The sequence below is a fragment of the Ustilaginoidea virens genome, chromosome 5, assembly GCF_000687475.1.
Source record: "Ustilaginoidea virens chromosome 5, complete sequence".
Lineage (NCBI taxonomy): Eukaryota > Fungi > Ascomycota > Sordariomycetes > Hypocreales > Clavicipitaceae > Ustilaginoidea > Ustilaginoidea virens.
In genome coordinates this window covers 2,215,570-2,287,658 of record NC_057320.1, presented here as the reverse complement: position 1 = coordinate 2,287,658, position 72,089 = coordinate 2,215,570, and positions in this window count along the sequence as shown.

The following is a 72,089-nucleotide window of genomic DNA, read 5'->3' as shown; positions in this document are numbered from 1 at the left end:
AAGTACTGAATACTTAATATCTTTCTCAATCTGATGATGCGGCGATGCGTAGGAATTATCGGCGATAGATATCCAAAAATAATAAAATAAAATAACAATAAATAATTTCATTCTGACAGAGGGAGTACCAAAAAAGTCCATTTAACTACCTAGGTCTATTATTTTAAATATAGATAGGGGAGGATAATCTATTTTTATAAGAGTCCTAGACTTATCTATAAAAAAAGAGTCGTTATTTAATAATCTATCTAACTAAGTTTTAAATACATCGTAATTGCTATTATTATTATCTTCGTATTTTATAGCTAGATTTGTATTATTATTAGTAAAGGCAAGTATCTATTATTTAATTATCTTACTAATTTTGCTACTAGTATAGATAGTTATAGATTAGGGTTTATTAAACTCAATAGACTTTTCATCTAGCTTATTATAGTCTACTTTACTATTATTATCGTTATTATTATTATCATTTAGCATTAAAAAGCGATATTTCTTAATTATCTTTCCGGTTTATCGCCTTTTCTAATATAATATCTATATTTTTATATTATTTCTATTGTTATTACTAATCGCTATATATTTATATTTCTTAGCTAAAGTCTGCTATATCTAAAGTACTATTATTCTTATTATATCGTCTGTCTTTTTGTTATTATCCGACTACTTAGTATTATCATCTATCTTAATATTAGCATATATTCGGTAGACGCTTCATAATAAGCATATATCTTATAGGTCTTACTATTAGGTTTATTTTTTTTAGAGTATATTTTATCTTTTAGGGCGGCTCGACTTTAACCGCTATTATACTATCTGCTTAAATAGCAATACCTCCTATATAGTTAGGGTTATAAAGTTAAAGTGTCTTTTGATTTTTAATAATCTTAGGCCCTCTATTAAGCTCTAGCTTTAGTTTATATCTATTAGGCGTTATAAACTCAGTAATATATCGTCGCAGAAACATTACTTACTTAGGAAACTTTTCAGCCTATAATTTCCAAAACCTTAGTAGACTTTTCTTATCTACCTCCAAACTATATATTATTGCTCTAGCAAATTACGCGATAGTCAGGCTATTATTATATAGGTTATTCGACTTTTTGCAGGTAGTATTAAGTAAGCAATAGAATCTATTATATTATAATATATAGTTATCTTTTTTTATCGACTTATTGGCTATAATTCTAAGAAAAAAGAATAGTAAATATAGGCTCGCTTTAAACTTAAAATAATGCGCGACAAACCTAAAGTACGATAAACTTAAAACCAATAGAAAGAAGCAATTAAAAACTAGTTTATATTGTTGTGATGGTATCGCGTAATGCTAGAAACCCTAATATAGAAAGATAATAATATTTAAGCTAAGTTAAATAGAAAAAGTAAGGAAAAAGAAGAAAAAGAGATAATAAAGAAAAAGTAAAAATAAAATAAAAAGCGTAAGTACTACCTAAAAGCGTAGATATAATAGTGCTATAAGAGTCTTAGCTTATAGTAGAGTTATAGTAGTCGATCTATTACTATAGAGTCTCTTAAGAAATAGCGAATAACTAATAGGCTCTATCGTGAAATATATTGCCTAACTAAGCTCGTTCGCTATACATTAATACCAATTGTAAGCCCTCAAATAATATAACTATACGATAGTATCGCGATACCTATTAAAAGTCCTAAGGGTGCGCATATTTTAATATTGCAATACTTCTTAACTGATAGTCTATTACATTTCACTTTATTAAGCAAAGTGCATTATAATTACCTAGTGTATAGTAATATTATTATTGTTTGTTCGTTAGTAATTAATCCGTCGATTGTACTTAAGCTATATGAACTAATGTGTTAAAGTGTGAGTAATAATATAAAAAGCAAATAATAATAATCCTTTTACCTATAATTAAAGAATATACTAGGTAACCCTAGTATACCCTATTATAAAACTATTATAAATAATAATACGCCTAGCTAAATATTAAAAAAAGAAAAAATCTATTATTATCGCAGGATAGTAAATATAATATAAGCGGTAGATATTATTTAAGAGAATAAAAGGGCCTAACCTTATACTAAATAATATAGCTATACCACCCTAGGGCAGATATATACGTAATATAAAAATAACTCTAGTTAGGTAGGAATATACTATATATCTTATATCTCTTTATTAGAAAAAAGTTCTAGTAGAAGATAAAGGTCTAACTCGTTAACTATCGCAGCTAAATCTTTATCTATACGCCAACTCTTTCTTAATAATTTGCAGGGGATTAATTTTATATCTTTAAATTAAGGCCTATATAGCTTATACGCCTTTACTATGTCATATATAGACTAGCGTTCTCTAATAAAATTAGGCGTATATTTTACTGCATTTATCTTAGGGGGGTTTAATCTAGATACTATCCGAAGTACGATATTATATCTATTATTATATTTAAGTTTAAAATATATTCTAAAGTCGATCTATATCACTAAAGCATAAATATATTAGTACTATTGGAAATCATAATACTATATTTAGATTTACTTTTATACTAGCAATCGACTTTTGGGTTTAATGCCTTTAAGTCAATAAACCCTCTTATTTAATTAAAAACCGCTACAAAATTATTAAAAGTAAACTTCTCCCTTAGATTATATCGAATGACTTTAGCTTTAATAAGGTTTTTAAAGCCACTGCTTTCGTCATATGGGCGTTAGATATATCCCTAATAAATATTAGCTAGGCATTAATATTATTAAATATAATACCTATGCGAAAGTATATAATAGCCCGACTTTTCTAAGTATTTAATAGGCTAATAAACTTCTTATAGCTATATTTTAGATAGTATTCTTTTTATTCCTAAGATTTAATACCCCTAAAGTGAAATATTAGGGCTATAGTCTCTAATAATCGGTTTAAGCTTATTAAATATACTATACGATATATAAGCTTAAACTCTGCGCCACCGAACACCCCCGCACAGCCCCCGCACAATATTTACGGCAATCCCGCAATAGGAATAAGGTGCACCAGGAACAAGCAAATCTCTTAGGCCCCGCGGGCCGAAACTAGTCAATAGTTATCACATTAGCAACGGGGGCACTCTCCCCCCCCTCCCCCCCCTCGCCCTCCCCACCACTCTCCCCCCCTCGTCCCCGGTCTGCTCCCCCTCTGAAGCCCCCTCCCCCCCCTCCTCCTAGGCTAGGAAAACCCATAATAATATAGCGATATCCTCTTAGGCGCGGGCCTATTATTCCAAGGCGAGGACCTTCCTCTCTTTAAGGTCTAATATCTCCCGGGTTGCCTTAGGAGCGCTAAGGCCCCCTACCGCCGCCGCCGCCGCTACTACCGCCGCCCGACCATGCCCCCGAGAGGCAGATACCTATTTAGCCCTCTGCTAGAGGGCCTTATAGTCGTCTACCTAAAGCTAAAGATAGTCAGCCGGTAGCCCGTACCGTATATAAATCGAAAACGCACTTTTATCCCCCTAGTAATAGTCTTTTACGCGTCTAAGAGCTCTTGCACTAAGACCTAGTTCTTAGGGGTCCTCTCTAGGGGTATATACGTCTTACCTATAAGGGCGTAGGGATAGCAGGCCGCACTAGTCCCTATCTATATTAGTTTCGCCAGAAAGCAGGTATAACCCGGTCTATACCTTATTAACTATAGTATTAATACTTAGGATCCTCTAAGCGCGTTAGATATAGCCCGTAAGGCTATATATATAGTTCTCTAGGCTATATTATAAAGGTTAGCTGCGGTCCCACTGCGCATAAGACCTATATTTACCCCTTTATCTAGTATCGCCGACTGCTTAGGCATCTTCGCTATTATTATTTTTATTATTGCTAGTGTTATTATTGCTGCTATTATCGTTGCTGCTACTACCGTATTGCTAATAGGGTTAGCACCGGCCTTATACCGCGATAGAGGGGTCATTATATACCTTAAAATTAGCGCTATAAAGGAAAAGAAGAAAAGAAGAAAAGGCACTAAATCGGGGGGCATCACTAACCTATATACTAATGCAATACCTAAGGCCGCCCGCTTTAACCTTTAGAATTAGCTCACTTCCTCTTCCGACCTAAAAATTAATGCGTACCGAGAAGCGCCTAAGCCACTATAGATGTATGCCTGGCGAGAATATACCTGCCGCAAGCGCGCCGCCGGCCCTACCCCCCCGGCTTTACCCTCCTCTCACTTCTTACCCGATAAGATTACCGACCCGGACCTAATACTCTAGGATTTCTCGCTCGCACTCTTCCTATATAATACCGCCAGATATAGTCCTAAGCGGTTGCGCACCCTATTCTCTTACGCACTGGATACCCGCCGCCCCTAATACGGGGCGATAAAAAGCAGAAATTAAGAAAGCAGGAAGGGTTTTCCTCCCGGCTACTAGGTTTTTCCCTTTCCGAATTATCTATATAGAAGTACTAGATAGGTTATTTAGCTTTAAAATAGCCTCTAGCGTAATTTAATAATAATAATAATAAGCTTAAACTCTAATATAGCTCGTTAAATTTCAGTAGGCTATTTTTCTAAGGCCTATTAACGCTTTTTTATCTAAATTTATAGAACTTCGCTTATATCTACTATAGAAACATTAGTAGCCTATAGAAATAGTAGTTAGATATATCGCGATAAATTATATAATAAGCGACGACTAACCTTAAGCCTATCTATTTATTTTAATATAGACTTATTTTCTTTAGGGCTTACTTAGCTATTTTAGGTGCCTAATAACGATAGGGTGCTCTATAGTTATAGCAGCTCTAGCTCGTTAGTAAGTAATAACAGGTCTATCTAAAAGTCCTAAATATTAAAAAATGTATCTAGAATATATTTAGAGCCGTAAAAACTAAAGTTCATTATAAAGACGACATAAAACTAGTTTCTAATATAATAATCTACTTCTAGAGCGCGATAATAAGCTTCTAAGGCTAGATAGATAGGGGTCAATAGTACTTTTCCTAATATAATAAAAAAGGTATAAGAAAAGAGAAATAGGTTTTAAAAGAAAGAATAAGCCAAACAATAGAGATAAAAATATTATTTTCTAAAGGTATATAATATAAAGTAGGAAAGAATAACTCTATTTTCTATATATCTAAATAGTTATAAAAAGGAGTAAGCGATAAAATAATAGGGATTAGATAAGTTAAATTTAAGATATCTAATATAAGTAGGGCATAGACTAAATCAGGAAAAAATAAAAAAAAATAGCCCTATTATACCCCGCCGTCTAACTACTTTACCAATATTATGAGATAATAATATAAGCAGTAGAAAATTCTATAATAATTATTCTTTATTACCAGAAAAACTAATAATAATTTTAGGTCTACTAATATACTACGATTTAGTCTATTTAGACTAGAAATTAATAGACTATAGTATCTAACTATTCGACGAGCTAAAGACTTTAGTGAATAGATTATAAGTCAGATAAGCGATAGATAGTAAGTAGGTGCCAATTATAACTTTAGTGCTATAAAACCAGCAGATAGTAAATATAACGCTATACTATTACAAAATAATCTAGAAATATAAGATACTATGCAACTTAACGATAGGATTGAGGATTAGTTATATCGCATTAGTAGACCTAACGATTAGGATAATAGGGGAAGCTATAAGCAATAGCCCTAATTCCCTAATAATATATTAGACATTAATATACAGTATAAGTATAAGAACCGTAAAACTAGGATAGATGCAGAAGCCGCCCTTAACTTAATTAACACTATTTTAAGTCGCGCGGAAGCTCAAGATATAGCTCCCCATATTTAGAACTTAATAGAAAGCGTTTATAATAGATAAGGCAGTCGCCTCTAATTTAAAAAGCTAGATAATTCTCCCGATAATAATAGATTCGATAACGATAATAATAATACTTCATAAGCTATACTTAGAGTCGATACTCATAAGGGCACTAATAAGATAAATAATAGCTATAAGAATGAGGCAAGTTTGCAATATTTACCTCTACTACATAAAACTAGTAATACAAACACTAGAATTTCATATCTAGTATAATCGTGCAATAAATAAAATTTAGATAATATCAATATCTATATTAACTAGCTAGCTCGGAGACACATTAAGGACATAACAATAAAAGTCGAGTAAGAATTAGTTCCTCCTAAGCTATTATACTTTGCAATAGCTTTAATTATTTAGGAAGAGCATAATAATATATCACAATAAGGTCACTGGGAACTAATAGAGATTCTTTAACTTATAGATAATATTAATTAGCTAAAAGAATTACTAATTCGTAAAAACACCCTCTAAAAGCACTTATATCGCAATATACTAATTATAGTATTATAGAAGAAAACGCTATAGCTTGATAAAATACTACTGTCATTACAATCCAAACTATAAGAAGATCTATTAGTATTTAATATGCGAGATGTACTTTAGGTTTTTTTAAGCTCTAAAAGTAACCTCTAAAAGATTTATTATAGTATAGCTCATCTTATCGATAACGACATCTTAGAACTATAGTAAGCTCGTTAGTAGGGTGAGTCAATAAGAACTACATTAGAGTATTATGCCTATAATACTACTAGCCAGCCTATCTAGCCTTCAGATTTTATATACTAGAAGTACTTAGAGAGCTCTTGCAATATAGTTTATATTAGCAGGGTTATATATACTAGCTTAGACTTCCGCCGATTAACACTAGATAAAATACATAAAAATCCAATTATTAAGGTCTAAATAGTATATCCAGCTAACGCATTACCAGCAAATATAGCATAGCGATAGGGTCAGGCTATTTTTTCACAATAGTCACCAGGACATAAAGAACTAGTTATTATAATTAATAAGCGGAATTTTATTCTACTAAAGCAAGTTATTAACCGCATACTATAAGTTTATATAGACTATTAATTCGACCTAACCTAGAACTATCTGCATCCACTCTCTGCGTCTTATACTATCTATTATTTCTATAATAGTTATCGCTAGGCTTTTCGACCAGCTTAGCTTATAATACCTCTCTATAGCGAAAAAGAAATAAAAGAGTATAAAAGGGAATATTTACTCAATTATTTTACAAATAAGAAAGTTATTTCGCTACTAATATTCTTATTTGCTAATGCTTTTAGTCTATTTCGCAATATATATCGGTCATTAGAAGGCATTTACCTTATACTATAATACCTATATTATAATATTCGCAATAAGCGCAATGATATACTACTATTAACTCTAGGTCTATTTAGCTCTAATTTAGCAGATATTTTCGAATATCTATATTATCTGCATAAATTAAAAAAGACTTTCGCGATTTCGCCCGCACCTAGGTAGCGGTACGGAACCGCCTCTAAAATCAATTCTGATATTTCTAATCGCTTTTTCTCGTCCGTTTACCCCCCTTACCTATGGCGCATCGCATCTAGGGAGTAGGCGCGGCGGGCGCAGATAAAGTAATAGATATCGATAGAGGGAATAGGGGCGGCATAGCACACAGCTGCTATAACCCTAATACCACGATCGCGAATAGCATGCAGTGCAACCAGACTAAGACCGAACCTGCCTAAAGGCGGAAGCGACTAATAGCCGATATTATTATAAATTTTATAAAAGAGCTTTAGGACTATATTCCCCTAATAGTGCTAGGAAGAATGAGAGAGGCTATAAACTTTATGGTAGAGACTGCCTGGCAAGAGGCCGACCTAAGTAATATCTATACCCCTATCGGAACCCTTATATAGACGATCGAGACCGCAGTTAATAAGGCTATATAGAATCTCCTAAAACCTATAATAGCCTTTATTATATAGGTATCTATTGCCGTACGAGGGCTCGCAGCCGCTATACTACCTTAATGCAGCCTAGCTCCCCTTACGGTATCCCCCTATATCTACCGCAAAGTCCTTATTAAAGGAAATACTATAAGTAAAATCCTCTAAAATTATACCCCAATCGAAATCGTTAATATAGTTAATAGGGCTACCGCTAAAGGAGTAGTAGTCGCGGCCTATAGGCTCTATAGTAGCAATATGATTATTACCTTTAAAGAAGAAAAAGCGAAGTATACTATAGATACGACTTAGGTATGCCCCGCCTTCGGCTAAAAGGCAGAACCTAATTAATGCTTATTTAGTATTATTGTTAAAAGCTTCCCGACCTATTATACCGCGAATGCCGTAATAGAAGATATCTAGTCGAATCTTACTAAAGCTAATAGAGAGGGCTTTACTAGGGTCTCCCTTTGCCGCCCTAAGGGGACCGTAATATAAGCGCCCCTAATTATAAGGGTAGACTCTATTGACCTTACAAATAAGCTTTATAAAGCCGGCATTATATACTAAATAGAGATATTTGAAGCCGAACCGTATAATAATACTATATACCCCTACTAGTGCTATAATTACTTCAAATTCAGCTATATCGCTGCATATTGCATAGCGGTAGCTTGCTATAGCTGGTGCGGCTTTAAACGCCACCTAGATAGCGATTAAAGCTGCCTAGCCACTATATAGAACTAACGCAAATCCTGCCTTAATTATTACGGATTATACCTAATGTAATCCTGCCTCTATAAAGTAGCGAACGAATAATAGGAAAAAGCTAGAAATTCTTATAATAATAGACTGAGGCTTTTCGCCTTATATATAGCATTAGATACTAATACTATCCTAATCGCAGATTAGGGCCGCTGCCGTATAGCTAATAGATCTCCCCCGCGTGAGCCCTCCCCCTAGAAATAAGGCCGACCGGTCGGAAGCATCAATAAGACCCCCCGCATTAGGGCCGATAGTAGTATTACCGCTTTCCTCTAAGCTGCCTCTATATAAGACTATAGTACGACCGCGCCTGCTTTAAACGCCTAACCTATAGCCACCTTTATTATACCGCCGCTACTAACCCCCTCGCGATTATCTATATAATAATAGTCCTCTATTAGAATATATAGAAGAAAACCACCCTCGTAAGATTAGCACTTTATTACTAGCGCAAGCCTAACATTATAGTAATCTAAGAACCTATTATGCCTAGACGGACCCTATTAAGCCCTAGCCTTAGAAGATATATATTAGCAGTATATAGCGGGAGAATAGCGATATATATCTACAAGCGGTACGGGCCCGGCATATAGTCTAGCGATAAAAGAACCAACTAGTATAAGATTTCCCTACTATATACTAATATCTACTCTATCTACTCCCCGGGCTATAAGCTAAACTAAATAACCCCTTTTACCGTACTTATTAAGCTCCTACCCTACCCCTATAGTGCCTTTATTAGGGACTTTAATATATACCACCCTCTTTAGGATAGCCTAGATTAGACCTTACCTAATATCGACACTCTCTTTAAACTTATAATATAGTAGCAGCTTAGGCTAATCACTCTTTGCGGTAAGGTAATAAAAAGGGCCCTAAGAAAGAGAAATAGTACTATCGATTATATATAGGTTATACCGGATATTATAGTCGAATATCTTAGAAATACTAACCTTATTAGGTCCGACTATATCCCCTAGCTTATATATATTAAGATTAATAACTATTATGTAAAAGCCCCCCTTTTAAAGAACGGCTAGAAGTCCCTCGATCGATACCTTACTTAAGCTAAAGCAAAAAACCGATTTACTACTTATTACGCTAGGGCCCTACTCTACTCCCCTGCTAAGATAGATATATACGCCGAATAGCTTACCGGCTAACTCTAGAGTATCGCCGATATAGCGGCACTAAAAAGGGCACCTAAAGCTCTTAGTATAGAGCCCTAGTGGAACTCCTGCGCTAAGATAGCCTAAATAGCAGCAAAAAAGGCCTACTGAAAATAGGTAGTATGCTATACCCTGGAGAACTTTAGTGCCGCCTAAGAAGTAGGAGCGATCTAGTCTTATATTATTTAGGAGGAATAGCACTGGTTATAGCGAAAGGCCCTTAATAAAGCAATTATATAGAATGCCGACCTATAGTCTTTAGAGAAATAGGCCTGCCTATATAATAGCCTCCCGCCCGAATTAAAAGAGATCCCCCCGTTAGAATAAAGCAATTTAGGCCTAAAGGTAATAATGCACGAAGAGAAGGCATAAGTACTCGCCTAATAGTTCTTCCCTATCTTTTAGGCTATTTATAATAATATCCCCGACCCGATATTCCCTTAGCTTACTACTGCTATATTCCCCTCTATAGACTCCTTTATATACAAAAAGGTATACACTATATTATATAATATAGCAGGCTAGAAAGCATTAGGCCCCGATAAGCTCCCGGTAGGATTCTTTAAAGTATATAGCCCTCCACTTATTTAAACCCTAATACACCTCCTTAATAAAATATGCTATATTAGGTATTACCCGGCCTAATTTTAGGAGGCTAAAGTAATAGTACTATAGAAGCTTAGGAAAAGGCCTAAGGAATACTTAAAGGTAAGAAGATAGAGACTAATATTATTACTTAACCTAATAGGGAAGGTTATAGAAGCCGCGGTTATAAGGCGGCTTACCGCTGCCCTTAAGGAAGGCAACCTCCTTCTAGATCTTTAAATAGGTAATAAGGCAAACCGGTTAACCGATATAGTATTAAATATATTAGTAGAGATTATTCGCACGACTTAGCACTATAGTAGGATCGCCTTGCTCTTTTAACTAAATATATTAGTAGTATTCGATATAGTTAATTATACCCGCTTTATCTACCTACTCTTTAATAAAAGGCTCCCGCTATAGCTTGTAGTATAGGTATACGGCTTTACCGATTCGCAAATAATATAGATCTATTTCGAGGGATAGCTTATAGAGAAATTACTAATTACCGCCAGGGTACTATAAGGGTCCCCCCTCTCCTTTATCCTCTTCCTCGTCTATATTATACCGCTCTATAAAAGGCTATAAGAGGTAGCCTTAATTATTATACTAGGCTTTACTAACGATATAAATATTATAGCCTATAGGAGAGATATAGGGGAGATAAAAGTATTACTTAAAAAAGTATAGCTTATCTGCAATAGCTAGTCTAAATAAGCTAGATTTAACTTTAACCCTAGTAAAAGCAAGCTTATCTATTTCACCTATATATATAAGGCGGATAAGACCGTAATACGGCTTAGGACTATAATAATCCAGCTAAAGTAGTATACTAGATTCCTAGGAATCGAAATCTACTATAAGCTAAAATAGAGGGAATACTATATTAAGATCATAAAAAAACTTAAGCGGTAGCGACTTATACTTATAGTAATAGCGGCCTCAACCTGGGGCTATTAATACCGGGAAGTACACCTAGTCTATATATAGGTTATTTAGACCTTTATTGCCTTCGGCGCGGGGGTATAGTATACCCCTACCGCCCCTAGAGGGGTAGCGAAAGGCATTGCAAAATCCCTAGCTATAGAATAGTCAGCCTACCTCTATATAGTTACCGGGGCCTTTAAGGCTATACCGCTAGATACCCTTAAGATTGAAGCGGCTATACCCCTAATTAACCTCTATTTTAATTATATCTATTAGTAATTCCTTAAAAGAATAGATAAAATAGGCATAACCAATAGGATTAATTGCATATTAATAGCGGTAGTAGTAATACTCTAATGCCGATAAAGGAAGGGTTACTAAGGACCTTTAGCCTATATACTATTCTCTAATCCCGACTTTAGCTAGCTTCTAGCCGAAGAGCAATTAGTAAAAGATTAGTACAACTAATAATAGAATAATTAGGCAATAGTAAAGGCGAAATGCCTTTAGTATAGGACCCTAGCGGCCGAGAGGGCATTAGACTTTTAATCTATAGTGAAAATAACCTAACTATATAAAGGTCTATAGAAGCATAAATCGGCGATACTTACCTAACTCTATATGGAAAAAATCGGCTTTAACTCTTTCTTCTACCTCTAATAAGTTCCCTTAGTACTATTACCTCTCTACTGCTATAGGGAAGGCCCAGAAGACCTTTACTATATTATCCTCTCCTATCTAAAGTATTATAAATAAAGGCATATACTCTTTAGGTCTAGTCCCAGCTTTAGCTTACTTCGCGATTAATATAATATATCTATTGCACTTAATAAACTATATTTTATATAAACGATTGCTTATTAGATACTTAATATCGACTGAATCGATTAATTCTAGCTTGCCTAATCCCTTTAATATAGTATAGCTAAAAGCGCCACCGAATACCCTTATATAGCCCCTGTATAATATTTATAGTAATCCTAAAGTGCGAATAAGGAGCCCTAGGAATAAGTAAGTCTCTTAGGCCTTATAGGCTAAAACTAGTCGATAATTATTATTTTAGTATTAGGGGTATCCTCTTTCCCCCCCCCCCCCTTACTCCCCCTGCTGCCCTCCCCCCCTTTATCCCTATCGTCCCTATCCTACCCCCCCTCTAAAGCCCCCTCCTCCCCCTCTTAAGCCAGGAAAACCTATAACGATATAGTAATATCCTTTTAGGTATAGGCTTATCGTTCTAAAGTAAGGACCTTCTTCTCTTTAAGGTCTAGTATCTCCTAGATTGCCTTAGGAGCGCTAAGGCCCCCTATTACTGCCGCCACTACTATTACCGCCGCCCGACCACGCCCCCAAGAGGCGGATGCCTATTTGGCCCTCTACTAAAGGGCCTTATAGTCGTCCACTTAAAAGGTAAAGATAATTAGCCAGTAACTTACGCTATATACGAATCGAAAATATACCTCTATCCCCCCAGCAATAGTCTCTTACGCATCTAGGAGTTCTTATATTAGGACCCGGTTCCTAGGGGTCTTTTCTAGGGGTATATATATCTTGCCCGCTAGGGCATAGGGATAGTAGGCCGTATTAGTCCCTGCCTATATTAGCCTCGCTAGAGAGCGGGTACGACCTGGTCTATACCTTATTAGCTATGGTATTTATGCTTAGGATCTTCCAAGCGCGTTAGATATAGCCCGCAAGGCTATACGCGTAGTTCGCCGGGCTATTATATAAGGGTTAGCTGCGGTTCCGCCGCGCGTAAGATCTATACTCACCCCCTTATCTAGTATCGCCGACCGCTTAGGTATTATTGTTTTTACTATTATTATTCTTACTATTATTATTATTACTGCTGCTATTATTGCTGCTGCTGCTGCCGTTCTGCTAATAGGGTTAGTACTGGCCCTATACCGCGATAGAGGGGTTATTATATACTTTGAAATTAGCACTATAGAGGAAAAGAAGAAAGGAAGAAAAGGCACTAAGTCGGGGGGTATTGCTGACCTATATACTAATGCAGTGCCTAAGGCCGCCTACTTTAACCTTTAGAATCGGCTTACTTTCTCTTCCGACTAAAAATTAATATATACCGAGAAGCGCCCGGGCTACTATAGATACGCGCCTGATAAGAATATACCTATCGCGAGCGCGCTGCTGGCCTTACCCCCCCGGCCTTACCCTCCCCTTACCTCTTACCTAATAAGACTACCGACCTAGACCCGATATTCCGGGACTTCTTACTCGCACTCTTCCTATGCAATACCGCCAGATATAGTCCTAAGCGGTTGCATACCCTACTCTCTTACGCACTGGATACCTGCTGCCTCCGCTGCGGGGCGACAAAAAGTAGAAATCAAGAACGCAGGAAGGGTTTTCCTCCCGGCTACCGGGTTTTTCCTTTCCGAATTATCTTTATAGAAGTACTAGATAGGTTATTTAGCTCTAAATAGCCTCTAGCGTATTTTAATAATAATAATAATATTATCTGCATAAGTTAGATGCTAGGATAGAAGTATCAATATAAAGTAAAAAGCAGTTTATCTATTAATTTATCGGCGTAATTTTAGGCGATATACCATCGCAATAGAGGCTAGCTAGATGCCTTAACTATAAAGCAAAAAAGCCCTATCGTTACTATCTTATATTAAGTGAAGATCGAGCTAATCTTAATTTTAATATAATTAAGTTTGGTCGATATAGTGAGTAGCTTTTACTTAATGCAATACAAATCAGAAATAAACCTGCAAAGTTAAGACAGGCAAACGCAAGAATAATATTAGGGATATATACTTAGTGGCGTCTAATAGATATTCTCGGTTAGTTATATTTCTCTATTTATACTACTTCGCCTCTAAATTAAGCGCTAATATAAAGCCAGATAACCTATTTCCAGTATTAGACTATATACGCAGCCGACCTATCGATACCGCCTATTTAGAATATTAAAGTCTATTTAGGGTCTTAATATCTCTTATATTTAACGACGTGCTTACTACTACCGGGGCAGAGCTTACAAATAATATATTCTACGAAATACTATTCCCCCCGACCTAAAGACGACTTTAATTACTACTACAATATTTAGATTCTTAGAGAATATAAGAACTAGCTCAGGGCTATATTATTCTTCCTATTGTTTTGCGCGGTTATATCAAAAGAACTTATATTAAGCCTAATGTCTTTTTAATAATACGAAACCTTACTAAGGACTATTTTGACTTTACCTAATTCCGTTATAATATATTATCTTTTACTAATATCGAATGACTTATTACTGCGTATTAGATATACACTCGTTCTATGCTTATAATATATAGCCTTTACTTAATAGATAAGAAACTTTCCTTTATATTTTATATTATATCTAGCCGGAAAGCAATTTAGTTTCTTTTAATATCTTATAGTCAGGCAGTAAAGGAGGATAACTGCCCCTAAAAAAAACTTTCGCGATTTCGCCCGCACCTAGGTAGCGGCACAGAACCGCCTCTAAAATTAATTCTAATATTTCTAATCGCTTTTTCTCGTCTATTTACCCCCCTTACCTATAGCGTATCATATCTAAAGAGTAGGCGCAGTAGGCGCGAATAAAGTAATAGATATCGATAGAGGGAATAAGGGCGGCATTATATATAGCCGCTATAACCTGACTATTATAATTGCGAATAGTATATAGTATTACTAAACCGAGACCGAGCCTACCTAGAGGCGGATGCAACCTATAGCCGATATTATTAAAAACTTTATAAAAGAGCTATAGGACTATATCCCCCTAGCGGTATTAAGAAGAGTATAAAAGGCTATAAATTTTATAGTAGAAACCGCCTAATAGGAGACTAACCTAAGAAATATTTATACCCCTATTGGAACCCTAATATAGATGATTAAAACTATAGTTAATAAGGCTATATAGAATCTCCTAAAGACTATATTAGCCCCTATTATATAGGCATCTATTATTGTATAAGGATATACTACCGCTATATTACCCTAATGCAGCCTAGCTCCCCTAGCGGTACCCCCCTATATTTACCGTAAAATCCTTATTAAAGGAAATACTATTAGTAAAATCCTCTAAAACTATATCCTAATTAAAATTATCGATATAGTTAATAGGGCTACCGCTAAGGGAGCGGTAGTCGCGGCCTATAAGCTTTATAGTAGTAAGATAATCGTTACCTTTAAAGAAGAAAAAGTAAGCTATATTATAGATATAGCCTAGGTCTGCCCTGCCTTCGGCTAAAAGGCAGAACTTAACCAATATTTATTTAGTATTATTGTTAAAAGTTTCCCGACCTATTATACCGCGAATATTATAATAGAAAATATCTAGTCGAATTTTATTAAAGCTAATAAAGAGGGCTTTATTAGGGTTTCTTTTTACTACCTTAAGGGGACTATAATATAAATACTCTTAATTATAAGGGTTAACTCTATCGACCTTATAAATAAGCTCTATAAGGCTAGTATTATATACTAAGTAGAGATATTTAAAGCCGAACCTTATAATAATGCTATATACCCCCGCTAGTACTATAATTACTTTAAATTTAGTTATATTACTGCATATTATATAGCGGCAGCCTACTATAGCTAGTGCGGTTCTAAATACCACCTAGAGGGTGAATAAGGTTGCCTAGCTATAATATAGAACTAATGCGAATCCTGCCTTAACTATTATAGACTTTACCTAGTATAGTCCTATCTCTATAAGGTAGCGAATAAATAATAGGAAAACACTAGAAATTCCTATAGTAATAGACTAAGGCTCTTCGCCTTATATATTATATTAGCCGTTAATACTATCCCTATTGCGGATTAGGGCTGCTACTATATAGCTAGTGGGTCTCCCCTATATAAGCCCTCCCCTTAGAAATAAGGTTGCCTAATCGGAAGTATTAATAAGACCCCCTATATTAGAGCTAGAAGTAATATTACTACTTTTCTTTAAGCCGCTCCCGCCTTAGACTATAGTATAACCGCGCCTACCTTAGGCACCTAACTTATAGCCACCCCTAATATATTACCGCTATTAACTCCCTTGCAACTATCTGTATAATAATAGTTCTTTATTAAAATATATAGAAGAAAACTACTTTTATAAGATTAGCATTTTACTATTAGCGTAAGCCTAACGTTATAGCGATTTAAGAACCTATTGCGCCTAAATAGGCCCTGCTAAGCCCTAACCTTAGAAGATATATATTAGTATTATATAGTAGGAGAGTAGCGATATATATCTATAAGCGATATAGGCCTAGTATATAGTCTAGCGAGAAAGGACCCGATTAATATAAAATCTTTTTACTATATACTAATATCTACTTAATTTACTCTTTAGGCTATAAACTAAATTAGATAACCCTTTTTATTGTATTTACTAAGCTTTTATCCCGCCCTTATAGTGCCTTTATTAGAGATTTTAATATATATTATCCTTTTTAGGATAATTTAGACTAAACCTTATTTAGGATTAATATCTTTTTTAAACTTACGATCTAATAGCGGCTTAGACTAGCTACCTTTTATAGTAAGGTAATAAGGTAAGCACCTAAAAAGAGAAATAATACTATCGACTATATATAAGTTATATAAGATATTATAGTAGAATATCTTAGAAACGCTAATCTTATTAGATCTAACTATATCCCCTAGCTTATATATATTAATACCGGCAATTACTATATAAAAGCCCCCCCTATAAAGAATAATTAGAAGTCTTTTAATTAATACCTTACTTAAATTAAAGCTAAAAACTAATTTGTTACCTCCTATACTAAAGCCCTACTCTACTCTCCTGCCGAAATAGATATATATACTATATAGCTTACCGGCTAATTCTAGAGTATTACTAATATTGCGGCCCTAAAGAAGGCTTCTAAAGCTTTTAATATAGAGCCCTAGTAGAACTCCCGCACTAAAATAGCCTAAAATACTATAAAAAAGGCCTACCGAAAATAAGTAGTATATTATACCCTAGAGAATCTTAGTGCTATATAAAAGGCAGGGGCAATTTAGTCCTATATTATATAAAAGGAATAGCACTAATTATAAAGAAAAGCCTTTAATAAAGCTACCGCTTAAAATGCCGACCTATAGTCCTTAGAGAAATAAGCCTATCTATATAGTAGCCTCCTGCTTAAATTAAAAGAGATCCCTCTATTAGAATAAGGCGGCCTAGGCCTAAAAGCTATAATATATAAGGAAAAAGTATAAGTCTTTACTAAATAGTTCTTTTTTACCTCTTAAGCTACTTATAAAAATATCCCTAACTTAATATTCCCTTAGCTTACTATTATTATATTCCCCCCTATTAATTCCTTTTCTTATAAAAAGGTATATATCGTATTATGCAATATAGTAGGCTAAAAAGCATTAGGCCTCGATAGGCTCCTAATAGGATTCCTTAAAGCTTATAGCCCCCTACTTATTACCGCTCTTATATATCCCCTAAATAAAATATACTGTATTAGGTACTATCTAGCTTAATATTAGGAGGCTAAAGTAGTAATACTATAGAAACTAAAGAAAAAGCTAAAAGAGTACTTTAAGGTAAGAGGCTAGAGACTAATATTACTTTTTAACTTAATAGGAAAAGTTATAAAAGCTATAGTTATATAGCGGCTTACTACTACTCTTAAAGAAGGCAACTTTTTTTTAGACCTTTAAATAAGTAATAAAGTAAACTAATTAACCGATATAGTATTAAGCATATTAGTCGAAATTATATGCATAATCTAGCATTATAGCGGGATCGCCTTATTACTTTAATTAGATATTTTAGCTGCATTCAATATTATTAATTATACCTACTTTATCTACCTACTATTAGAGAAAGGGCTCCTACCTTAGCTAGTAGTATAAATATATAGCTTTACTAAATCGCGCTTAGCGTAAATCTACTTTAAAGGGCAATTTATAAATAAATTATTAATTACTACTAGGGTCCTTTAAGGATCCCCCTTTTTTTTTTATCCTCTTCCTTATTTATATTATACTACTCTATAAAAGACTATAAGAGGTTATATTAATTATTATACTAAGCTTTACCGATAATATTAATATTATAGCCTATAAGAGAAATATAGGGGAGACTAAAGTATTACTTAAGAAAGTATAGGCTATTTATAATAATTAATCTAAATAAGTAGGACTAAATTTTAACCTTAGTAAAAGCAAGCTTATCTACTTTACCTATATATATAAGGCGGATAAAACCCTAGTATAACTTAGGACCGCTATAATATAGCCGAAATAGTATATTAAATTCTTAGGGGTCGAAATCTATTATAAGTTAAAATAAAAGGAATATTATATTAAGATTATAAAGAAACTTAAGCGGTAGCGATTTATACTTATAGTAATAGCGGCCTCTACTTAGGGCTGCTAATATCGGGAAGTATGCTTTATCTATATATAGGTTATTTAAACCTTTATCGCCTTTAGCGCGAGGGTATAATATACCCCTACCGCCCCTAGAGGGGTAATAAAAGGCATTATAAAATCCCTAGCTATAAAATAATTAGCCTGCCTTTATATAATTACTAAGGCCTTTAAGGTTATACTACTAAATACCTTTAAGACTAAGGCAGCTATACCTCTAATTAACCTTTATCTTAATTATATCTATTAGTAGTTCCTCAAAAGAATAACTAAAATAGGTATAACTAAAAGGATTAACTATATATTAGTAGTAATAATAGTAATACTCTAATATTAATAAAGGAAGGGTAATTATAGACCTTTAGCCTATACCCTATTTCCTAACTTTAACTTTTATTAGCTTTTAGCTAAAAAAAACTAATAAAAGATTAATATAATCGATAATAAAGTAATTAGGTAGTAATAAAGGCAAGATACCCTTAGTATAAGACCCTAATAGCCAAAAAGGCATTAGACTTCTATTTTATAATAAAAATAACTCGATTGTATAAAGGCCTATAAAAGTATAAATTAGCAATATTTATCTAACTTTATATAGAAAAAATCGGCTTTAACTCCTTCCTCTACCTCTAATAAGTTCCTTTAGTGCTATTACCTCTCTACTGCTATAGGGAAAGCCTAGAAAACCTCTACTATATTATCCTTTCCTACCTAAAGTACTATAGATAAAGGTATATACTCTTTAGGCTTAGTCCCAATTTTAGCCTATTTTATAACCGATTTAGTATATTTATTATACTTAATAAACTATACCTTATATAGATAATCGCTTACTAGATACTTAATATTAACTAATTTAATTAATTCTAGTTTGCTTAATCCCTTTAATATAGTATAGCTAAAGGCGCTATTAAATACCCCTATATAGTCCCTATATAATATTTATAGTAATCCTATAATAAAAACGAAAAGCACTAGGAATAAGTAAATCTCTTAGGCCCTATAGGCCGAAATTAGTTAATAGTTATTATATTAGTAATAAGGGTATTCTCCCTTTCCTCCCCTTTTTTGCCCTCCCTATTATTCTCCCCCCTTTTATCTTTAGTCTACTCCCCCTTTAAAGCCCCCTCCCCCCTCTTTTAGGCTAAAAAAACCCGTAATAATATAGCGATATCCTCTTAGGTATAAGCTTATTATTTTAAGGTAAAAACCTTCTTTTTTTTAAGGTTTAATATCTTTTAGGTTACCTTGGGAATATTAAGGCCCCTATTACTACCGCTATTACTACTACTGCTGCCTTATAATTATACCCCTAAAAAGCGGACGCCTACTTAGCCCTCTACTAGAGGGCCTTATAGTCATCTACCTAAAGGCAAAAATAATTAGCTAATAACCTATACTATATATAAATTAAAAATATACTTTTACCCCCCTAGTAATTATCTCTTATATATCTAAAAGTTCTTATATTAAGACCTGGTTCCTAGGGGTCCTTTTTAGGGGTATATATATTTTACCCGCTAAAGCATAAGGATAATAGGCTATACCGGTCTTTACCTATATTAGCCTCGCTAGAAAGTAGATACAACCTAGTCTATACCTTATTAGCTATAGTATTTATACTTAGGATCCTCTAAGCGCATTAAATATAGCCTATAAGGCCATATATATAGTTCTCTAGGCTACTATATAAGGGTTAGCTATAGCTCCACCGCGCGTAAGATCTATACTCACACCCTTATTTAATATCGCTAACCGCTTAAGTATCTTTATTCTTACTATTATTATTCTTATTATTATTATTAGTACTACTACTATTATTACTACTACTGCTGCTATTCTACTAATAGGGTTAGCACCGGCCTTATACCGCGATAGAGGGGTTATTATATACCTTAAAATTAGCGCTATAGAGGAAAAGAAGAAAAGAAGAAAAGATACTAAATTAAGGGATATCGCTAACCTATATACTAATATAATGCCTAAAGCCGCCCGCTTTAACCTTTAGAGTTAGCTTACTTTCTCTTCTAATTAAAAAATTAATATATACCGAGAAGCGCCTAGGCTACTATAGATGCATGCTTAGCAAGAATATGCCTATCGCAAGCGTGCCGCTAGCCCTACCCCCCCGGCTTTACCCTCCCCTTATTTTTTACCCGATAAGACTACCGACCCAAACCTAATATTCTAGGACTTTTTACTCGCACTCTTCCTATATAATACCGCTAGATATAGTCCTAAGCGGTTGCGCACCCTACCTTCTTACGTACTAGATAACCGCCGCCCCCGCTACGGGGCGATAAAAAGTAGAATTTAAGAATGCAGGAAGGGTTTTCCCCCTAACTACTAGGTTTTTCCTTTCCGAATTATCTTTATAGAAGTACTAGATAGGTTATTTAACTCTAAATAGCCTTTAGCGTAATTTAATAATAATAATATAGTCAGGCAGTACGTCTTAGATAAAGTGAATTTCCTATATATCTATAATCGTAATTCTAAGACTAACTTTATATAGCAACTGCTATACGCTCCTATAGCATTAAGCGACGCCTCTAGCCTTCATAGAGTATAGCAGTTTCAAAATTTAATGCTAATTAAGTTTCAATAGCTGTACTATCTATTCCTACTTTAATTCCTACTTCTTCTCAATTAATATCTTAGAATAGTGCAATAAAAGGATAATAATTTAATAATAAAACTCGGCTCCCAAATATTTATATCGGCCTTTATTACGCAAAAGTAGCAGAAGAGTATAGCAGGACGTTAATAGTATTTACCCTCTAAGATAAAAATAAGTATAAGTGCGTTAATACCTATCTAATAGCTATCCAAAAGTTAGCTACTTATTGTCTACCTATCTAATATTAATCCGTTTTAAATATTTCAAGAAAATTATTAGTTTAACAAACTTTTAGAATGCTGCTGCAACTTTACTATATTGTTAGAACTACTAATTTACTATTGCTTTTCTTATAGACGATTGCTTCTTATATAACCACCCTAAGATTCAAACTATCTTTAATACTATTCGAATGCAATACCTAAACCTTATTAAATCGCTCGATCTAAAACTTAGAGAGTTATTAGAATTAAAAGATAGCTTAAACTCTATATTGCAAATAACGCTAGATAACTATTATCGCAACCTACTCGCCCTTTATAAAGTAAAGCCTAGATAGTAAATAGGTTTTATAGGAATTATATATCTAGAAAAGTTGCCAATCAACTATAGGTTCTATCAAGCTCTTAGAGCAGCTTACTATAAAGACTATAAATCTATAATTCTAGTTAATCTTAAGAAGCGGCCGCTACAGTAGTGCCAGAAAATGGCATTCACAATTAGGTATATCAGTCTTAGTTGCATTGCTATAGTCTCAATGGCATTGCTATAGTCTTAATGGCATTGCCATAGTCTTAATGGTATTGCTATAAATAAACTAGCTAATGTAATATGCGCAGTACAGGAGAGCGACTCTATTATAGCACTAGCAGCTTTATATCAATACGCGGGACAGATATTAATAAAAAGTATACCAAGCTAATTGGTTTATTTGTGTATACAATATCATACTTAAAGTACCTATTTGCTGTGATTGAGTTTATAATACAGAATAGCGAAGATAAACAAGAGTTTATTCTAGATTGCCCAATTTATAGACTAGATGGTAGTCAAACTATTATTAGATTATTACGTATCGGTAACGAAAAGGTTTAGATAGTGCCAAAATATAATAAGAGCATTCTATTTATAGATATAAACATATACTTTATATAGCCTATAAATTAAATTCATATTGAAGTAGATATATACACAATATATATTATAAATACAGAATGTTCTATAACTTAGTTCCCACGCAAAGAGGAAATAATTATAGTTCTAAAATGAGTGTATAAGGTTTTACTAAGCCTAGGACATAATATAAAGAAGTTATAGTATGCGCACTTTCCTCTCAGCTATCGCACCAGCCTATACCAGCCCAACCAGCTTTATCTCATAGAACTACCACTATAGCAGATTTTTCTCTAATGCATCTAGTATGCTATCCCAATCAAACCTATTATAGCATTCTAGAAAAAAGTTATCTTTATTCTAACTAACTCTATCTTAGTATTATATTATACTCTTATTTCGAGCTTCTTAATACTTAAGCAAATTATTCGTTATTAGGATAGATATATAATATTCTTACTTATACTATTAATAAAAAAGACTAGCCTAATTAAAAAAACAAATAAGTCTATTAACAAAGCCCCTATTAATGCAATAGCAATATTAATAAAGCGAACGCATTTAATAATACAGTTAACGAAGCGGACCAGCCTATTAATAAAGTCGATACGACTACAATATTAACGTGATGCATTTAATGATACAGTTGACGATGCAGTTGACGATACAGTTGACGATACAGTTAACAAAGCAGAATAGCCTATTAATAAAGTCAATACGACTACGATATCAATATAACGCATTTAACGATATAGTTAACAATACAATTAATAATACAGTTGACGAAGCAGACCAGCCTATTAATAAAGTCGATATAACTACAATATCAATATAACGCATTTGACAATGCAGTTGATAATACAATTAACGAAATAAGCTAGCCTATTAAAAAAGCAGGTAAATCTATTAAAGCCCCTATTGATACGATAGCAATATCAATAAGGCTAATACATTTAATAATATAGTTAATAAAGTGAACCAGCCTATTAAAGAAGTAGGTGAGTCTATCGAAGCCCCTATTAACACAACTGTAATATCAATAAGGCTAATGCATTTGTTAAAATCCTATAGTAGCCTACTAGGCTGCTGGCCTAATGCCCTACTGGCCTACTAACCTCCTGGCCCTTATACCGCCTCTTGGACTTAAGGTAGTCTTACCTTAGGCCTTTGCCTTTTACCTTAAGGATTTTCAGTGGATTATTTACTATATATCAAGTAAGGTAGGCCTTATTAAAAAGGTGTGGCATTGCTAAATTAGCGTGGTGGCCTACTAGCGTGGTGGCTAGTCTACTAGTGTGGTGGCTAGTCCACTAGTGTGGTGGTTAGTCACTAGCGTGATAGCTAGTCTACTAGTGTGGTGGCTAGTCCACTAGTATGGTGGTTAGTCACTAGCGTGGTAGCTAGTTACTAGTGCGGTGGTTAGGGTGGTTGGAAAGGCCGGATATAGTAGGGTTGCTGACGTATCATAGCGAGCATTACAGGGAGCCTTCTTACTGGCTACCCTGGATGCCTGGACCCACCCCTCCTTCGTGTATATATAGGATAGCTTTCCCCCTTCCTTCTAGATAGAAGAAGGGTAGCACAATCGAGTCTGTTAATGCACTATATTGTAAAGGACTGGCCCTAGGGCTACTGCAAATAGGTGTCGAATGGATATATTAAATAGACTAAGGAGGAAAGAGAGAGGACCCGAAGAGGGGCCTCTCGGATGCCTATTTATCCCTACGTGGTACGGGTCGGGGCCCTGGCGTGGTCCCGTGACCCCGTGCCGTTGACCTATCTGACCTTGCCTAGGCTAGGCACGGGCGCAGCCCGAGTCCTAGCCACATTGTGGCGCGGGCGTAGCCCGAGCCCGTGACATATATGCCTCTTAACTTCTTACCTTCCCTGCGTTTTCTGGTTATCTTATATTTGCCTTGCCTTTACACTTGCCCTGCTTTATAGCACTTGTATAGTCTTAGGACTTAGTGAAAAATCTAGTATTATACTAAGATTAGTTCACAGGTCGCAGACAGTCTTATGCCATCTAGCTAGCTAGTAAGGCTTTGCCTTTATAGTGACCTTAAGAATTGCAGTAGCATTTAATGATATAGTTGACAAAGCAAACTAGCCTATTAAAAAAGCAGGTAAGTCTATTGATAAAGCCCCTATTAATACGATAGCGATATTAATAATGCTAACGCATTTAATACATTTAATGCATTTAACGTATTTAATAATGCATTTAATAACGCAGATGACGAAGAAGACTAGCCTATTAAAAAAACAGGTAAGCCTATTAATAAAGCCCCTATTGACACAATAGTAATATCAATGAAGCTAATGCATTTAACGATATATTTAACGATATAGTTAATAAAGAAGACCAGCCTATCAAAAAAGCAAGTGAGCCTATTAATGAAGCCGACCTATTAATACAATAGCGAGATCAATAAAGCTAACGCATTTAATAACGCAGTTAACGATGCAGTTAAAGATGCAGTTAACGATGCAGTTAACGACGCAGTTAACGATACAGTTAACGATGCAGTTGATAAAGCAGTTAACGACGCAGTTGATAATGCAGTTAATAATGTAGTTGATGATGCAGTTAACGATGCAGTTGATGAAGCAGATTAGTCTATTAAAGAAGTATGTGAGTCTATTGACGAAGCTAACCTATTGATATAATAGCGAGATCAATAAAGCTGATGCATTTGACGATGCATTTGACGATGCATTTAACGATGCATTTAATAATGCATTTAATAATACAGTTGACGACGCAGTTGACGAAGCAGACTAGGCTATTAAAGAAGTAGGTAAGTTTATTGACGAAGCTAATGCGATAATTAAGCCGGTATAAGCGCACGCATTTATTACCTTCTAAAACACTATAATTTAATATTGCGATATATAAGTTAAGCTTCACCCGAAAAACATATATCGTAAGTCATTAAACTTTATAGGTACAAAGGCAAAAAGCCACTAAAAAATTAGATGCATAGCTGACTATTATGTGATTAAGCCATATAACCTAATAAAATGATTTGCGACAAATGATAACGATTTTCTATATTTACAATAGGGGAATTCGTAGCCATTCGATTGGTTTAAGTGTCGCCTTTTAGGACACTATTGAGATATTATAAGAGTCTAGACTAAAGGCAAGACTATTAAGAACAATAGTACTAGATAAGCCAAAATAGTTATATTAGAAGAGTATCGTATAGAGAATAAGCCTGTTTTTTATCGTAATAGTATTGGCTGCTAAAGATATTGTTCATCTAGTAATAATTTTATTCCAATAAAAGTCTGCTAAATTAATAATAATTACAGCGGTTCATAATAGTTGCGAATTAGATGCTATTTTAGATAGAATCGATATTGGAATTGCAGTATTATTAGGAGACTTACGCTTATTAAATGTAATGACTCTAGTAATGCATTGTGACTATAATGATGCATTATGACTATATTATTATTATTATTAAATTACTCTAGGGGGCTATTCTAAGCTAGAATTGCCTATCTAATACTCCGGCAAATAATCTGGAAAGGAAAAACCTGAGGTCTGGGGGGAAAACCCTTCTTACTAGTATAATTATAACGACTAGGGAGTCGGGCCCCCGGGGGGGCCGACGGGTTTCCGGCATATAGGGAAGGTGGGTGTACTATCGCTTAGGATTATACCTAGCGATAGTATTGGGAAGAGTGCGAGAGCGATCTGGAGAAAGTAGGTCCGGAAAAAGGTAGGTCTAATATCTATAGGGGAGGGGTGGTCTTAGGTCGGTATACTATAAATCGAAAGTAAAATAGAGGTTATACGAGCGGGGTAATACTAACTGCGCAGTATATGCGCCGGCTATACGGTGTATATATCGCGTAGGGGCATTAGAGCAAGAGTAAGGGAACTTTCTATTATTGGGGCTATATCGGTGGCGAATCGGCTATAGGGGGGGTGCTTAGTAGAAGGTAAGCAGTATCGGGTTAAGGGTTAGGGTGAGCCGAATATAAAGAGAGGGTATAAGGGCCTTTAATCGGGCGAAAATATAAAGGTATAGGTGCCCCCTAACTTTTTAATCCCTTTTTCTTCCTTTCTATATAGCTATTATTTTTTTATATATAATCCCCTTAAGCCCCGTTCTCTAGCGCTATAGGGATAATACTAACCTATATAGTAGGGCGGTAATAATAGCAGTAGCATTAGTATCGGCGATAGCGGTAGCAATAGCATTAGTAGTAGTAATAGCAGCAGTAGTAATAGCTATAGTAATAGCAATAATAATAATAGCAATAGTATGCCGAAAAAGTCGGTATCTTTAGATAAGGGGGTAAGTGCTACCTACTCCTGCTGTGCTAGTATTACTGACCTATTATTATTAGCCCGGCGAGCTATAAGGCTGGCTTTATAACCCTTGCCTAATGTAAGCCGAAGACCCTAAATATTATTACTACTCTTAATAAAGTAGGACCCGACTAACTAAACTTTAATCCGACTAGCATTCGAATAATAGTAATATAGTATAATGCCGTATAGGGCCTAAGGTGGCGTATTTCGCATATACTATAGTAGGGAAGACCTGCCGACCTTTTAAATAGACTCCTAAGAACCGGGAGTCTATTTATGCCCTTTTAGGTACTTAGGAGGTATTAGCCGCGGGGGGGGAGGTATATATAAAATATAGGGACTATATAAGATAGGTACTAATATAGATAGGTCGATAACTATTATACCCTTTAGTTAAGGGCACAGTAGGCGTTGACTGCTTATAGTAAAGGGAAGGTAGCGGTAGTAGTAGTAGTGGTAAGGGGGAATATTACTCCTAGGGTGACCCGGGAGGCATTAGATCTTAAGGAGTATAAGGTAGAGGCATTAAAGGGCATTTAGGCTATATTAGAGTTGTTTGTCTTTTAGGGGCAGAAGAGGGCGGCGGAGGGGGAGGGGGAGAGGGGGGAAAGGGAGGGGGGGCCACTATAAGGGCCGGCGGGGGAGGGGGAGGGGGGGGGGGAGGGGGGCTCTAATATTAATATTATAGCTTTAGAGTAGCTAAGAATTAATTATATTTATCTGCCTATTATATCTCCTCTCTCTTGCATTAGGATATTATTATTAGGTATTAAAGATAGTATCGGGCGGTTAGGGTCGGCCTAATGCCTTTATAGGGGCGGGTCGCTAGAGTAATTAAGCGAGCTAGAACTAGTTAAGGCGGTCGAGGCTAAAGATCTAGTATATAAATCGGTAGGTAAGGCTTAGCTTATTAAGGGTAATAGAGATCCTTTAGCGGTCTTAGAAGAAGCTTAGGCTAATCTTACGCAGCTATTAGCGCTATTATCTATATTTTAGGTAAAAGAGGATTAGGTAATAATAGTCTTTAGGGGCCTCCCTATATTGGCAGAGAGGCGAGGGCATAGTAGGGACTTAGCGCTAATAGAGGAAGGAGTTTAATCCGATCTTTTTTATATAAAGCTAGGTAAATATAGCCGATTTATATTTAAAGAGGCTATTATAGAGCTAAATTATTATAGCTATAGATTAAAAGTCTAAAGCCCTCTTTGCCGCTATAGGCCTATACTACTACTATTTTGCTCTTACGGTAGCTTAATATTTAGATTACCTAATAAGCCACTCTTTTGCTAGGCATTCCTTAGCTATTAGCTACTATAGGTCGAGTTCTAAGAACGGGATATATATCTAGAGTCTTTTATAGTCGCTCCGCTAATAGCATCGGAGTATTACTACTACTATAGTAGAGGCGCGGTTAATTTATTTAGCTATCCTAGTCTTTACTATCCTTTCTAAGAATCGCTAGTAGATATAGTTTAGGTATAAGTCGATAGGTAGTATAGCTGCTTTAGTCTTAAGGATATCTATTGGTATAGCCTTAAAGGCTTTAGTAATAGTTCGAAGGTAAGATAATTATTCTATAGTTAGTAATTTTGCGATACCTTTTGCTACCCTATTAGGGGCGGTAGGGGTATACTAAACTCCCGTACTAAAGGCGATAGTAGTACGAATGACCTATATATAGACTAATCGGGCCTCCCTATATTAATATCCCTATATAGAGGCCGCTATTGCTATAAGGGCGAGTCGCTACCGCTTAAGCTTTTTAGCTATTTTTGCGTAGTGTTTATACTACTAAAGTTTTCGGTGGATTTTAACCCTTAGGAAATAGGCGTACTACTTTAGCTGAATCGTTATAGTCTTAAGTTAGATTAGCATCTCGTCCGCCTTATAGGCGCGTATAAAATAGATAAGCTTACTCTTCCTTAGGTTGAAATTAAGTCTAGCTTACTTAGACTATTCTTTATAGATTATCTATACCTTTTCGAGTAGGGTTTAGGTCTCCTTTATACTCCTCCTATATACTATAATATTAATATTATCTGTAAACCTTAGGGTAATAATAGAGGCTATTTCTTTAAGCCTCTTATAGAGTAATATAATATAGACTAAGAAGAGGATAAAGGAGAGGGGAGACTTTTATAGGACCCTAGCGGTAATAAGTAGGTTATTAGTTAATTTGCCCTTAAAGTGAATTCGCGCTATATAAGAGTCGGTGAAGCTATAGACCTATACTATAATTTATAGTAGTAATCCCTTTTTTAAGAGTAGGTAGGTAAGTTAAATATAATTTACTATATTAAAGGCTATAGATATATTAAGCTAAAGGAGCGAGGCGATCCTACTATAGTGCTATACCGTGCGAACTATTTCTATAAGAGTACTAAGGGCTATATCTATAGAACGATTGGCTTTATTTCCTATCTAAAGGTCTAGGAGTAGGTTACCCTCCTTAAGGGCGGCAGTAAGCCGGCATGCTACTATAGCTTTTAGGACTTTACCGGTTAGGTTAAATAAAGATATTAGTCTTTAGCCTCCCGCTTTAGAGTATTCCTCTAGTTTTTTTCCTAGCTTTCTTAGTATGACTATATAGGCCTCTTAAAACTAAGCCAGATAGTGCCTAATACAGTAGGACTCGTTAAGAAGGTAGGTAAAAGCTATAATTAAAGGGGGGCTATATACCTTAAGGAATCCTATAGGTAGCCTATTTAGTCTAAGGGCCTTTTAGCTAGCTATATAGTAAAGGGCGGTACAGACCTCTTTATATATAAATCTCTTATATAGTAGGAACTTTATATTAATAAGTTAGGGGAAGGTCGGGTTTAGTATATCTTTAAATATTATATAGGACTAAGGGAAGAAATATTAAGTGAGGACCTATACTTTTTTGCTATATATAGTTGCTAAGGGGTGGCTAAGGCTAGTGCGTTTAAATAGTAAGATCTCCCTAGACTCGGGGAGGAGGCCGCTATATAGTCTAGCCTATCGTTCTAAAGACTAAAGGTTTATATTTTATACTATAGCTTTCCTTAATACCTCTCTTTAGGAGTATTATCGCTTTTTTTATATAACCCGGGTTTAAATAGCTCTTGCATCTTAGGCGGCCCTATAGTTTTCAAAGGTAAGGCATACTACCTACTTCTGGTATACTTTCTTCATAGCGATAGTAGCTATTCTTATATAATTATTCTACTATAATTCTATAGTAGGGGCTCTAGGGGTTTTCTTTAGGGCTATAATATCTATAATTTCTTAGAGTTAGTAAGTAAGCTATTTAGTATATACGTCTATTTTTTTAGAAGAGCTAAGTGGGGCTATAGTAGTAGTAGGTATAAAGCGGTTTTTAGCTTCTGCCTAAATAAGGTATCGGTTAAGGGATTTCTAGCTATTTTTCGGGTAGGCTTTAGCGGCTTATAGGTTGCCAGTATTAATATAGATAAGCTATAGGATATAATCGGACCTAGTAAGGTCTATATTACTAAGGTACTTAATAGTGAGGTCTTATATAACCTAGGTATAGTCTATAGTGCTATTTCTTTTACTTAGCGTATATTATATAATTTTGCCGTAAGGGGTCGCTAGGCCGAGTCTCTATTACGTTATAAGGTCGAAGAGGGTATTAATATTAGGTAAGGTTCTATCTAGGCTATCCTATAAGGGATAGTATATATTAAAGTCCCCGATGAATACGCTTTAGGGTCGGGGCGGGAGCCTTATAAGGTCTATAAGGGGGGTAGTCTAATTATATTTATAGCCTGGGGAGTAGATAGAGTAAATATCGGTTTTAAGGAGGCAGACCTTATATTAATTAGGTCTTTTCTCGGTGGTCTATATGCTAGGACCGTACCGCTTATAGATATATATTGCCACTCGTCTACTATAGGCTACTAATATATATTTGCTAAGGCTTAGGCTTAATAAGGTGCGGTTAGGCGCAGTAGGTTCTTAGATCGCTATAATATTAGGTTCGCTTCAGTAGTAGAATACTATTCGTATAAAGGAGGTTTTCTTTTATATATTTTAGTAGAGGACTAATATTATACGGATAGGTATATAGGGGTTAGTGGCAGCGGTATATTAGTAGTTATAGCGGAGGCAGAGGTTAGGGCCGGAGTAGGTATAGACTCTAAGGCCGATAGGGTCCTAATCTATCCTAGCATTAGGACCGGTTATAAGAATACGGTAAAGGTATAGTTTAGTCTAGTATTAAATATTCCTCTAGAAATAAAGCCCCTTCGGCTAGGGCGGCGGCTATATTTATATAGGGAGGATCCTCTTAAGATAATATACTCAATTAGTTCCCTTAGGGGTAAGGCATTAGCTGCTTTACATTAGTTCTATTCTGCGATAGGAGTAGTATTTATAGATATTATAGGAGGCGCTATAAAGAGCCTAGGTCGGCTAGCGTAAAAATTCCTAGCTAATTCCTACTACTTATTTAAGGTTCTATAGAGGCAGGACCATACTAGGTATAGGCCTTTATAATTAAGGTATGACTTCCTTTATCTATAGGAGACTATTAGGCAGGCCTACTCTTCTTCTAGGTGCCTTTCCGCGCTATATCGGCTGCACCGCAGGGCCGTTATATAATAGGCCGCGATATATCTAAACTTAAAGCAGTTATAGTACTATTTAGGGTATAGGGCGTCATTATAAGGTTCAGCTTCGAATATCTCTGCCTAGTAGATAATACTAGACTTATAAAGCTTATTGGCGAGGTTAATAGAGTTTACGCCTATAATTAGGGGCGTATATATAGCGGTCCTATATAGGCGGCGGGGGGAGGCTCTAATAAAGCCTTCTCTATTCGCTTTAGTAAGGTTTCGGTAAATTTCTTTAGTTGCGATATTCACTATATAGCTAGTAGGGAAATTCTTAATAATAAGACTAAATGAGTATTAGTTTAGTTCTGCCTCCTGCCTAAAGGCGGGTCGGACCTAGGTCGTATTAGCGATAAGACTTTTTACTATTTCTTTTATAAAGGTGACAATAGTATCGCCGCTATATAGCCTATATGCCGCAACCGCGGCGTTCCTAGTAGTAGCTCTATTAATAGTATCTATAATTTCGACCGGTATTTAGTTGTATAGGACCTTATTGATACTATTACCTTTAATCAAAATTTCCCTATGGATATATAGCGGGACCGGAAGGGGAGCGACGGTATATTAGGGTAGTATAGTAGTAGCGGTATATCCTCGTGCCGCGATATTTGCCTAAGTAGTAGCTAGCGCCTATTTTAGGATATCCTAAAGGGCCGATTTAATAGCTTTTTTAATAGTCTTCGAAATTATATCGGTAAGGATGCTAATAGGGTCCGGGGTGGCCTTACTATAAGCCGCATTAGCTACGGTTTCTATAATTTCTCGCACTCGTCCTAGCACCACTAGGGGGATATAATCCTAAAGCTCTTTTATCGATTCTTTAATTATAACAGTAGTAGGTCGCATCCGCTCCTAGGCAGGCTCGGTTTCGGTCTAGTTATACTGCATACTATTCGCGATTATAGTGGTAGGGTTATAGCGGCTGTATGTAATACTGCCTCTATTCCCTCCGTCGATATCTATTACTTTATTCGCGCCTACTACGCCTACTCCCTAGATGCGATATACTATAGGCGAGGGGGGTAAACGGACGAGAGGAAGCGATTAGGATTATTAGAATTGATTTTAGAGGCGGTTCCGTGCCGCTACCTAGGTGCGGGCGAAATCGCGAAGTTTTTTTTTGCATTATAACTATAATAATGCCTAGAGAATAACCAGCACGTAAGAGTGTGTTATAATAGCGGTTATTTTGATACTTCATAATTAAAGTTATACTATAATAATAACTAGCGAATATTCTTCTGATGCATTATGATTATAATTACATCCTGATAATAGCTAGCGAACATCCTTTTAATATATCGTGACTATATTGATTTGCATGCAACTGCTTGCCATAAATAGTGCGCTATAGTGACTATAGAGATATAACTTAATGCATAAACCCGGCTTAGACTGTCTTATTATAGCCGCGTCTTTTAACTCTAATACTCTAGATAAGCCCGACACACTATTCAATAGAAATGGTATCCATCTGGTAATCAATCATAAGACTTACTGCATTATAATGTAGGGCATTACAGTTTTACATCTCAATATTGTCACCATACGAGTTACGGAGAGTCACCAGGATTAGGGTCCGCGCGCGAAGGTAGTTATTAGTAAAGCAAATAAATCCTTTACTTAGTGACCTTACGGTATATAATATTACGCGCGCGACCCTACAAATAACTGGGTACCCCGAGTTTATATTAATACTAATTAGTAGTGGTAATATTACTACTTATAGGATAATTATATCCCGCAAAGGCGGTGTATTATTATTATTATTATTAAATTACGCTAGAGGCTATTTAGAGCTAAATAACCTATCTAGTACTTCTATAAAGATAATTCGGAAAGGAAAAACCTAGTAGCCGGGAGGAAAACCCTTCCTATATTCTTAAATTCTACTTTTTATCGCCCCGCAGTAGGGGCGGCGGGTATCTAGTATATAAAAGGGTAAGATACGCAACCGTTTAAGACTATATCTAGCGATATTGCATAGGAAGAGTGCGAATAAGAAGTCCCAGAATATCAGGTCCGGGTCGGTAGTCTTATTGGGTAAGAAGTAAAGGGAGGGTAAAACCAAGAGGGTAAGGCTAATAGCACGCTCGCGATAGGCATATTCTCGCTAGGCGTGCATCTATAGTAGCCCGGGCGCTTTTTGGTATATATTAATTTTTTAATCAGAAGAGAAAGTAAGCTAACTCTAAAGGTTAAAGTAGGCGGCCTTAGGCACTATATTAGTATATAAGTCGGTAATACCCTCTAATTTAATACCTTTTCTTCTTTTCTTCTTTTCTTTTATAATACTAATTTTAAGGTATATAATAACCCCTTTATCGCGATATAGGGCCGGTACTAACCTTATTAGCAGTACAGCAGCAGTAGCAACGATAATAGCAACTATACTAATAATAACAATAATAAGAATAATAATAGCAAAAATGCCTAAACGGTTAGCTATACTAGATAAGGGGGTGAGTATAGGTCTTATATGCGGCGGGACTATAGCTAATCCTTATATAGTAGCCCAGAGAACTATATATATAGCCTTATAGGCTATATTTAATACGCTTAGAAGATCTTAAGCATTAATATTATAGTTAATAAGGTATAGACCGGGTCGTACCTGCTCTCTAGCGAGGCTAATATAGGTAGGGACCGATATAGCCTATTATCCCTATACCCTAGCGGGTAAGATATATATACCCCTAGAAAAGACCCCTAGGAACTAAGTCCTAGTATAAAAACTTTTAGATATATAGGAGATAATTACTAAGGGGATAAAAATGCATTTTTGATTTATATGCGGTATAGGTTATTAGTTAATTATTTTTACCTTTAGGTAGACGACTATAAGGCCCTCTAGTAAAGGGCTAAATAGGCATCTGCCTCTTAGGGGTATAATTAGGCAGCAGCAATAGTAATAGTAATAGCAATAGGGGGCCTTAGCGCTCCTAAAGTAACCTGAGAGATATTAAACCTTAAAGAAAGGAAGGTTTTTACTTTAGAACGATAGGCTTATACTTTAAAGGATATTACTATATTATTATAGGTTTTCTTAGCCTAGGAGGGGGGTGAGGGGGCTTTAAAAGGGGAGTAAACTAGAGATAAAAAGGGGGAAAATAATAGGGGGAGTAAAAAGGAGGAGGAGGGGGAGAATACCCCTATTACTAATATAATAACTATTAACTAATTTCAGCCTATAGGGCCTAAGAGATTTACTTATTCCTAGTGCTTTTTATTCCTACTATAGGATTGCTATAAATATTATATAGGGGCTATATAAGGGTATTTAGTAGCGCCTTTAGCTATACTATATTAGAGGGATTAAGTAAATTAGAATTAATCAAATCGGTCGATATTAAGTATCTAGTAAGCGATTATTTATATAAGTATAATTTATTAAGTATAATAGATATACCGAATCGGTCGTAAAATAGGCTAAAGCTAAGATTAAATCTAAAGAGTATATGCTTTTATTTATAATACTTTAGGCAGGAGAGGATAATATAATAGAGGTCTTCTAGGCCTTCCCTATAATAGCAAAAAGGTAATAGTATTAAAAGAAATTATTAGAGGTAAAAAAAGGAATTAAAGCCGATTTTTTCTATCTAAAATTAGGTAAGTATTACCAATTTATACTTTTATAAGCCTTTATATAATTAAGTTATTTTCGCTATAGAATAGAAGTCTAATACCCTTTTGGCTGTTAGGATTTTATACTAAGGGCATCTTGCCTTTACTACTACCTAATTATTTTATTATTAATTATATTAGTCTTTTACTAGTCTTTCCTCGGCTAAAAGCTAATAAGAGTTAAAGTTAGGAAATAAAATATAGGCTAAAGGTCTATAGTTACCTTTCTTTTATTAGTATTAAAATATTACTACTACTGTCACGGGCTCGGGCTACGCCCGCGCTATAATATAGCTAGGACTCGGGCTGCGCCCGTGCCTAGCCTAAGTAGGGTCATATGAGTCAGCAGCACGGGGTCACGGGACTACGCCAGGACCTCAACCTATACCAACGCACGGTTAAATAGACCATTAAGAGGCCCCTATTCGGGTCCTCTCTCTTTCCTCCTTAGTCTATTTAATATATTTATTCAACGCCTATTCGCAGTAGCCTTAGGGCTAGTCCTTTACATTTAAATAGACTCTCTCAGCCTTACTATTATAACCTCACATTATAAAGCCAATAATGCAGGCTATATAAGACATCGAGATAAGTATATCTAGAGAAACGGGCCTAGATAACCCGAGACCATAACGCCCCTAATGTAATATATATACCCAAGTAGAGCAGCTTGCAATAGGGTTATAATAGATAGAGGCATAGATACAGACTAATGCGTAATACCTTACGGCCGTTGCTGCCTTGCTATAGACCCTTCTTGCGAACTAGTTAAATAGCTCTTAAAACGCTACCTAACCGGCCCTAGTTATATAATAGAATAACTCCCTCCTTACTACTTAAGATACCTAGCTAAAGCGTAAGCCGATCCTAATAGGGGACCCCTTTAATAGCAAAAAGGCTATATTTATAGCCTAGCGGACCTTTATATAATATAAACTTAAGGTCGATAGGGACTTTATTAGAGACGAGAAAACCTAATAGATATTTATCTTTTAGAACCTATTATCTATAGTCTAATTATAGGTTGCGGCCTTCTTTAAGAACGGTATAGCTTATAATTATAATATAACAAAATTCTTTAAATACCTTTAATATCTTTTTAAGGACCTATACTGGTAAAATCGTGTTATTATTAAGCTTAAGCACTCTTTATGCTAAGGCCTAAAGGAACCTTTTGCCGCCTTCTTTATATAATTTAAGGAAAAACTTACGCTTACTAATAGTCTTAATTAGCCTATGGAAGTCAAGCTAGAATATCTCTAATCGGCACTTAATACTTATATAGCTAATAAAATTATTAGTCTTAGGGTCTCCTATTATAATTGTTGAAATCAGCGCCTTTTTAGCTGTATTTTGGTACTGGTCTTGCTACCGTACGATGTCTCTACGTTGAGATATCGCGGTGGCTATACTAGGTGCTATGGTGGGGCACAGCGCCCCACAACGCCGATTACAGTGGGCCACAGCGCCGGTCACGGCACCGGCACAGCGCCCCACAGCCGGCCACAGCGGCCGGTCACAGCGGGCCACAGGGCCCACAATAGGCGGCGCATTTCTACGGGATTACTAAATGGGCAAACCAGCACTTTCGGCCTTCTACATACAGTCACCCGCTACACCGGTCATTTACGGCAGACCGATATAGGGCTTCCGGCCCGTACGGCAGGCTGTTATAGGGCATCCGGCACACCGCTTTAAGCCACTGGGCTTGGTTGGGTAGGCATTGGGTAGGATATTGGGCACGGTTGGGCAGACCGACTTTTCGTCGGGTTTTTCGCTATTTTTGCGGTTTTTCATTATTTTCAACCACCTTTTCAAAATGGTAGAAATATGCCCAAAATTCCCTCTTTCTAGCTAGAATAGTCACCAACAATTAGAATCAGATTTCCCTAACATCTTTACTCTGGTCAACCTCTTATGCGCTTTAAATCTTTAACCAGCTCTTTATTTTATTCTGCAACGCCTTATACGCCACTATCGGTATCCAGTACATTTCCAACAGTATTCTGAATCACCATTTTACAACAGGTTATAAGCCCGGTGTCTCAAGGCTTCCAGCTTAAGACTTTTTTACGCTAACTTAGGATTTTAACGCATTTAGCAGCTAACCTTCCAGAAATCTACTAACAAGGGACTAATCATCCCAGATTTAGGAACCTAGCTTCCACACCAAACTGCAACACATCCTTGCAACAGGATTTTCTAAGGTTATTCCTTAACGCAGCTTTCTTCTAGATTTTTTTATCTAGATTTTCAGTCTTAATTTTCTTCGCATTTTTAAGACATTCCGGCACCTTTTCTCTTCCTACAATAGCCAGTCAGAACGTTCCTACTAATAACCCAGGCTACTAAATCCCTAATACAGCAGAGGTAGAAGAATCTGATAATGACCAGGAAATTGCCCAGCTCAGGGAAGACTAATAGGAAATAAGAAAAGAATTCAGTTATAAATTTAATCGAATGAACTCAAAAATCGATTTTTTAGCTAATAAGGTAGGCACCTTAGTAGACAGACTAATCAAGCCTGCTACTAGCCCACTATCACAGGATATAATAGATATAGATACCTTCCAAACTCCTATAGGTAAGGGAAATACCTTTCTACCTAAAGCCTAGCAATAACCCCTGCCGGTTCCATCCAGTATTAGCAGCCAAGTCAGCGCTATAGCTATTAAGGAACTAGCCAAGACAGCCAATAGATTCCAGGAATCCCAAAAGCTAAAGGGGGCATCTAACTTCGACTAATAGAAACAGGCCCTTATAATTCAACTTAGGGCACTTAATATCGCCAAATTTATCGAAGAACCTTCTATTACTAGCAAATTCAACGATTCAGAGCAAGCACTTTTACTATTACTTATCAAGAATAGTTACACAGAAGGACCAACTGCCGCTATTAACTAGTGCACTAACCCAGAGTCAGCCTTTACGTTACTCACTAAACAGTATTCTCACTCATCAGACGTACAGCGGACCCACCTATACCCTACCTTCCATCAACTAAATTTTACAGGCTACAAGGGTACCTTAGAATCTTTCAACGCCTCCTTTAATAGCTACCTATCCAGGCTACAAATTTTAGGCTCCCATATACAACCTTTCGACTAAATCAGCCAGTATTTATATGCTATAGAAGGGGTCTTTTTTCAGTGGGCAGAACGGCACCGCATAATAATGAGAATCGCCTATACTCAGGGAAATACATCAAATATTAACCTGCAATTTTATATGGTTGATTTACTAGAAGAACAACGCATTAAAGGGTCATTAGTAGCAAAGGCTACCACCCACCTCGCAAAGGTCAAGGGTGCCGCTACTAACAACAGTAGCAAGCCAGCTAGTAACAATACTAGCAAAGGTAGTAAAAACACTACCACCAACGCCAATAAAAAGAAACAGGGGTCTTCTTCTACCTAACAACAAGGGTCTTCTTCAGCCACACAAGGCAAGCCGGAAAATAAAAAGAAGAATAAAGAAAAGAAAGATTTAGCTAATAAAGCAGATACCCCATAAAAGACCGATGAAAAGACTGTTAATTCCTTTATATTAGGGAATTATAACACTCTAAGTCTTACACCCAGTCAGACAGCCTATTCTTCCTTCCAGGACCGCGAATATATACAATTTCTAGCTACCAGCTATAGTGCACAATCCGGTGGGAAAACGCCAACAGATTCTTTACTCTACAATACTGGTTCTACGGTGCATATCATCAATAATAAAAAGCACTTCACCTACTTCCAACACTATACCGGAAATAGACCAGTCATCAGCATAAGTGGTGGCCTAATCAAGCCCAGTAGGTGGGGCATAGCACGTTTTACCGTACTACAGGGCACCAACCCACCTCAGTGGGGCACCTTAGAGCTAACCAATACCCTCTTTATACCAGCTTTTGATATTAACATCTTTAGCGGCATTAAATACTATCTGAATCGTGGCAGTATTCAGGGCCAAAGCCTAGTTAACAGCAATAACAAGTGCATTAGGCTTCTTAATTTTAAGAAGTATAGCTTCTTTTTAGAATAAAAAGGGGTAGATTCGCTATTTTTACACTATTCTAGCTAAAATCACCCGGCTTCACACAGTATCTCGGTCGAATTACCTGCCCCAGCCAACCCAGAAGAATACAAGGAATATCCCCTGCCAGAGGATTTACCTACCCCACTAGCTGACTCGGACCTTCCACCAGCTAATTCGCAAGCTGACCCACCAGCTAATCCTGGTTTTTCGGTAGTACCAACAGAGGCTGCTATTCCCAATACAGCCCAACCACCATAAAGGGCCCCAGTCGCCCTCAACCCAGCCCCAGTCATAATACCAGCTGCTGATACAGAATATCAAAAGCTGCTATTATTAGCCGGACTTTAGCATATCCAGCTTAGGCACATCGGAATCCAACTTTTAAAGAAAACCTATGCATCAACCATAGGGTTACCTAATCTCAGTAAGGTAAAGGATTCTAATTTCAACTGCATCGCCTGTAAAAGGGCAAAGTCAGTTCGGCGTTTTACATTAGGGGCTATACCAGACCCTATACATTATTTGGATATCATAGAGGGTGATATCTTCCAAATTAACCCTCTACCATACAACAAACGCCCCATTTGCCTCATCTTAATTGACCGGAAATCATGCTTCCATTAGGTACATTTACTACCCAATAAAGAAGGACCCACGGTATTCCCAGTATTATAGGGGTTCTTCCAAGGTCTTAAGAATCGCTACGGTAAATCAGCTATTAAATTCCACTATAATGGTGGCAAGGAAATTAACGACGTTATTACAGCCTGGCTAGCTCTTAAGGGTATAGATTTTTTAACCTCTTCCCCTTATATTTATAAGCAAAATAGGTTAGCAGAACGCTCTATACGGGTTATTATTGACCGACTTAGAGCTATTATACTTTAGTCTCGGTTACCTTCTTACCTTTAGTCTACAGTAATTCTTAGTATTACTACCTTAGTAAATCTAATAGTAGTCTTAAACCGTTCCTCGTTACCTTTCGAGGAATTAAAGAAGGACTTTCCAGAAATTACATACTACCACCTACCCGACCTTACTAGCTTCAGGGCTATTAGTGCGGCTGTAGAGGTGCTAATTCCTCCAGAAAAACGGGTCATCAGCCACAAGCTAGCCCCCCGGACCGAGTCAGGTAGGTTACTAGCTACGCTAGGTAACGGCACCTACCTCGTCTACATCCCATATCGCCGGGTCGTCACCAAGACCTCTTTCATTACTTTCACCTACCAAAATAAAGGTATAGGCCCTATTTCAAGTGGCCTAGAGGGCACTTTTAATTTCCAACCGCCTTCTAATTTAGAGGGGGTAAACATCGACCAAATTGCTCTAGAAGAGCCTATTTAGAAGTCGCCTCGCCTAAATATGCCTATTTCAGGCTTAGCCGAGGGCACAGGCCTACCACAGGCCACAGATCCAACACATCCTACAGGCCCACAAATGGGCCTAATACAGCACACGGATCCACCACAACCAGCGGGCCTACCATAACCAATAGGCCTGCCACAACCAATAGGCCTACCAATTAGCCCGCCACAGCACTCTACAACATTTCTTAGCAATTCGCCGTCTTTCGATTCCAAATCGCTTCAGCCTAACTCAGCTTTTCAGCTTAGGCAAGACGGTCCGCTTTCACCAGCTAAGGAAAATACACCTTTTTCCCATACAAAAAGGCTGTAAATACTAAGAAATGCAAAAAGCTCTCATCACCAGGAATCTCAATCTCAGAGATTTTCCGAATCCATCACAAAAGTGGGCATAACCCACACAAGTGAAAATTCTGACTTGCCCCACACAACAAATTTTCAATAGTCCGAATCTCAAAGCCCCACACACACTGATTTTCTGCGACTTTCCGACACAATAGATTCTGCCTTTTCGCCCGGCTTCCTAGTAAATACAGCATTTCGCCATAGTAAAACGCTGCCTACACTAGAATATCTAAAATTCGAGAGTCCAGATATCGCCTTAAATAAGAGACTGTAGGAGAAAATGTTTCGAGTATCAGAAAAGGTGCCTATTCAGCCATACCAGGTTAGGGCTACTAAGGGTAGAATTCGAAGAAGAATACCACAGATACAAAACATACAAGGTATCCTAGGTTATAGATACTATAGGTCACTTTTAGACCTACAGACTAACGACCAATAGTCTAACCAACAGTCTGACCTACAGACTGACCAATAGGGTGCTTTCCCACCCACCCAGCCGAAAAACGACCAGATTTTCGGATACCCAGGCAGCCCCCCAGAGGCTTCCACACAGGATTTCCACCCTTTCTATACCTTTTACCAACAAATACACGATATCTGCTGCAAGATAAAGGCTGCAAAACGGGCCCCAGAAGGTATGCCTAACAGCTAGAAGGAAGTCTTACATAACCCACACAAAGATAGCTAGGTTAAGGCCTTATTTTCGGAATTCAAACAATTAATCGATTTAAATATCTTCCAATTTATTCCTAAAACTAGTATTCCTACTAGTAGGAAAATATTGCGTAACCGGCCTATTTTTCGCGTTAAGAAAGATGCGAATAATAACCCGGTTAAATATAAGGCACGATTAGTTATCAAAGGCTTTATACAGGTATCTAGGCAAGACTTTACGGAGACCTATGCCTCTACTTCGATCCCACCAACATAGAGGATTATCCTTGCTCTTACTACTACAAATAACTAGGAAATAGAGCAGATCGACTTTATTAGTGCCTTTCTAAATAGTAAACTACTAGAGACGATTTATATAGAGATTCCAGCTAGTTTTCTAGAATTTACAGAAAGCCTACTCTCATCTAACCCAGCCTTATAGTCTGACCAGCAGCATCGTCGACTTCTAGCCTTACTTACTAAGGTTGGATATAACCCCTCTACATCATAGGTCATACTATTAAAGAAAGCCTTATATAGGCTTAAACAAGGCCCTCGCGAGTGACAGTTACGGTTAAAAGACCTTCTAGTGCAAGAGGGTTTTAAGCCATTACTTTCTAATACTGCCGTCTTCTATAATAAAGGAACGCATACCTTTATTGTGACCTATATGGATGACTGCTTAATTATTAGTCTAGATCTTAGCTATATTGACCAGCTTAAGACCAAATTCCATAAGGTTTACGCTATAAAAGACCGAGGACCTACCTCCTTCTTTCTTAGAGTACAGATTATTAGGGATAGAGAAAAGGGCCTATTATAGCTATACTAATCGCAATTTATTGCAGAAGTCCTTGAGAAGTTCAACCTTAAGGACGCACGACCGCATCTAATCCCGCTACAGCCCGGTATACTTACTAAGGCTAACGATACGCCACTAGATACTAATAATCAATACTTATTCCAGCAGCTAATAGGGACATCGATATAGTTAATAATAATATCAAGACCTAACCTTGCCTTTCCGATACAGTACCTATCACGATATATACAACAGGCTTCCACTACACAGCTTAATGCTACTAAGGGCGCTTTTCGCTACTTAACTGGTACGGCAAATACAGCCATTTATTACCGAGCCGCTAAAGCTACCATAATATTAGCTGCATTTTCTGACAGCGATTTTGCTGGATGCCGGCTGACTTCTAAGTCCACTAGTGGTTATCTTACTACCTTGAATGGTAGGCCTATTAGCTGGAGGTCAAAACGGTCTTCAACTATGGTTTTATCAACGCTTAAAGCCGAGTCTAATGCAATACTTAAGGCAATTCGCGAAGTAGAGTGGATATCTAATTTATTTAAAGAAATCCAGGTCGATATTCAACGCCCGATACCACTATACTGCAATAACCAAGGGTCTATTTCTAATGCAAATAACCCAAATCAGCATGCCCGCACTAAGCATACCTTGCTTAAATTCCGGTATATACGTAAGAAGGCCCACAGTAGCCTAGTAAAAATATCTTATTTACCCACGACAGATATACCTACGGATAGACTCACCAAACCACTTCCAAGCCCGAAATTCCCCATATTTCGGCAGCTATTAGGGCTGCAATCCCTATAGCATCATCATCTTATTTTTGATTTTTTACAGGGTTTCTTTCTTTTATTCTAACGCTAGGATTAGCCATGTTGCTAATCAGAGGGGGTGTTGAAATCAGCGCCTTTTTAGCTATATTTTGGTACTGGTCTTACTACCGTACGATATCTCTACGTTGAGATATCGCGGTGGCTATACCAGGTGCTATGGTAGGGCACAGCGCCCCACAACGCCGATTACAGTGGGCCACAGCGCCGGTCACGGCACCGGCACAGCGCCCCACAGCCGGCCACAGCGGCCGGTCACAGCGGGCCACAGGGCCCACAATAGGCGGCGCATTTCTACGGGATTACCAAATGGGCAAACCAGCACTTTCGGCCTTCTACATACAGTCACCCGCTACACCGGTCATTTACGGCAGACCGATATAGGGCTTCCGGCCCGTACGGCAGGCTGTTATAGGGCATCCGGCACACCGCTATAAGCCACTGGGCTTGGTTGGGTAGGCATTGGGTAGGATATTGGGCACGGTTGGGCAGACCGACTTTTCGTCGGGTTTTTCGCTATTTTTGCGGTTTTTCATTATTTTCAACCACCTTTTCAAAATGGTAGAAATATGCCCAAAATTCCCTCTTTCTAGCTAGAATAGTCACCAACAATTAGAATCAGATTTCCCTGACATCTTTGCTCTGGTCAACCTCTTGTGCGCTTTAAATCTTTAACCAGCTCTTTGTTTTATTCTGCAACGCCTTGTACGCCACTGTCGGTATCCAGTACATTTCCAACAGTGTTCTGAATCACCATTTTGCAACAATAATTACTATTCGGCGGTAGACTACTACTAATAAATTGCTATTAATATTAAGACTAGCCTAACTATTAAACTACTTAGGCTCGGCCTATTTTTGACTAACCTATGCTTAGGATTCTAAGGGCGATATATAAATATCGGGCATTAATAAATTAGACTCGAAGAGTAATCCGCCTAAAGCAATATAGGTCTCTATAGAATAATATAAAAAATATAGGAAGAAAGGTCTTTATCTTTAATATAGCTCTTCTAAATATTAAAAAAAGGTATACTACTTACTATTAGTAATCCGGCTAGATATAGTCTAAGTAGCCTTATTAGACTTATAAATTGTAAAGGTCGAAAGTAGCAATAATAATTAAGGGAAAAAATAGCCTTTAAGCCTAATCTCGCTAAAAGGCTTAAAATATATATATATAGACCTTAGCCTAATTATAAAAAGAATTAAATAAAATCGTAGAATAAATAGATAGATACCCCTTTTTAATACCAATCTTATATAAATCCTATACTTTTATTAATACCTTAATCGACTTAGGATATAATTACTATAGCGCTATAAGCTAAAAGATAGTATAACGGTTAGGCCTTTAACCTATCTGCCTACTATAATATAGGGAAATTAGAATAGCAGTAAATATTTAGAGCTATTTAAGAGAACGTAAAATAATATATTCCTCTATTACCTATATCGTCTATATAGCGATCGATATTAATAGATAGCTATTTATAGTTATACTTTATATTATCCTAGGCTTTACCTATAATATTATCTTTAGGATGCCTTAGATAGAGCACTATAATATTATACTATAAGTAAAGTGGTATTAATTAAAGATTAGATCGGTAGATAGCCTTATTATTAAAAAATCGATAAAAAGATAATAAGGTCTAATAGTAGTTAATATCCTTAGCTTAGTCTTTTATAGTATACTAAAGCAGGCGAAATACTCTAAAGACCGATCGACTTTTTTTATCGCGATAAGCTTATAGGAGATAATATATATCCTCTGTATTATACTACTATTTTATTAAAACTCTGCCTTATAATTGCAAAAGCTATAGGTATTCCCAATAGAATTATAGGAATTTGCTAACTTTTTTAATAAAAAGAAGGCTTTTAGTCTCCTTTTATACTAGGGTATATTAGATTACTATATCTAGCTTAAAAAGACTATAGATAGGAGCTAGCTAGACTTACCTTAGGGCCTATTATATAATATACTATAAGACTAGTTACTTAAGGTTCGGAGATAAATAATTAACCTAATAGATAAAAGATAGATCTATATAAGCTCTTTATCGGTAGTAATATTAGTCCTATTAGCTAGAAAGGGGAATAATAGGTAGCGTTTTTATATCGATTATTAGGCCCTTAATAAGGTTATAGTCTGAGATTAATATCCCCTCCCCTTAATTAAAAAGACCTTACAATCCCTATTTTAGGTGAAATAGTTTACTAATATTAATATATATATAATATTCTATAAGATATATATTATAAAGGATAATAAATACTTAACTATATTCTATATATGATTCGGACTATTTAAATGGCTTATTATACTATTTGGCCTAACTAAAGCCTTTATAACCTTTTAAAGATATATTAATAGGGCCTTAGGGAATATACTAGGAGACTTTATAACTGCCTACCTTAATAATATTTTAATCTATATTAGGGGATTAAAAGCGGACTATATAGGGCGTATTAAGGAAGTCCTTCGATAATTATAAAAGGCTAGCTTAAATTTAGATCTTAATAAATATAACTTTATAGTAAAGGAGGTCTAATACGTAAGATATATCGTAATAGCTAGAAAAGAAATCTATTTAGACCCTAAAAAGATTAAAGCTATCTAGAACTAAGAAGTACCTACAAAATTAAAAGGCATTTATAGTTTCCTTAATTTCGCTAACTTTTATTATAATTTTATTTTAAATTTCTCCTGCCTTATCGACCCTTTAGTTAAGTTAATAAAGAAAAGGATTCTTTTCTAATAGTTAAATAAAGAAAAGGCGGTATTCTAAGCGCTTAAATAGTATTTTATATTATCTTTAGTTCTCGCCTAATAGGACCTTAATAAGGAGATAGTCCTTAAGATAGATAGTTCTAATATAGCCTTTAGTAACTATCTATTATAAGTCGGGGAAGATAGTATACTTTACCTAATTATATACTATTCTACTCACTTATTAAATATAGAATAGAATTATACTATATACGATAAGAAACTCCTTATTATTATCTTTTGCCTTAAGGTATAATTAGTAGAATTCTATTTAATAGCCTCCCCCTTTACTATCCTTACCGACTATAAGAACCTAGAGTATTTCGCCTAATTATATAAAATATCTAAACGATAAGCCTAATAGGCCAAAACTTTAGTACTTTTTAACCTCTATCTTTAGTATAAACTAGGGTTATAAGCCTAATACCTTAATATACTTTCTCGACAGAAATAAAAGGTAGATCAAATAGAGCTATAAATCGATTAAATCTTAAAACTACTATTTATTTTAGTATTTAATATAGATAGGATAGTAGGTATTAGGACCCTAATTTTAGATTTAGAGATTACCCTACCTTATAGCCTATATATCTTTACTAATATTTACCTTTAGGCTCTTTAGGACTAAATAATATCTAAAAATAGTATATACTAGGTATAATAGACGGTAATAGCGAATAAAGAGCGATAATTCCCTATAGCAGTAGCAATATAGGAATAAATTATAGACTATACCCTAAATACATATAGTATACTACTCTACTAGGGGTAGGTATAACTCTTATCGTTTAAGCCCTTAACTATAATGGTAATCTAATGGTACTATAACTCGCTTATAGCGGGTTACCTAAGGAAGAATACTACCTTTTAATTACTATAATAGGATTATTATTTCGATAATATATTATCTAAGGTAGTAAGGTTTATTTAAAACTATCAATACTATAGGGCATATAAAAGCCGCTAGCTATAATAGGGTCTACTATAGCCTTTACTAATCCTAGACTATTTTTAGTCGCAAATATTAGTAGACTTTATAATAGACCTCCCTACTTATAACTCTTTTAACCCACGCTTCCTTATAGTAATTACTAACCGCTTATTAAAGTATATTTAGCTAAAGGCGATATACTCTATAATAGCCGAAGAGTATATAAAGCAATTCTAATAATACTAATAGCGCTTCTATAGATTCCCTAATAAGATTATTAATAATAGAGGCTCAGATTAAATAGGATAATTCTAAATAATACTTTATAAGGTAATTAGGACTAAATAACTTCTTTCAATTATATATTATCCTTAAACCGATAGTAATATAAAATAAATAAACTAAAAGGTCTAGGCTATTTTCTATATTATAATCTCCTTTAACTAGTATAATTAGCCTAAGTACCTTGTTATATACTAACTCGCCCTAAATAACTAAATATTATTAGTAATAAGGTTTAGCCCGAACTAGCTTTTTAATAGGTTCGATATACTAACTATTATACCGGCCTTAAAGGTAATACTAAGCATAAAGATACTAAAAGGGCAGGCAATACTCTCCTAATTAACCTTTAAGAAGGAGGGGAATTAGCCTAAGCTACTATCGCCTTTATATAATAATAATAATAAGATATAATAAACCGTTTATACCGCCTAATAGAGTATTTCTAGGTCAGAGACTATATATAGCTTAGCCTAAGAAATATTAGGATAAATCGCCCTTATAAAAAGCTTAATTAGGTCTCTACTAAATATACTATTATCGCTATCTTATCCTTATTTACTATCTAGCTTAATATCCCTAAGGGTATTTATTTAGTTTTTTATATCGATCTTATTAAATAGGCTGCTTTTAATCCGCTTCTTATATAGACTATAACTAATACTAAACTTAGGCCCCTATTTATTCTCCTTTAAGATTCTAACTAGCTATATAAAGAATATAAGGTTAAGGCGATATTAGCGGCGAGAAATACTTAGGGCTAGGGTAGGAACTATAATATATTAGTTAAATAGATAAGATATAATTTACCTATATAGAAACCTCTAGAAAACTTTAAAGATTTAGTAGTATAAAAGGCATTTAAAATTAAATAGGGTAATATTCGTATATATAATAGGCCTATTAGGCTATTAAAATAAAGTCGACTGGACCTATATACGATACTAAAACGCCTATTTAAAAAAAAAAAAAAAACCCTTAAAATATTAAAAAAAAAAAATATTTAGCTCGTCTGCCCTTCTCCTAGGCTAATACTACCCTCCCCCTTCTCCTATATTATAACTACTATACTTATCGTTATATAGGCCCTCTTTAATACTATTGAGATCGGCGTACCTTTGCGGCAGCTATTACTATAGGGGCGGTAGTAGCGGGGGCGGCTATATATAACCCTTATAGTGGTATCTATAGGGGGTCGGGCGTGCATATAGCGAGTAGGCCTAGCGCGGATAATTGCCTATACGACCCTAATATAATAGCATTCTAGGGGATATATTATATAGGGAATATAAGGGGGGCTATAATAGGGCCTATTAAGGATGTTATAGGGTCTATAGCAGCGGCGGCAAGGGATATAGCGGTGCCGGCTAAAGCTGCTATAGCGCTAGAGCGTTTTACGGTAGATAATATGGCTAGGCCTTTAGGGGAACCTATACACCCTACTTATAGGCAGGCGGTTCCCTAGTATAATAGGTTAGTAAAAGGCAGGCAGGAGGGGGGGCTAGATAGGGCTAGGTAAGAGCCACTAAATACTACTCTATCTAGGTATAATACTCCTAGGCCTTTTATTATATATCTTATATTACGCTTAATATAGGGGCTAAATTAATGACCGACTTAGTTTAGCGGTAAGAGAGAGTTATAGCCTAAAAGATTTTAATTAATACTTTATTAGTAGTACCGCGGGGACTAAAAGTAAGATATAGGATATAGGGAGTTATTTAGTTAGCAGCTATAGTATGCCGCTACTAATTATTAAGAGCCTAAAAAGAGGGCGAAAGGATAATAGCCTAAGCCTTAATCGTTTCGATCGCAGGATATATAAGTTTAATAATAATAGTGCCCTCCTTATAAGCCTTAATTTATACTTAGTAGATCCACTAGAGTTTAGGATTACTAATAAGCTTAAAGTCGAGCTATATGCATAAATTATATATATTTTAGTAGTAAGAGCAGCCCTTACTCTTGCCTTTTCGTATATAGATAGGGAGAATACTAATCGCCTATATTTTTCGGTTATATCGCTTATATAAAAACTCTTTATCGTAAGCGTATTTATACTTTTTATCGGAAGAATTACTCTCTAATAAGTAATCGCCTATAGCGCGCTATAGCTTGCGTTTATACTCTAAAGGGCTAAAACGCTTAATAAATAGGGCAATTAGACCGCTTATAGGTTGTAAGATTTCTATAATATTAGGTTCTATAGGGGTTATCGTATTGCCTATAGCTTAGCTACCACTAGGGTTCGGCTGTTAATTAAGGGAATATAGAGTCGTATTAGGCTCGAACCGATATATATATTAAATATAGGCAGAGATAGGGTATAACCTTTTAGAGAATATATAGGTAATTAGTCTATTAATATTAGCATCTAATATAACCCTAGGCAGGGGGGATAATACTTACGGTAGGACGCTAACGATAATTAAATCGGCTATAGGAAGGAAGAGAAAAAGAAGAAAAAGGGTGATAAAAAAAGTATAAAAAAAAACGCACTTTTACCTAAGGGGATTACCTACCGATAGCTAGCGAAAAATTTTTTACAATACTAATGGCTACTATAAATAGCTTCTAACTAGCGATATGACGCCGGCCTTTTATGCGTTTCTATTATACTACCTTCCTAAATTAATACTCTATAATATCCCCTACTTACATAAACCGGACCTAACAAATAAACTTAAGGTTATTGGGATAATAACCTAGGCGACCTAATTAGGCCTATGTAGAGGATAGGCGGGTTTTAGAATGTAATTAATTTAACTGTAAGGCGGAGGAGGGGGGTATATTACAGGCTTAGGCTATGCCTATGCTATAATGTGGCTAGGATTCGGGCTGCGCCCGTGCCTAGCCTAGGTAGGGTTATATAAGTTAGCGGCATAGGGTCACGGGACTATACTAAGACCTCGACCCGTGCTAACGTATAGTTAAATAGACTATCGAGAGGCCCCTATTCGGGTTCTCTCTCTTTCCTCCTTAGTCTATTTAATATATTTATTCGACGCCTATTCGCAATAGCCCTAGGGCTAGTCCTTTATAACTACTACTATTAATATACAATTAATCTTATTAGTTATACCTATTTTAGCTATTCTTTTGAAGAACTATTAGTAGATATAGTTAAAATAGAAGTCGATTAAGGGTATAACTGCCTTAATCTTAAGGGTATTTAATAGTATAGCCTTAAAGGCCCTAATAATTATATAAAGGTAGGCTAATTATTCTATAGCTAAAGATTTTATAATGCCTTTCGCTACCCCTCTAGGGGCGATAAGGGTATACTATACCCTTATACTAAAGGTAATAGAAGTTTAGATAACCTATATATAGATAAAATATACTTCTTAATATTAATAACCCTAAATAGAGGCTACTATTGCCGTAAATATAAATCGCTACTACTTGAATTTCTTTATAATCTTAATATAGTATTCCCTTTATTTTAGCTTATAGTAGATTTTGACCCTTAAGAATCTAATATACTATTTTGGCTATATTAAAGCTATCCCGAGTTATACTAGGGTCTTATCTGCCTTATATATATAGGTGAAATAGATAAGCTTACTCTTATTAAGATTAAAATTTAGTCCTATTTATTTAAACCAATTATCGCAAATAGCCTATGCTTTCTTGAATAGCACTTCAATCTCCCCTATATCTCTCCTATAGGCTATAATATTAATATTATTAGTAAAGCCTAGCATAATAGTTAATATAACCTCCTATAGTCTCTTATAAAGCGGTATAATATAAATAAAAAAAAAGATAAAAAAGAAAGGGGACCTTTAAGGGACCTTAGTAGTAATCAATAGTTTATCTATAAATTACCCCTTAAAGTAAATTTATATCGAATACGAATCGATAAAGCTATATACTTATACCGCTAGCTAAAGTAAAAGCCTTTTTTCTAGTAATAGGTAGATAAAGCAGGTATAATTAATAGTATTAAATGCAGCTAAAATATCTAATTAAAATAGCAAGGCGATCTTAATATAGTGCTAGGTTATATATATAATTTCGATTAGTATACTTAGTATTATATTAATTAACCGGTTTGCCTTATTGCCTATTTAAAGGTCTAAAAGGAGATTACCCTTTTTAAAAATAGTAGTAAGCCATTATATAACTATAGCTTCTATAACTTTTTCTATTAGATTAAAAAGCGATATTAGTCTTTAGCCTCCTGCCTTAAAGTACTCTTTTAGCTTTTTCCCTAGTTTCTATAGTACTACTACTCTAGCCTCCTAATACTAAGCTAAATAATACCTAATACGGTATATCTTATTTAGGAGATATATAAGAGCGGTAATAAATAGGGGGCTATATACTTTAAGGAATCCTATTAGAAGCCTAATAAGGCCTAATGCTTTCTAGCCTACTATATTGCATAATACGATATATACCTCTTTATAGGAAAAGGAATCGATAGGGGGAAATATAATAGTAGTAAATTAGGGGAATATTAGGTTAGAGATATTATTATAAGTAGCTTAAGAGGTAGGGAAGAACTATTTAGCGAAGACTTATGCTTTTTCCTTATATATTATAGCTTTTAGGCTTAGGCCGCCTTATTTTAATAGAGGGATCTCTCTTAATTTAAATAAAAGGCCGCTATATAGATAGGCCTATTTCTCTAGGGACTATAGGTCGGCATTCTAGGTAGTAGCTTTATTAAAGGCTTCTCTTTATAATTAATACTATTCCTTTTATACTATATAGGATTAGGTCGCCCCTATTTTTTACGTAATACTAAGATTCTCTAGGGTATAATATACTACCTATTTTTAGTAGGCCTTTTTTACGGTATTTTAGGCTATTTTAGTATAGGAGTTCTATTAAGGCTCTACGCTAGGAGCTTTAGGTACCTTTTTTAGGGTCGTAATATTAGTAATACTCTAGAGTTAGCCGGTAAGCTATATAGTATATATATTTATCTTAGTAAAAGAGTAGAATAAAGCCTTTATATAAAAGGTAGTAATGTTGATATAAACTCGGGGTACCCAGTTATACGTAGGGTCGCGCGCGTGGTATTATATACCGGGAGGTCACTAAGTAAAGGATTTAATTGCTTTACTAATGACTACTATCTAAAAGGAAAGAAAGGAACCAAAAGAGGGTAATTACACGATATGGCCTTTTTGTGCGTGTGCCGTTATCATGTGCATCGGCGCAGTCGGGCCGGGCTGCCCGCGTGCCCTACCGGGCTTAGGGGCACAGGGGCAAAAGTGGCCATATCGTGCGCAACAGGTGTGCGCGGCATATCCGTCGCAATATACCCAATTGGGCACCTTACGATAGCGATTCCGATACTAGCAGCTTCTCTTTTTATAGAAGCAAATATCGGAATCGCTAGGATGTAAGGCGTATATATAGAAAGAAAAGTGCGGCACGGTCTCAGCAGGTTATACCGCCGATAACGCTATCGCGCCGCGCGGCCGGCATTATACCGTATAGCCGGTATATTAAATATCGCAGCCAATATAAAGGGGCAAAAAGGGGCAGTAAAAACAGTAAATGCATATAGTATTGAATATAGGAAAACCCATACACTTGCCACTTATGATATCACTAATACCTCCTAAATGCAGTCAGATATTGACTGGCCTTTTTACCTACTCTTTTATATATATAATAGCCCTATTTTAGTTGACGAAGGTCTTAAGGGCTTTATTAGGCGTTCCCTTAGTTATTACGTCGGCGAGATTATTATTTCTATTGATCTAATGGATCTTATATATCTCCCGGTGCTTATATAACTATCGTAGGGCTATAATATCTATTATAAGCCTTTTCTCTTTAGTGGTGCCTAGCTTAATAAGGCATTCGTATAATAAAAACAAATCTATATATTTAACCGTAGGGATCTTTAGCAATCCTAGCCTGCTGGTAATTATATTAAGGGTTGTACCTATCGCGTATACGATATCGACCCCTTGCATTATACTATATAGCTCTGAAGCGAGTGCGCTATGCGTTATACGCTTACTCTTTATAGAGCTATAAGTAATAATATTACCGGTTAGCAGGAAGGCGTTATCTATAAGGTTATCCTCTTTATTCCTTAGCATAATGATATAGCCAATCTAGGAGCTTAAATCTTTATTATTAGTAAAGGATCCGTCAATAAATACAAAGAGTTTAGCTATAGTAAGGGCTAGATTAATGTACCGTAAGCTACGATCCTAGTTATCGTATTGCTATTAAAGGCGCTTGTTTAACCTCGTGATATTGTTAGGGTTAGGTTGCTGGTGTTGTGCTGCGATAGATAGGTTAAAAGACGCCTCGGGTTAGCAGACTATAGCTATATAAGTACCGCGAGCGCGTTGCTCGATATAATTACGCTGGGCTATAGGCGTATTTTTATTGATGATTGCGATCTTTTTGCTTTGGCCTTTCTGGTATAACGTTATTATGCCGTTAGTCTTATTAACTATAAGGATATATCCGTTGAATATTAAGGGCACGGTTGGCGATAGCCTCGTCTTAGGCTTAGTATTAAAGCCTGCTTTAGTAAGCTTTAATTCCTCCTATTGGAAGAAGGCATTATTACTAAGTCTGAGGGTATTATTAGTCTGTATACCTATGATACCGAAGCATATGGTATCGCTGGTATCACTAGTATGGTTAGGAGCGTTAGTCCGGTCAATATTGTTAGTGCGGTTAGTATCGCTAATGCGGTCATTGCTAGTAGATATTAGTATTGCAATTCTCAAGGTCACTATAAAAGCAGAGCCTTACTAGCTAGCTAGATGGCATAAGACTGTCTGCGACCTGTGAACTAATCTTAGTATAAATACTAGATTTTTCACCAAGTCCTAAGACTATATAAGTGCTATAAAGCAAGGCAAGTGTAAAGGCAAGGCAAATATAAGATAACCAGAAAACGCAGGGAAGGTAAGAAGTTAAGAGGCATATAGTATATTAACAGACTCGATTGTGCTACCCTTCTACTATCTAGAAAGAAGGGGGAAAGCTATTCTATATATACACGAAGGAGGGGTGGGCCCAGGCATCTAAGGTAGCCAGTAAGAAAGCTCCCCGTAATGCTCGCTATACCACGTATACAATACGTCAGCAGCCCCACTATATCGGGCCTTTTCAACCACCCTAACCACTGCACTAGTAATTAGCCACCACGCTAGTGACTACCCACCACGCTAGTATACTAGCCACTACACTAGTGGACTAGCCACCACGCTAGTGACTAACCACCACACTAGTGGACTAGCCACCACACTAGTAGGCCGCCACCACGCTAATGGGCTACCACGCTAATTTAGCAATGCCACACCTTTTTAACAAGGCCTACCTTACTTGATATACAGTAAATAATCCACTGAAAATCCTTAAGGTAAAAGGCAAAGGCCTAAGGTAAGACTACCATAAGTCCAAGAGGCGGTATAAAGGCCAGAAGGTTAGTAGACCAGTAGGGCATTAGGCCAGCAGCCTAGTAGGCTACTATAGGATTTTAACACCCCCTCTGATTAGCTACTGTAATAGCAAGCTAATCGTCGTATAAAGAATAGGAAAAGAAACTGCAATAAAAGTGCTAAGGAAAAACATAAGAAAAACCTTAGTAAAAGTTAGTATAAGTTAGTAGGCCCTAAGACCTAGTAACTCGCGGAACATAGTAAATTTAAGGCCCGGCAGTGGCTTGGTAAGACCATCAGTAGGCATACTATTAGTAGGTAAGTAGGTAATTTTAACTAAGCCTAGCTGGGCTTGCTCCCTAATATACCGGAATTTTAATAGCGTATGCTTAGTGCGAGCGTGCTGATTAGGATTATTAGAATTCGAAATAGAGCCCTAATTATCGCAGTATAACGGTATAGGGCGTAGAATATCGATTTCTAGCTCCTTATAAAGGTTAGAAAGCTATTAGACCTTACGGATAGTCTTAAGTAATACATTAGATTCAGCTTCTAAAGTAGATAGCACTACTAAAAAGGCTCGCTTAGAACGCCAGCTAATAGGACTACTATTAATAGTAGTAAGAAAGCCTTTAGTAGATTTAGAGGTTTCTTTATAGCCAGCAAAATCGCTATTAGAATAAGCGGTTATAATAGGCTGTTGGTTGCTTTTAGTAGTACTAAAGCAAATAGCTAGGTTCTCAGTGCCTTTAAGGTAGCTAAAGCTGCCTTTCGCAGTATTTAGATGCATATTAGTTGCCTTAGATATGAACTGAGAGAGGTATTGCATAGGAAATGCTAGGTCGGGCCTAGTTATTATTATAAGCCACATTATAGTGCCAGTAAGGCTCTGATAAAGGCTCTAATTAGTAGGGCTAAAGTTTTTTCCACTAGATTTATTTAGAATTCCTGGTTGAAGTGGAATTAACTAAGGTTTAGTATCCTATAAGCCGAATTTAGCTAAAACTTCTGCTATAAATTAGGCTTAGTGTAGCCACAATAGACCTTCCTTCTTATTTCGTATAATTTATACGCTTAGGAAGAAGGAAGCCGGACTACGGTCTTCTATAGCATAGACCTTATGAAATTTCCTTTTTAGTAGGTTAATATAAGTTATATTTGGACCAACTAATAGGCAATCGTTAATATAAGTAACGATAAAGGTGCTGGTTTGCTTATTATAAAAGACGGCAGTATTAGATGCTAAAGGTAAGAAGCCTTCATTAGAAATTAGGTCTTTTAGCCGGTATTGCCATTCGCGGGGTGCTTATTTTAGCCCATATAGAGCCTTCTTTAGTAAGATAGCTTGCTTAATAGAAGGGTCGAATCTAGCTTTTTTAAGTAAAGTTAGTAGCCGTTAGCGCTATATATTAGACTAAAGCTTACTATCAGTTAGTAATAAGCTCTCTGTAAATTCAAGAAATCCGTTAGGGATATCTATATAAATAGTCCCAGAAAGCTTGCTATTTAGAAAAGCGCCTATAAAGTCGATCTGCTCTATTTCCTAGTTATTACTAGCTGCCAAAGCCAGTATAACCCTCTAGGTAGGTGGGATAGAGGTAGAAGCATAAGTATGCTGAAAATCCTTTCCTTCGACTTGTATAAAGCCTTTAACTACTAATCTAGCCTTATATTTTATAGGCTGATTATTAGCATCCTTTTTAATCCGAAAAACAGGCCTATTGCGTATAATTTTCCTATCAATAGGAATGCTAGACTTAGGAATAAATTGGAAGAATTTAGTATCTAATAGCTGCTCGAATTCCTTAAATAGTGCCTTTATCCAAAGGTCTTTTTCTTTTTTAGGGCATTATAGCACATCCTTCTAGCTATTAGGCGTACTATTAGGGGCCTTTTTAGCTAGCTTACGCTTAGCTGTATAGTAGGAATCCTATATCAGGTGGCATAAATCCTGATTAGGGAATAAGTCAGTAAGGCTAGTAGGGTCGGTAGGGCCCGTAGGATTAGTCGGGCTAGTAGGGCCAGTAGGGCCAGCAGGGCCAGCAGGGCCAGCAGAGCCAGCAAAGTCGGTAGGATTAAGGCTAGTAAGGATATCTATAAGGTCATCCTTTGCAGTAGCCGGGGACTGTAGTATAGTACCTTCTGACTTAGGAAGGTAATCTAAAGTAGCATTAGTATTAATAACGCTAGTATTAATACGGTCCGGTATGCTTTCCAGGTCATCCGGTATAGCATTAGTAATGCTAGTAAGGTTAGTAGAGTTAGTAGGGTTAGGAATGCTTTCTAGGTCATCTAGTAAAATAGCAGGTTCTCTGCTAGATACCCCCTCTGAACCTGTATTTTGCCCTCTGTGAAAGTCTCCTTCTAGGCTATTAGAAATAGGGCCTATACCTTCATTTTGGTGGATAAAGGTAATAAAAGTTAATTTAGTAATAACCTTCTTCTTTAGAAGGTAGACTAGGTAAGTATTATTACCTAGAGTGGCAAGGAGCCTACTAGGCTCGGTACGGGGCGCTAATTTGCGGCTTTTTACACGCTTTTCGTGTGGTATAAGCACTTCAATAGCTGCTTTAATAGCCCTAAGGTTAATAAGGTTAGGGTAGTGCTCCGGTATTATCTAGTCGTAATCTTTTAGTAGCTCCTGGTAGGGGCTAGAAGGTCTATTAGTAATAGCTGTTATATTTACTAGCATAATAACGCCAGTAATAACAGCAGACTAGAGGTTAGATGGTAGCCTTGACCAGGCCATAGTAGCACGTAGCCTATCAGCTATAACCCTAATAGACCGCTCAGCTAGGCCGTTTTATTTATGAATATAGGGGCAAGAGGTATTAAAAGCTATACCCTGTTCGATAAGCCAATCACTAAGCATTTTGTTGATTTTATTTCCACTATTATAGTGGAATTTAATAGGCGTTTTGCTATATCTGACCTGTAGGCTTTAAATAAAGCTCTGTAATGCTTTAAAAACAATAGTGCCTTCCCTATTAGGCAGTAAGTAAAGCTAACGGAATCGGGATTTTCTATCTACTAATATAAGGGCAGTAGGTCGTTTGTTATATGGCATAGGTGATATAGCAAAAGTATCACCTTCTATAATATCCAGGCATTTAGCTGGATTAGGTATCGCATCCTTAGAAGGTCTTCTAACCTTCTTAGCCTGGATACAGGCTAGGCAGCGAAAATCAGCATCTTTAACCTTAATAAGGTTAGGCAGACCAGGGGTATTAGCATAGGTCTTTTTAAGTAGCTAAATACCTATATGCCCTAGCCGTATATGCTAAATGCCGGCTAATTATAATAGCTTCTGATATTCTGTATCAGCAGCTATAGGGGCAGGAGTAGGGTTAGTAACCTCTACAGGGTCTTCGCTAGTCGTAATAGCAGAAGGTTGGGTAGTAGGGCTAGTAGCCTCTACAGGTTCCTTACTAGTCGCAGTAGTAGGAACGGGGGTAATACTAGTATTCTCAGGATCACTATAATCAGCAGGGTTAGTAGGGCTGGGGACCTCTACTACTATACTATTAGTAGTATAATGGCTATATGGTTGATGTAGTAGTGGTGTGTCTATTCCTTTCTGTAGAAGGAAAAAGCCGTATTTTTTAAAGTTAAAAATGCCGATGCATTTACGGCTTGCTGACCAAAGCTGATTTTTAATTAATACCCCTTTAGCGGCATAGTGCTTTATACCTCTAATAATATTAATATCTAAGGTAGGAATATATAGGGCATTCTTAAGCTCTATAATACCCCATTTCGTAGGATTAATGCCCTATAGCACAGTAAATCGTGCTATGCCCTAACCAGTAGGGGAAATAGGGCCACCACCAGTAGTAATTACAGGCTTGTCATTCTTCTCAAAATGGTGAAAAGTGGTAAAATGCTTCTTATCATTAACAATATAATAAGTGGAACCTATATCATAAAGGAAGGCATCTTTCGGGGTCCTACCGCCTGATTTAGCACTATAGCTTATATCAGTGGATATAGTGGAAGAAGAAAAATAGGATATATTAGTATCCTAGGTATTATAGTTGCCTATAATAAAGGCCTCAATATCTTGCTGTTTGCTGCTATTATTAGAGTCTTGTTTCTTCTTCTGTTGCTACTTCTTTTTCCTATTATTAGTAGAATTATTCTTGCTATTATTAGTAGTAGAAGCGGCATTAGTAGACCCTTTATTTTTAGAGTCCTTGGAAGCCTTAAGCTATTTGGGGTTATTATTAGCAGCCACCTTATTAGACCCTTTAGAATGTTATTCTTCTAGTAGGTCAACCATAAAATACTAGAGGTTAAATTTACTGCTATTAATAACACCCTGGGCGCTATATACCCTAATCATAGAGCGTTAGCATTCCGTCTAGCGGGTAAATACCCCCTCTATAGCCTAAAGATACTGGTTAATTTAGTCGAAAGAGTCGATCTTAGAACCTAGAATTCTAAGGCGAGAAATATAGCTGTTAAATTCGCTACTAAAAGCCTCTAAAGTGTCTTTATAACCGGTAAATGTAAGGGTATAAAAGGTAGGGTATAAATGTGCCCGCTGTACTTCTGGTGAGTAGCAATACTGGGCCACTAATAAAAGGTAAGCTTCCTCTGGGTCATTATACCAGTCTATAGCCTCTATAGCTTCTTCACTATAGCTATTCTTTAGCATTAATAGTAAAAGTGCCTGCTCAGACTCATCAAAGTGCCTTGCTATAGAGGGGTCGTTAATAAAATTAGCTATTTTAAAGGCCCTAAGTTGTATTATAAGGGCCTGCTTCCACTGGTCGAAATTATAGGGGCTTTTTAGCTTTTGGGACTCCTTAAAGCGGTTAGCAGTCTTAGCTAATTCCTTAATAGCCTCATCACTAATTTGGTTGGTGATAGTTGTTGGTGGCGTTGTATAAATAGGCTCTTTACCCTTATATTTTATAGGGGTAGAAGGTTAATCGATTTCTATAACGTCAGCTTCACTATCATTATTATTGCAATTCTCAAGGTCACTATAAAAGCAGAGCCTTACTAGGTAGCTAGATGGCACGAGACTGTCTGCGACCTGTGAACTAATCTTAGTATAATACTAGATTTTTCACTAAGTCCTAAGACTATACAAGTGTTATAAAGCAGGGCAAGTGTAAAGGCAAGGCAAATATAAGATAACCAGAAAATGCAGGGAAGGTAAGAAGTTAAGAGGCATATAGTGCATTAACAGACTCGATTGTGCTACCCTTCTACTATCTAGAAAGAAGGGGGAAAGCTATCCTATATATACACGAAGGAGGGGTGGGCCCAGGCATCCAAGGTAGCCAGTAAGAAAGCTCCTCGTAATGCTCGCTTTGCCACGTATATAATACGTCAGCAGCCCCACTATATCGGGCCTTTTCAACCACCCTAACCACCGCACTAGTAACTAGCCACCACGTTAGTGACTAACCATCACACTAGTGGACTAGCCACCACGCTAGTAGGCTACCACGCTAATTTAGCAATGCCACACCACGCTAGTAGGCCGCCACCACGCTAGTAGGCCACCACGCTAATTTAGCAATGCCACACCACGCTAGTAGGCCGCCACCACGCTAGTAGGCAACCACGCTAATTTAGCAATGCCACACCTTTTTCAACAAGGCCTACCTTACTTAATATACAGTAAATAATCCACTGAAAATCCTTAAGGTAAAAGGCAAAGGCCTAAGGTAATACTACCATAAGTCCAAGAGGCGGTATAAGGGCCAGAAGGTTAGTAGGCCAGTAGGGCATAAGGCCAGCAGCCTAGTAGGCTACTATAGGATTTTAACAATTATCTTTAGTAGTAGTCTTAATGGAAGGTCTAGCTTCAGTAGCTTTAGTAGGCTTCTTATCAGTAGCCTAGGTAGCCTAGGTGTCGTTATTTTGCCTACTAACCAGGCCCTATATAAGGTCAGTTAGTATATTCATCTGGGATTTCATATCGTCTATATCTAGCTATAGCTATGCATTAGTATCAACTACAGTATCGGATTCATGGACCTTATAGGATCCTGACTCTGCCATAGTGGGCAAAAAGGGTTTAAAAATCCGTTGAAAAATGGTGCCAATAGTTGTAATAACAGAGGAATAATTAGCAGAGGAATAACTAGCTAAATAGCTAGCAAAATAGTCGAGTAATTAGTAAAATAGCTAGTAAAATAGTCGAATAACTAGTCGGATTGCCAGTATATATAGTGGCTAGTAGCCTACTATAAAAATAGCCGCACATTATAGCGGCCGGTCTCAGTATAAAAGCACAGATGCCGTAGGCGTTGTGCAAGTCCGTATTATAGCGTTGGTATTCAAGGTGCTTATATAGTGCCGTAATATAAAGGTGCCGTAAGTGCCGTAGGTGCCGTAGGTGCCGTAGGTGCCGTGGGTGCTATAGGTGCCGTAATATAAAAGGTGCCGTAAATGCCGTATCAAAAGTGCTATAAGTAGGAGAGTATAATAGGTGCCGTATAGTGCAGTGGGTGTCGTGCACTAGAGGCAAAAGTGTTATACAGTGGTATAGTGTGGTAGATATCACACTATAAAATCTGTAGGTGCCGTAGGTTACGCCGAAAGTAATGTAAGGTTACGCTAAAAGTGCCATAAAGTTACGCCGTAAGTTGCCGTTAGGTACGCCGTTGATTGCCGCAGGGTAATACCGAAGGTAATAAGGGTAAGCTAAAGGTGATAATAGGTAAGCCGAAGTTAATAAGGGTAAGCCGAAGATACTAAAGGATAGCTATATTAGTAGTACTAATAAGCAAAAGAGACTAAGGGGTAAACATAAAAAGGTAGGGTTAAAACAAAGAAGTAAAACCCGGGCTTATAACCTACTGCAATTCTTAAGGTCACTATAAAAGCAGAGCCTTACTAGCTAGCTAGATGGCATAAGACTGTCTGCGACCTGTGAACTAATCTTAGTATAAATACTAGATTTTTCACCAAGTCTTAAGACTATATAAGTGCTATAAAGTAAGGCAAGTGTAAAGGCAAGGCAAATATAAGATAACCAGAAAACGCAGGGAAGGTAAGAAGTTAAGAGGCATATAGTGCATTAACAGACTCGATTATGCTGCCCTTCTACTATCTACAAAGAAGGGGGAAAGATATCCTATATATACACGAAGGAGGGGTGGGCCCAGGCATCCAAGGTAGCCAGTAAGAAAGCTCCCCGTAATGCTCGCTATGCCACGTATATGATACGTCAGCAAACCCACTATATCCGGCCTTTCTAACCACCCTAACCACTGCACTAGTAACTAGCCATTACGCTAGTAGACTAACCACCACGCTAGTATACTAGCCACCACACTAGTGGACTAGCCACCACGCTAGTGACTAACCACCACACTAGTGGATTAGCCACCATACTAGTAGGCCGCCACCACGCTAATGGGCTACCACACTAATTTAGCAATGCCACACCTTTTTAACAAGGCCCACCTTACTTGATATACAGTAAATAATCCACTGAAAATCCTTAAGGTAAAAGGCAAAGGCCTAAGGTAAGACTACCATAAGTCCAAGAGGCGGTATAAAGGCCAGAAGGTTAGTAGACCAGTAGGGCATTAGGCCAGCAGCCTAGTAGGCTACTATAGGATTTTAACAATTAGTAAATAGGGGTTATATATTGATGTGGTTATGCCTAACTTCTCGCGATGGTGCTAGAAGTATATTGCCTACTAGTGGGTGCCTGCCGTAGCTATTCTGTATAGTGGCTTTACTACTTTTATGATCGTATTATCGGGGTATTGATGCGCTATCTGCTTAGGTAGCTTGGCGATAATCGATCTATTGAGGGTAGTTAATAACTATATATAAGCCTGCATAATATCCTATATCCAAAGAAAGAGGCCGTGAGATTATTGTAGTAATAAGGCTATTAATATTAATAGCTGTTGATTCGCCTTTTGAATTGTGGGGGATTAAGTCAATATTAATCGCTTCTTGTTATTATTATGACCCTATATAATAAGCCTGGACTTTTCATATGGGGTATTTATGCCTTTGCCTTTAATTTCTCGTACTATATGTGAGTTGAATAAGCGTTAGGCTCTATATTGACCGATATTAAAGGTAATAAATCTGAATATATTATAGGCTTATAATGCTTTAATCTCTGTATGGTTAGATTGCTTAAAAGGGGCTCTAAGGGTTGTGATCTTTCTTTACTAGCATAATTAGCTAGTAAGCTATAGGTCGGCTTACTCTTTTGCGGTTAGGAAAGAGGCATCGATAATAGTATTAGAAGCGATAGTATTAACAAGAGCCTCTTTTTAGTTCTTATTGATTATAATATTAGATACTACCCTTACTAGTGATAGTAATAGTGATATTGGCTGTAACGCTGATATCCTAGCTAGGTTAGGGTCAGGGGTCGGCGATGATATCGCGGCTATAGGTCTCATCGATAATATCTTAGCTATAGGTATTATCGCGGCTGTAGCTGGTATCCTGACTTTTAGCCTGCCGGGGCGGGCTGGGCCTTTAGTATATACGATATCTTTAGGATCGTCGGCAGTAGGGTTATTATTAGTGGGATCGCTATTAAGGTTGTGGTTATAAGGCTTGACGACCGTTAACCGGAACTTGACCGGGCTATATGGCATTTGTATGATGTAGGTCTTACTATCGAGACTGATTAGCCGGTATAGCCTATACTATCCACACTTTTCTCTCTATACCTATATATCTAATTATAAAAAAACTCTTCGCGATTTCGCCCGCACCTAGGTAGCGGCACGGAACCGCCTCTAAAATCAATTCTAATAATTCTAATCGCTTCCTCTCGTCTATTTACCCCCCTCGCCTATAGCGCATCGCGTCTAGGGAGTAGGCATAGTAGGCGCGAATGAAGTAATAGATATCGATAGAGGGAATAGGGGCGGTATTATATATAGCCGCTATAACCCTACTACTACGATCGCGAATAATATACAGTATAACTAGACCGAAACCAAGCCTGCTTAAGAGTGGAAGCGACCTACTGCCGTTATAATTAAAGAATCGATAAAAAAGCTTTAGGATTATATCCCCCTAGCAGTACTAGGATAAGTGCGAGAAATTATAGAAACTATAGCCAATATAGCCCACGGTAAGGCCACCTTAGACCCTATCGGCACCCTTACCGATATAATTTTAAAGACTATCGAAAAAGCTATTAAATCGGCCCTTTAGGATATCCTAAAATAGGCGCTAGCTACTACCTAGGCAAATATTACGGCATAAGGATATACTGCTACTGCTATACTACCCTAATATACTATTGCTCCCCTTCCGGTCCCGCTATATATCTATAGGGAAATTTTGATTAAAGGCAATAGTATTAGCGAGGTCTTATGCAACCGAATATTAATTGAAATTGTAGATACTATTAATAGAGCTACCACTAGGAATGCCGCGGTTACGGTATATAGGCTATATAGTAGCGATACTATTATCACCTTTATAGAAGAAGCAGCAAAAAGTCTTATCGCCGATATAACCTAGGTCTGACCCGCCTTTAGGTAAAAGGCAGAACCAAACCAATGCTTATTTAGTCTTATTATTAAGAATTTCCCTACCAGCCATATAGCGAATATTATAACTAAAGAAATCTACTAAAACCTTATTAAAGCGAATGGAGAAGGCTTTATTAGAGCCTCCCCCTACTGCTTATATGGGACCGCTATATATATACCCTTAATTATAGGCGTAAACTCTATTGATCTCGCCAATAAGCTTTATAAGTCTGGTATTATATACTAGGCAGAGATATTCGAAGCTAAACCTTATAATGACGCCCTATACCCTAAATAGTGCTATAACTACTTTAAGTTTAGATATATTGCGGCCTATTATATAGCGGCCCTATAGTATAGCCGATACGGTATAGAAAGGCACCTAGAAGGGGAGTAGGCCTGCCTAATAGTCTTCTACGGATAAAGGGAGTTATACTTTAACTATAAAGGCTTATACTTAGTATAGTCCTGCCTCTATAGAACTTCGAATAAGTAGTAGGAATCAGCTAAGAATTCTTATGCTAGCCGACTTAGGCTTTTTATAGCGCCTTTTATAATATCTATAAATACTACTCTTATTACGGAATAGAACCGATATAAAATAGCTAACGCCTCGCCCTTAAGGGAACTAATTAAGCGTATTATCTTAAGAGGATCCTCCTTATATAAATATAGCTACTGCTTTAGCTAAGGGGGCTCTATCTCTAGAGGAATATTTAATACTAGATTAAACTATACCCTTACTATATTCTTATAACCGGTCTTAATGCTAGGATAGACTAGGACCCTATTGGCCCTAGAGTCTGCACCTACTCTAGCCCTAACCTCTGCCTCTACTATAACTACCGATATACTACTGCTATTAACCCTTATATACCTATCCGTATAATATTAGTCCTCTATTAGAATATATAGAAGAAAACCTCTTTTATACAAATAGCGCTCTACTACTAAAGCGAACCTAACGTTATAGCAATCTAAGAACCCGCTATACCTAACCGCGCCTTATTAAGCCTAAGCCTCAGTAAGTATATATTAGCAGCCTATAGCGGACGAGCGGCAATATATATCTATAAGCGGTATAGTCTTAGTATATAGACTACCGAGAAAGGACCTAATTAGTATAAGGTCTGCCTTTTTAAAACCGATATTTACTCTATCTACTCCCTAGGCTATAAATATAATTAGACCACCCCCCTTATAGACTTTATAAGGCTCCTACTTTAACCCTAAAGTATATTTATCGGGGACTTTAATATATACTATCCCTTATAGGATAGCCTAGATAGAACCTTATTTAGTATTAATACCCTTTTCGACCTTATAATACAATAAAGACTCGGCCTAGCGACCCCTTATAGCGAAATTATATAGCGAGTGCTAAATAAAAGAAATAGTACTATAGACTATACCTAGGTTATATAAGACCTTACTATTAAATACCTCGGTAATATAGACCTTATTAGGTCTGATTATATCCTATAGTTTATTTATATCGATACCGGCAACCTATAAGCCGCTAAAACCTACCTAAAAAATAGCTAAAAATCCCTCAACCGATATTTTACTTAGGCAGAAGCTAAAAACCGCCTTATGCTTACTGCTACTATAGCCCTGCTTAACTCTCCCGAAGAAATAGATATATATACTAAATAGCTTACTTACTAACTCTAAAAGATTATAGATATTATAGCCCTAAAAAAAACCCCTAAAGCCCCTACTACAGAACTATAATAGAATAACCGCATAAAAATAGCCGCTATCGCCACAAAGAAAGCATATTAGAAATAGGTAGTACGCTATACCCCTAAAAACTATAGGGCCGCCTAAGACGTAAGAGCTACCTAAACCTAAATTATATAAAAAGAGCGATAATACTTTTAGAGAGAGGCATTAAGGAAAGCTATAGTATAGAATATAGACCTTTAGTCCCTAGAATAATAGGCTAGATTATATAGTAGCCTCCCCCCTAAGTCTAAGGAGATCCTATTATTCGAATACGCTAGCCCTAGCCACCCTTTAGCAACTATATATAGCGAAAAAGTATAGGTCTTTACTTAATGTTTCTTCCCCTAGTCCTATATAATATTTAAAGATATATTAAACCCGACTTTCCCCTAATTCGCTAATATAGAGTTCCCGCCGTATAAAAGATTTATATATAAAGAGGTCTATACCGCCCTTTACTATATAGCTAGCTAGAAGGCCCCCAGACTAAATAGGCTACCTATAGGATTCCTTAAGGTATACAGCCCTTTTTTAATTATAGCTCTTACCTACCTTCTTAATAAGTCTTACTATATTAGGTACTACTTAGCTTAGTTCTGGGAGGCCTATATAATTATACTAAAAAAGCTAGGAAAGAAACTAAAGGAATACTCTAAAGTAGGAGGCTAAAGACTAATATCCTTACTTAACCTAACCAATAAAATCCTAAAAGCTATAGTAGTGCGTTAGCTTACTGCTGCCCTTAAGGAGGGCAACCTACTCCTAAACCTTTAGATAGGAAATAGAGCTAATTATTCTATAAATATAGCCCTTAGTACTCTTATAGAAATAATTCATATAGTATGGCACTATAGTAGGATCGCCTTACTCCTCTAGCTTAATATATCTATAGCCTTTAATATAATAAACTATATTTAACTTATCTACCTACTCTTAGAAAAGAGATTACTACTATAAATTACAGTATAGGTCTATAGCTTTACCGACTCTCGTATAATGCGAATTTACTTTAAAGGCAAATTAATTAATAACCTACTTATTACCGCTAAGGTCCTATAAGGGTCCCCCTTTTTTTTTATCCTTTTTTTAGTCTATATCGTATTACTCTATAAGAGGCTTAAAGAAGTAGCCTTTATTATTACCCTAGGGTTTATAGATAATATTAATATTATAGTATATAGGAGGAGCATAAGGGAGATCTAAACCCTATTCGAAAAGGCGTAGATAATCTATAAAGAGTAATTTAAGTAAGCTAAGCTTAATTTTAACCTAAAAAAGAGTAAGCTTATCTATTTTACGTGTGCCTATAAGGCGGATAAGATACCGGTCTAACTTAAGACTGTAATAATTTAGCTAAAATAGCATGCCTATTTCCTAGGGGTTAAGATCTACCGAAAACTTTAGTAGTATAAATACTGCGCAAAAATAGCTAAAAAGCTCGAGCAGTAGTAACTCGCCCTTACAGCAATAGCGGCCTCTATATAGGGATATTAATATAGGGAGGCCCGATTAGTCTATATATAGATTATTCGCACTATTATCGCCTTTAGTGTAGGAGTTTAGTATACCCTTACCGCCCCCAGCAGGGTAGCAAAAGGTATTGCAAAATTATTAATTATAAAATAATTATTTTGCCTTTAAACTATCACTAGGGCCTTTAAGGCTATACTAATAGATATCCTCGAGATTAAGGCGGCTATACTACCTATCGACTTATACCTAAACTATATCTATTAGCGATTCTTAGAAAGGATAATAAAGACCGGGATAGCTAAGCGAATTAACTACGCCTCTACTATAGTAGTAGCGATATTCTAATACTATCGGCAGAGCGACTATAAAGGACCTTAGATATATATCCTATTCCTAAAACTCAACCTATAGCAGCTAATAGCCGAGGAATACCTAATAAAAAAGTGGCTTATTAGGTAATCTAAATACTAAGCCGCCGCAAAAGTAAGATAGCGGTAATATAGGCCTATAGCGGTAAAGAGGGCCCCAGACTTCCAATCTATAGCTATAATAATTTAGCTTTATAATAGCCTCCTTAAATATAAATCGGCCGTATTTACCTAGCTTTATATAAAAAAGATCGGACTAAACTCTTTCCTCTATTAGTATTAAGTCCCTACTATGCCCTCGCCTCTTTGCTAATATAGGGAGGCCCCTAAAGACTATTATTACCTAATCCTCTCTTGCCTAAAATATAGATAATAGTGCTAATAGCTATATAGGACCGGCTTAAGCCTCTTCCGAGATTGCTAAGGGATCTCTATTGCCCTTAATAAGTTAAGCCTCGCCTGCCGACTTATATATTAAATCCTTAGCTTTAACCGCCTCGACTAGTTCTAGCTCGCTTAATCGCTCTAGCGACCCGCCCCTATAGAGGCATTAGGCTAACCCTAACCGCTTAATACCGCCCCTAATATCTAATAATAATATCCTAATATAGGAGAGAGGAGATATAGTAGGCAGATAAATATAATTAATTCTTAGCTACTCTAAAGCTATAATATTAATATTAAAGCCCCCCTCCCTTTCCCCTTCCCCCTCCCCTTCCCCTTCCCCCTCCCCTACCGGCCCCTATAGTAGCCCCCCCTCCCTCTCCCCCCTCTCCCCCTCTCCCTTTACCGCCCTCTTCTGCCCCTAAGAGACGAATAGCTTTAATACGGCCCGGATGCCCTTTAATACTTTTACCTTATACTCCTTAAGGTCTAATACCTCCCGGGTCACCCTAGGAGTAATACTCCCCTTTACTACTACTATTGCTATTACTACCTTCCTTTTACTATAAGCAATCGATGCCTACTATACTTTTAACTAAAAAATATAATAATTATCGACCTATCTATATTAGCACCTATCCTATATAGTCCCTATACCTTATATGTATCTCCCCCCCTACGGCTAATACCTTTTAGGCACCTAAGAGGGCATAAATAGACTCCTAGTTCTTAGGAGTCTATTTAAAAGGTCGGCAGATCTTCCCTACCACAGTATATACGAAATATGCCGCCTTAGGCCCTATACGGTATTACGCTATATTACTATTATTTGAATGCCGGTCGGATTAGAATTTAATTAGTTAGGTCCTACCTTATTAAGAGTAGCAATAATATTTAAAGTCTTTAGCTTGCATTAGGTAAGGGTCGTAAGGCCAGCCTTATGGCTCGCCGGGCTAATAATAATAGGTTAGTAACGCTAGTATAGCGGGAGCGGGCAGTACCTACCCCCCTATCTAAAAATACCGACTTTTTCGGTATACTACTACTATTATTATTATTGCTATTGCTATAGCTATTGCTGCTGCTGCTATTACTGCTGCTAATACTATTGCTACTACTATCGCTAATGCTAATGCTACTACTATTATTACCGCCCTACCGTATAGGTTAGCATTATCCCCGTAGCGCTAGAGAACGGGGCTTAAGGGGATTATATATAGAAAAATAATAGCTATATAGAAAAGAAGAAAAAGGGATTAAAAAGTCGGGGGGCATTTATACCTTTATATCTTCGCCCGATTAAAGGCCCTTATACCCTCTCTTTATACTTAGCTTATTTTAACCCTAACCTGATACCGCTTGCCTTCTATTAAGCACCCCCCCTATAGCCGATTCGCTGCCGATATAGCCCCGATAATAGAAAATTCCCTCACTCTTACTCTAATACCCCTATGCAATATGCATGCTGTATAGCCGGCGTGCGTGCTATATAGCCGGTATTGCCCTACTCGCATAACCTCTACTTTACTTTCGATTTATAGCGTACCAACCTAAGACTACCCCTCCCCTATAGATACTAGACTTACCTTTTTTTAGACCTACTTTCTCTGGATCGCTTTCGCACCCTTCCCAATACTGCCGCTAGGTACGATCTTAAGCGATAGCGCACCTACCTTCTTTATATACTGGAAACCCGTTGGCCCCTTTAGGGGCCCGATTCCCTAGTCGTTATAATTATACTAGTAGGAAGGGTTTTCCCCCCGGACCTTAGGTTTTTCCCTTCCGGATTATTTGCCGGAGTACTAGATAGGCAATTCTAGCTTAGAATAGCCCCCTAGAGTAATTTAATAATAATAATATATCTGATTATAAGGGTAGTCGGTGGATAGGCTGTATATTTGGGCCGTTCCGTTAGGCGAGGGCATCGCGAATTTATCTCTTAGCGAGGCATTTCCTAGCTTTATTAGTGGCCTTTCGTAATATTAAGGCATATTGTAATACTGATAGGCTAGGGGGTAAGTTATCTATAAGTCGAGGATACGCTCTAAGGACTAATAATATAGGCACTAGACCGTTGGGTCTAGTGGAATCGTTAATAGCCTTTATAGTAAGCTGTAACTTCTGTTCTTTTGTTATTAGGTCGCCTACTTTATTATTAATAATAATATAGGCTTGGCGTAATGGGGCGTAATATCTTTCGACTTTGCTAATGCTATTGTGGGCTTCTATAGGGATTTTATTTATATTAATAGATAAAAGCCGGGCATTATGGCGGAATTTGGCAGAGGCGAAGTTAGGTCTAGTATCGTAAACTATCTAATCCGGCGGGCTAAAGTAAGTATCAATCTAGTATTTCTTAAGGGCATTTTAAACGTCTTAGGCCTTCTATTTTTATGGATTAAGGAACCTAGCTGCCTGGAAGCTTATTGTAGCATCCACAATGTGTAATATTGGCCGATTATTAATATAAAGGATATCTATGATTATCTCGTAGTTAAATTGGCGGTTATCCTTTAGAGTGAATTTAAATTAGTTGTGTGCTTTTGCGTTTATCTAGCATTGATGGTATATATAGGTGATGCTCTCGATGATGTTGTAGTTAATATTATTATAATTAGCCTATTAAAGCAATTTAGAGAGCCTATTGATAAAGGGGTGCCTAAATCGATAATATAGCTAATGGATTTCCTATAACGATAGATAGAAGGCTATAGTATATATGGCATTAAGAGTCTACTATAGATATCCCTATTTCCTAATAATTGGGACCTTAATATCCCTTTGGATAAGTAGGTTATTAAGATTATTAAGCTTTATGCCCATCCTATCTATATCCGTAATAGAATATAAAAAGGGGGTGCTGCTATTGAGAATGTAGAAGGGGATATTACTGAATATCCTTGGAATATGCAATATGCCGGAAGATATGGCGGAACCTATGCCGAAGTTCACCGTATGCTTTTTATTAGTTATCTTAATAGTTAGGGTCTTTATCAATCTTAGTAGTGCCTTTGCTTGACCTAGGCCTACTATTAATAGGCCGGAGGCGCCGGTATTTAGTAGGATTCTGCGGAAGGTATAGTTATTATAGCGTTCTTCTTCTAGAAAGGTAGAATTATAGTTTAGTAAGGGCATTTAGAAGGGGTTAATTTATAAGAAGGTGTGTCGGCATGATTTATCTTATAGGGCTTGTAATATCTTAATAGATGATAATGGTTCTGCTTGCGTAGGGGCTTGGAAATACTAAGTGGCTATAATTTGCGGTGTGGTAGTATTCTCTGCATCTTAGTTTGTATCCCTTGCTATTATTACTTTGATATTACTGATGATATCGTTAAGGTTAGCCTTTGCGTCTTCTTTTTTAAGGCCTTAGGGGCTAGGCTCTTTGTATTCCTATAAGAAAATATAGAATTTCTTATTATTAGGGGTAGTGTGGTGGGATCGGTTTTTTATTTATCGGTCCTTTTGTCGGAATCGCTGTCGCAATGTGCCCAATTGGGCACATTGCGACGAATGTGCCGCGCACACCCGTTGCATACAATGTGGCCACTTTTGCCCCTTTACCCCTAAGCCCGGTAGGGCACGCGGGCAGCCCGGCCCGACTGCGCCGATGCACGTGACCACAGCACGCACAAAAAGGCCACATCGTATAGTTACCCTCTTTTGCTTCCTTTCTTTCCTTTTAGATAGTCAGTCATTAGTAAAGCAATTAAATCCTTTACTTAGTGACCTTACGGTACATAATACTATGCGCGCGACCCTACGTACAACTGGGTACCCCGAGTTTGTATTAATACTGATTAGTGGTGATAACTACTACTCACAGGATAATATCCCGTAAAGACGGTGTATTATAGATTAGCAAGTTATTGATTTCGAAGAGGCAGTTAAGCTTTCTCGGCTGTGCTAACTAGAGGGAGAACGATTTATAACCTCTCCTTCCCCTTGTCTATTATAAGGAAGAAACTTACGCTAAATATCACGATATTTGAAGATACCTTTAGCATTTAGGAAGAATGATTTATAACCTCTTCCTATTCTTTCTTTCTTTTACCACTATAGTAAAAGCCCTATTGAATCTAACACTCCCTGCAATACATCCCCCCCCCTTTTAAACCCTTATTTTAACACTATAGCCTTATCATTATTAATATCACAATAACTATAAGAGCTACCTAAGAGGATATAACGGTTCGCCTCACTCTTTAACGATAATTAGCCTAATGCGATAAAGCCTATCGACCCTAATAATGCCATAAATATACAGCTATATAACCGTATCGCCTTCCTTATAGATACCTATAAGGAAAACACCTATCTTAATAACGATCTCTAGGAATAATTCCGTAAGGATTATAGTAAGTAGAATGAAGCCCTATTTCGCCGTATTAACGTTTAGGTTTTA